Raw genomic sequence first — 72,089 nt, 5'->3', positions numbered from 1 at the left:
GCCTTTAAATAGCTGTCTGCATTGTTTTCATACTTCTCACCAGTTATGCCTGTCGGCGTGGCGAGTCCAGAGCTTCCCACACTTGCCAACTTGCCATCCCAGAAATCGTCTCAGAACTGTGGTTTATTCATTAAGATGCTGGCAAGTGAAATGTGTGTAGAGGCAGAGGAAGGATTGCGAGTGAGTGTGAAAACCAGGCCGTGGGGGTGTATGTGGAACACAGGGAAGGGATGCTAGGAAGCAGCGTTCTCGCAAGTACAGAATGGCAGTGGGACCTTTGCCCCACGTCACCCCACTGAGCGGAACTAAAACGAGCACTCAAATTTACAGGGAGGCAGATTTCATGGGATTTGGGAAACAAGTTTAGTTCAGCGAGAACCAAAGGTGTGGCACTGAGGTCCCTTCGACTGGAAACGTGCGAACAAAGGCCATCTTTTCAGGGGATGCCACAGGTGTCCACAGGGATAGATGGCCACGCAGGATGAATACAGTGCTCACGTGGTGCAGAAGCCAGTGTGGACGCTCCTGTGTTAATCAGGGGGAGAGATGATGCTGGTCTGGACAGGATGAAGGTGGGGAGAATGGAGACCCAGCACGATGGGCCACACCGTGGGGGGCGTACACTGGTGCACGGGATTAATTACAGCCTGTTGCAGACAAATGGAGTTCACCTCGCTTTGCGTTGGGACGCTCATCCCTTTTCATTTGTAGACTAATGGGCCGTAGCTGTGACTTACAGGAACGTTCAGGTCCCCACGTATCTTGCATCTTGTCCTTGTCTTTGGTTAGTTGTGGAATTGTTTCGTTGGTGCTCAGCATCCTACAGTATCAAATATTTGAAAATGTGAGCCTTGGCACCTGACTTATCAAGCAACAACAACAACAACAACAAAAACCAGCACAGAATCCCCCCAGATTATTGGACTTTCTCCTTCTAACAGGAGAAATTTTCAGAAGCAAGATGAACAGTAACACAAGTGAAAACAAAACAATGAATGCATGTCCCCAAGCAGCAGACCCACAGGTCCCAAGGTCAAGCATACTTTCGTGCATTTCTTTAAACCAAGGAATGTAAATGAGGAATATCTCGACCCTGAAGATCTATGGGAAAATTGCCAGAAAGCCACACAAGATCAGCAGAATAAATGGGGGAAAGTTTAAATAATAAAGCCTTTTGGTGGCAAGTAAATAGAAACCCTAAATGTTGTAAGAAACATTCTTGACACCAGATCATCAAAATCGGTAATGCAAACAATTGCAAGAACCTTGCAGTTCAGGTTGCAACTCTACAGTTCACCAGAATTGTTTTTTCTCTTTTTTTTTCTTTTTTCTTTTTAACAGTATTTGAGAGATCTCCAATACCTAACTAGCAGAATGCTAGAAACTGTTTTCTTTGTATTTTTCTTGATACTCATGAAATATTTGACATATTGCTTAAAATAATGTTTTTTTTGTGTGTTTTTTTGTTTCTTATTTTTTCTTCAGGGAGAATGTATGCACCTGCGGGTCTGTGCATGCACTAGTGGGGTTGTGGGGGCAGAGGGAGGGGGACAGGCAATCACAAGCAGACTCTATGCTCAGTGTGGAGCCCGACACGGGGCTCCATCTCATGACCCTGAGATAATGACTTGAGTGGAAATCAAGAGCTGGGCACTTAACAGGCTGAGCCACCCAATCGCCCCTAAAATGATAAGTTTTAGTATTAATTTCTTCCTTGGTTTCGGAGTGGATTCAATTAAAGTGCCTTAAGATCCTATAATAGAAAATCGGACCTCTGTAAATATTCAAAAGTAGTAAGTCAATATCCTGTACTAGTTCTTTACTTATGTTTTTATAATGAGATTCAGGACATTTATCCATTATAAAATGTATTTCAGCAAGAAATTCTCAAGGAAATCTTGATCTTATAATTAAGACAATGTACCAAAATTCAGCCAAAGGATTTTTTTTTTTAAGATTTATTTATTCATTTGAGAGAAAGCACAAGTGGGGGGTGGGGTAGAGAGAAAGGGAGGGAGAATCTGAAGCAGACTCCACACTGAGCACAGAGCCCACGAGGGGGTCGATCTCATGAGATTACAACTGAAACCAAGAGTCAGATGCTTAACTGCACCATCCAGAAGTCCCCTTACCCCCACTCAGCCAAAGGATTTTGATTTAAAAAGTCTGTTATTAAGAAATAAGAAAGTCTGTTATTGGAAATAATTTTTTCATCCTGCTGTAATGGGGAATTTTCAACTTTTATATTCCTTAAATTTTCCTTTTGCAGTTAGGTCATCAGTGATGACCTCATGGTATAATGGGGCTAACATTATAGGAGAAATTCCCTTAATGATCTTATATAGCTTCAAATATAAAACAACAGTTTTAAAACAAATTAGAAAACTATAACAAAAAACATGTTACAACTGTGAACACAGCCATTAATTTGAATCTCCCTCTTGCATTCTTGTTTCTCCACTTTGTCCTGGACAAAATGTGATTTTCATTTTCAAAAAAATGATACTTTCCTGTTTTTGAGAATTTTGAAAACCATTAACAAGTCCCGGGTACAGATTTAACATAAATATGCTTTGGAAGGAGTTTCATAACACTTTTTTTTTGTTTTGTTTTGGTCAAAGATAACTTTATAAGAAATTTGAACACTGGATGGTTTAATCATGAGGTTATTAATTATTTACCTTGAAATATGTGAATAAATAAAATATGTAGGTACTTTATTAGTAATTGATGAGGGAAACAAAGGCAGAAAGAATGTGACCACAAATGATTCATTATATGGTGCACGGATGTACGCCTGGACATTCCCAAGGGGTCTCGTGACTACTGTTTTACTAGATAATAAAGGACAAGCTTATGTTGACAATAGGCCTCTAAGGTCCTGTTAACCTCACTTTCAAAGCACATCGATTCCTTAGAGACTTACTCAGCCCTAACCCCCGCTAACTCAAAAGTATATGCTCAGTCACTGCCCCCAATCCCAGGTAGCTCTTCCTTCCCACGGGGCCTGTCGTTCCCCAGGCTTTATAAGTGCACCTGTTTGCACCGTGAAACGTCCCGGGAATTCTTTCTTGACCATCACATGGGATGACCCTGCGTCAGCGATCATCGTGCTCATTTAGAAAAGACTCCTCACTCTGGGAAACGAACTAGAGGTGGTGGAAGGGGAGGAGGGCGGGGGGGTGGGGGTGACTGGGTGACGGGCACTGAGAGGGGCACTTGACGGGATGAGCACTGGGTGTTTTTCTGTATGTTGGCAAATTGAACACCAATAAAAATAGATTTATTAAAAAAAAAAAAAGAATGCCGTGCTGTGTAGGCCTGTAAAGACACAATGCTTCTAATTTAATAAAGTATATTAAATCAGGATCTTCAATGAACACATACCTAAGTCATCCACAGAGGAATCAGATTACAGAGTTAGCAGATGATGCGACTTGTGCGATCCAATCAAGTGCTCTTTTTGTTTTGTTTTTTTTTTTAACTTAATTTTGTCCAGTGAGAGTTGCAGCTTTTACAGGTGTTTTGAAAGGAGAAGTCTGGCCTTGATCTCCTGCATCATTATTTAGAAGAAAGGCTGTTTTGGAGAATAAGAGTATATGATTTCTTTAAGACAAAATAAGGAGAAAATGCCTGTCTTTTTCTGCATAAAATGAAATAGATGGCAGCTTTGAACTTGGCCTCATTGCTTCATGCTGAAAGTAGTCTCCAGGTACTGATTAGGTTGTAGAGCCTGTCAAGTATATGCATGTGACGAGTTCGTTTAGGCTCTCCTCCGAGGCTATGTTAGTAAAAATGGGCTAGAAAATTCTGCAGTATTAAACTGCATAAAACCTTAGTAGTTTCATTCAGTGAAAGGTTATTTCTTAGGCTCTTTCCCCAAGAGTCAGAAGGAGACTCCCTCTGCCTGTTACCCAGGCTGATAGGGGATTCGTAACCCATGGTTTCATACTCTTCTAGCAGAGGCAGCGAGTACTGAATCTAGCACTGGCTGCCTAAGCTACGGCCTGGAATTGACATTTCTGATGACATTTTACTGCCCAAAGAAAGATCACATGGCCATGCCTGACTTCAGCAGTGCAGGGGCATGAAGTCTTGCCATGCGGCCAGAAAGCGGAGAGCCAGGGGAATATTTAGCAAATAGAATTAACAACGAAACATGCTGAATCTTGTCTCTGGGTCATCGTTGGATAACCCCTAAATATATCTCATTAGTGTCAGAAGCTAAAGAATATGTGTGAATATTTTAAGAACTGACACAGGTTAACATACACATTCTGGATATATGCCAACTGTGGTGATTTCTTTCACAGCGCAGGAGACTCTCATGTTACGGAGGTCACTTGGATCCAGTGACATTATTTAGCTCCAAGTAAAATGGCAGGAACGTAGTGAGGACCTAACAGGAAGATCGGATGCATAGGACCTCTTCAGAATTCAGTTTTGGGGATGGTCTGTCTAATAAAAGAATCTGGGCAGGAGACAAGTCAAATCTGAGTCAGCCGCTTGGAAGAGGAAGATTGATCAAGCCAGGGGAGGAGTGTTTGGCGCAGAGTAATCAGAATAAGCAGACTGGCTTGAGGTGCTCCCTGGCTCAAGGGAAAAGGGTCCGTCCAGCCGGGAGTCTTGACCAGGATGGACGAGATCGGAGCAGGTGAGGAGAGAGCTGACATTGGTGTGGTTACTGGGTCATTTCGGAAGGAAAGGAAATAAAGCACACTGCAGCTGACCTCACAGTTCCCAGTGGGCAGTTTCCTCCATGTCTGTTCACATCTCAAGTCTTTCGATTTCATTAATAGCAAATTTTTTTCGAGAAGTGATGCCTCATATTTTAATATATATGCTCTTTCTTGTGTGTGACATTGAAATCATTGCTTAAAGATCCTCTTTGAACCTTTCCTTTAAAAATAGAAATCCTCACATATTCAAAGTTAGAGGCGAAAGAGATGACTTCAATTCCTAAAAACAAGACTTTGGTAATTACCCTTTTGTGCAAGAATATTACCATAAGGTCATTACAACATCCTCCTTCATTTCTCTCTTTTTTCAAATTTTTATTTTAGTTAGTATACAGTGCACTGTTGGTTTCAGGAGTACAATTCAGTGGCTCATCAGCCACATACAACACCCGGTGCTCGTCACAAGTGCCCTCCTAATACCCACCCCCCATCCAGCCCATCCCTGCCTCCCTTCGTCAACCTTCAGTTTTTTTCTCTATTGTTAAGAGTCTCTTACAGTTTGCCTCCCTCGCTGTCTTTTTGTCTTTCCTTCCCATTTGTTCATCTGTTTTGTGTCTTACTCATATTCCACATATGGATAAAATCATAGTCTTCCTTTGACTCCTTTCACTTAGCATAACAGCCTCTAGTTCCATCCCTGTCATTGCAAATGGCAAGATTTCATTCCTTTTGATGGCTGAGCAATACTCCCTTGTATAGATAGACCACATCTTCTTTATCCATTCATCCGTCAGTGGACATTTTGGGCTTTTTCCATAGTTTGGCTCTTGCCGATAATGCTGCTGTAAACATTGGGCTACAAGTGCTCCTTCCCGTCTGTGTTTTTGTATCCCTTGGGTAAGTACCTAGTAGTGCAATTGATGGATCATAGGGTAGTTCTGTTTTTAACTTTTTGAGGAACCTCCATACTGTTTTCCCCAGCGTCTGTACCAGTTTGCATATGCCACCAGCAGTACACGGGGGTTCCCCTTTCTCCTCATCCTTGCCAACTCCTGTTGTTTCTGTGTTGTTAATTTTAGTCATTCTGACAGGTATGAGGTGGTATCATATCATGGTTTTGAATTGTATTTTCTTGATGATTGATGTTGAGCATCCTTTCATGTGTGTCAGCCATCTAGCTTCTTTGGAAAAATGCCTATTCATGTCTTCTGCCCATTTCTTTTTTTTTTTTTTTTCTTCTGCCCATTTCTAAACTGGATTGTTTCTTGGGTGTTCGGTTTGATGCATTCTTTACGGATTTTGGACACTAACCCTTTATCAGATATGGCATTTGTAAATATCTTCTCTAATTCTATAGGCTACCTTTTAGTTTTGTTGCCTGTTTCCTTCACTGTGCAGAAACTTTTAATCTTTTCTTTTTTTTTTAGATTTTATTTATTCATGAGAGACACAGAGAGAGGCAGAGACACAGGCAGAGGGAGAAGCAGGCTCCATGCTGGGAACCCGACGTGGGACTCGATCCAAGATCTCCAGGATCACACCCTGGGCTGAAAGTGGCACTAAACCGCTGAGCTACCCGGGCTGCCCAGAAACTTTTAATCTTGATGACATCCCAATAGTTTATTTTTGCTTTTATTTCCCTTGTCTCTGGCAATGTGTCTACTAAGCAGTTGTGGCAGCCGAGGTCAAAGAGGTTACTGCCTGTGTTCTCCTCTAGGATTTTGGTGGTTTCCTGTCTTACATTTAGGTCATTCATCCAGTTTTATTCTCTCTTTGTGTATGGTGTAAGGCAATGGTCCAGTTTATTCTTCTATATGTTGTTGTCCAACTTTCCCAACATTATTTTTTGAGAGAATGTCTTTTTTTTTAATTTTTATTTATTTTTTATTTTTTGAGAATGTCTTTTTTTTAATTGGATATTTCCTGCTTTGTTGAAGATTAGTTGACAATAGAGTTGAGGGTCCATTTCTGGGTTTTGTATTCTGTTCCAATGATCTATGTGTCTGTTTCTGTGCCAGCACCATAGTGTCTTGGTGACTACATCTTTGTAATACAGATTGAAGTCCGGAATTATGATGCCTCCAGCTTTGGTTTTCTTTTTCAGGATTGCTTTCGATATTCGGAGTCTTTTGTGATTCCATACAAATTTTAGGATTCTTTGTTTTAGCTCTGTGAAAAATGCTGGTGGTATTTTGGTAGGGATTGATTTAATCTGTAGACTGCTTTGGGTAGTGTAGACATTTTAACAATGTTCTTCTAATCCATGAGCATGGAGTGTTTTTCCATTTCTTTGTGTCCTCTTCTATTTCTTTCATAAGTGTTTTATAGTTTTCAGAGTGTAAATCTTTTACCTTTTTATTCCTAGGTATCTTGTTGTTTTAGTTATAGTTGTAAATGGGATCCATTCCTTGAGTTCTTTTTCTCCTGCTTCATTCTTGGTGTATAGAAATGGCACAGATTTCTGTATGTTGATTTTATATCCTGTGATTTTGCTGAATTCATGTATTAGTTCTAACAATTTTTTGGTGGAGTCTTTGGGTTTTCTACAATAGACTATCATGCCATCTGCAAGTAGGGAAAGTTTGACTTCTTCCTTGCCTATTTGGATGCCTTTTATTTTGTTTTTCTGTCTGATTGATGAGGCTAGGACTCCCAGTACTATGGTGAGTAGTAATGGCAAGAGTGGACATCCTTGTCTTGTTCCTGACCATAGGGGAAAGGCTCTCAGGCTTTCCCCATTGAGGATGATGTTAGCTGTGGGTCTTTTGTATTTGGCCTTTATGATTTGAGGTATGTTCCTTCTATCCCTACTTCGTGGAGGGGTTTTTATCAAGAATGGATGCTGTGGGGATCCCTGGGTGGCTCAGTGGTTTAGCGCCTGCCTTTGGCCCAGGGCACAATCCTGGAGTCCCCGAATCGAGTCCCATGTAGGGCTCCCGGCATGGAACCTGCTTCTCCCTCCTCCTGTGTCTCTGCCTCTATGTCTATCATAAGTAAATAAATTAATAAAAAAAAAAGAATGGTTGCTGTATTTTGTCAGATGTTGCTTCTGCATCTATTGAGAGGATCATATGGTTCTTACCCTTTCTTTTATTAATGTGATGTATCACACTGATTGATTTGCAGGTATTGAACCACCCCTGCAGCCCAGGAATAAATCCCACTTGATGGAGATGAATGATTCCCTTAATGTATTGTTGGATTCAATTTGCTAGTATCTTGTTCAGAAGTTTTGTATTCATGTTCATCAGGGATATTGGCCTGTAATTCTCTTTTTAAGTGGGAGGTTTGCCTGATTTCTGGAGTCAAAGTAATACTGGCTTCATAGAATGGGTTTGGAAGTTTTCCTTCCATTTCTATTGTTATTATTATTATTTTGGAACAGATTGAGAAGTATAGGTATTAACTCTTCTTCAGATGTTTGGTAGAACTCCCCTGGGAAGCCATCTGGCCCAGGTTTTTGTTTGTTGGGAGATTTTTGATTACTGTTTCAACTTCCTTGCTGGTTTATGGGTCTGTTCAAATTTTCTATTTCTTCCTGTTTCAGTTTTGGTAATTTGTATGCTTCTAGGCATTTGTCCATTTCTTCCAGATTGCCCAGTTTGTTGGCATGTAATTTTTCATAATATTCTCTTATGATTGTTTGTATTTCTGTGGTGTTGGTTGTGTTCTCTCCTTCTTTCAGTCATGTTTTATTCATTGGAGTCCTCTCTCTTTTCTTTTTGATAAGTCTGGCTAGGAGTTTATCAATGTCATTAATTCTTTCAAAGAACCAGCTCTTAGTTTCATAGATCTGTTCTATCATTTTTTGTTTGTTTGTTTCTATATTGTTTATTTCTGCTCTCATCTTTATTATTTCCCTTCCTCTGCTGTCTTTAGGCTTTATTTGCTGTTTCTTTTCTAGCTCCTTTAGGTGTAAGGTTAGGTTGTATATTTAGTATTTTTCTTGCTTCTTTGGGTAGGCCTGCATTGCAACATACTTCCCTCTTATGACTGCCTTTGCCTCATCCCAAAGGTTTTGGACTGTTGTATTTTGATTTTCATTTGCTTCCATGTATTTTTTTATTTCTTCTTTAATTTCCTAGTTAACCCATGCATTCTTTAGTAGGACATTCTTTAATTTCCATGTATTTGTGGTCTTTCCAAATGTTTTCTTGAGGTTGTCTACAAGTTCGATAGTGTTGTGGTTGGAAAATATGCATGGTATGATCTCTTTCTCTCTCTCTCTCTCTCTCTCTCTCTCTCTCTCTTTGTACTTGTTCAGGGCTTATTTGTGATCCAGTATGTGATCTATCCTGGAGAATGAATGTTTCATGTGCACTCAAAAAGAATGTGTTCTGTTGCTTTAGAATGGGATGTTCTGAGTATATCTGTGAAGTCCATCTGGTGCAGTGTATCATTCTAAGCTCTTGTTTCCTTGTTGATCTTCTGTTTAGATGATCTGTCCATTGCTGTGAGAGGGGTGATGAAGTCCCCTACTATTATTGGATTATTATCTATGAGCTTATTTATGTTTGTTATTAATTGATTTATGTATTTGGGTTCTCCCAAGTTGGAGTCATATATATTTACAATTGTTGGGTCTTCTTGATGGATAGACCCCTTTATTATGACATAATGCCCTTCTTCTTCTCTTGTTACAGACTTCAGTTTAAAATCTAGTTTGTCTGATATAAGTATGGCTACTCTGTCTTTCTTTTGACATCCATTAACATGATAGATGGTTCTCCATCCCCTCAATTTCCATCTGCAGGTGTCTTGAGCTCTTGAGGTCTAAAAGGATTCTCTTGTAGGCAGGATATAAAAGGGCCTTTTTAAAAATCCATTCTGATACCTAGTAAGTTTTTAAAAAAATACTAGGCAGGAAATAATTAGATACGTTCATATTTTTTTCCTAATGAGATTTGGTCAAAACTTTCTTATGCCAATTGGAAATACTTTGAATATGGTGCATTTGAGTAGTAAAATTTCATTATTTTACCTGTATCTCCTTTAAAGAAATATTGAATTTTATTTTTTGATATAAGTTCAATTAGTTAACATACAGTGTATTATTAGTTTCAGAGGTAGAGGTCAGTGATTCGTCAGTTGCGTGTAACACCCAGTGCTCATTACATCATGTGCCTCCTTAATACCCATCACTTAGTTACCCCATCCCCTCATCCCCTTCCCATCCAGCAACCCTCAGTTTGTTTCCTATGATTAAGGGTCTCTGATGGTTTCTTTCTCTCTGATTTTGTCTTGTTTTATTTCTCTGTCCCTCTTCCTATGATCTTCTGTTTTGTTTCTTAAATTCCACATGAATGAGATCATATGATAATTCTTTTTCTCTGAGAAATATTGAATTTTATTAACATATTAAGTACTCTGTAAGTCATTTTATGTATATTTTAAACATCCTATGTTGACTTCTATTTTATATAAAGTTATTTTAAATTTATTGAAATATTCTAAGGCATGTAAAATATAAGTGTTTTATTTCATCATAAAGCATGGAACACAAATTTTTAAAATTATTATTTAAACCTTTAATAAAATGTAATAGACCTGGATATCTATATTTAAGAGATTTTCCCCCAAAGTCCAGCAGTATGTGAAATAATTTGCCCTTGTGAGAGACATTCCTTATTTAACTGTAGACACTGTAGAGAAGATTATTCATGACCCAGAGACTTCACTGCAGGCCTATTTACTTCCTCAATTTTTTTCCCACTCAAAATTATAGGAATTTTTGAATGCCTCATTAATCTTTAAGAATCTACCCAGCAGTGTTTCAAAATCATACTCCTTCATGTGGAAGAAGGCCAAATATTTTATGCATCATACAGTTACTTTTGTAGTAAATAATAATGCTATAGTAAAGAAGAGATGTAAATAGAGAATAAAGCAAAGATTTTTTTCCAGTTGTTTTCTTTGAATAAATAGGGTTTTAATGTTTACAGTTGCTGTAAGAAACATTATCCTGTTGCTTGAAACAGAGATTTCATTAGGAGAAAGAGTATTTAAGGAAGGCCAGAGGAGAAAATGGGCCTGAGGGGTTAGGGACAGGCTAAGGATTTCTCCAAAGTTTCATTAAATCTTATGGTTTTGATTTTTCCCATCCTTCCTATCCTTCTTTATCTATGTTACCTTTGATAACTTTTTTTTTTTTCAGGAAACTCTTCTGACTTTTTAGATTGTATAAGAGGCTTGAATTATTTAGGTCCATAACACCCTGTATTTTTATCCTTCCTATGCAAAGTAAATCCTCCTTGGAATATAATGTTGTAACTGGCTATTTTCTGAAGATTATCTCTTTTATGGAAGAAACCATATCTTGCTAACCATTCACCTCTAGCACATAGCAAGGTAATCGATGCATTTTTGGTATGTAATAAATGTTTTCTGAATGAAAGAACAGTTAAAATTTAGCCCAGTTGAGTGGTACGAGTTGTGTGCATTGGAATTGCTTAGACATAAATGATGGTGGGAAGGGTAAAATTCCACATCAGAATTGTTGAGATAGAATTCTTTCCTCTTTTGAATGCTTGCATTTTAGAGCCAATGAAAGGATACTTACCTAGGAAATAGGATTTCTGATTGTGATCTCATTTTTGCAGAGAGTTACTTTTATGAAATTTGGACAAATTTTCAAACTACCCTATCATTGGCTTCTGCATTTGTAAAAAAGTTAAAGTCAAGTAGATGATTTATTAATATCCTATGAGTAATAATGTTATATGCAATGTGGAAGATCCTTTGCCCCCAATGATGAGGCTGAGAAATTAACTGGGGAGGAAGGATTCCCATGGGATAGAAGAAGAGCACTGCCTCCTTCTGTCATGTTTCAGAAGCAGAAAAAAATAATTAAGACTTCTTCTGATATTCTGGACAAAATGAGAAATGCCTGTGTGTTCATGACATTTCCAGAGGTCCAGAAATGGGCCTGAAGACATTTTTGTTCTGGAAGCATGGCTCAGGATCAGGAGAAGGAAGTTGAGATCCACGCTGCAGAGGTGGAGTGATGCAGGAGTGAGGATGTGCAGTGGGTGATTCTCACTGTGCCAAGAAGAAAGTGTAATAAGGTAAGGCCAGACCAATCAGTAATGAGTCACTTAAAGGGAAGGTCAGCGTGGACCAGCTCTGCACCTTGTAGGCACCCGGCAACCCGGTTTGGGTTTGGGTTGTCCTCAGGCATTGTGCCCACCCCCGTGATGGAAACCAGGCTCCTGCACATTGGGTCTCCCCTGGGGAGGAAGTGTGAGTGTGAGCAGATGGCAGTGTGTGTGCAGCAGACGTAGCATATCATTCCTTCTTACTGTGTGTTTTATTTTTGGTGAGAAAATTTTTCTTCTTGGTGAAAAATACCCACACAAGAATATTCCCTCCTGTGCATCCATGAAGCAAAGGAGAATGAATACTGGTTAGCATATAAAAGTTTACTACTGGGTAGCTGTACTGTTTGACTCTTTTAATCAAGAGAAATGGTCAAATGCATTCAATATGTACTTTATTATCTGTGGAATTATTGCGCACTTTGGTTTCATCAACCATTACATTCAAATTATATACTTCTTTGGTATATAATCATGATGTAGTACAAACATATGCTAAATAGCCATTAAAATTATTTTGTAAAACCATATTTAACAGACTGGAGATGGGTTCACAATATATTAATAATTTTAAAATGCAGATTATGAAATGAAAAGCTAATTTTTACAAATTTTAGGTGTGAATCTATGGAAAATATTGACATATATAAATATATCAATTGTACTTACTGCTGATATTTTTGTTTTAGGTAGTTATGTCTTTGATTTTCTCAATGAGCATATTTTTATTACATAAATAAATAGAAATAATGAAATTCATATACAAAAATTAGATATGAAAATCCGAATGATCACAGAATTTAAATTCAAGTTCATTCTACTTCAGCTATAGCTCAACTAGAATTAGTAATTTTCTTGGTCCAAAGATGAGAGAAGCTTATGATATCCCAAAGGAAATTTGCCACCAAATTCAGGGGAGGGATTGTGAGGAGGAGGGAGTTAAAGCAGCTGGTCTATGATCTCTTTCCCCCTTGATTAGCATGGAGTATTCCAGGAGGAAAGAAAAGGCAGAAAACTGGAGTCCTCTTCCAGTAAACATTGTAACTGGACCTCTGGGCAAATATACCAGTATTTGCTAGGAGACAAATTCTTACCTATCTAGTGTTTTGAGTGGGATGTTTCTGTTTTGCATTAACTTGTGGGAAACAAACTTACAAAGTGTGGGTTTATGAAGCATAGCCCCTCGGAGAATGCCACACAAGTGGTACAATTCTGAGGGATGTAAAATGCAGGTGTTTCGTAATTTTAATACTCCTTGTTTTGTGCGAGACAATCTGCAGCCCTAATGTGTAGACTTTATATATTATTCAGGCCAGAAATTACATGCTTAATTAAGAAGGAGGCCCTGGGAGCCATGTAGGATGCAGTAGACCTCTATCTTCCTATTTTTCCTGTACCTCTTGCTTGCTCATATTTTGAAAATTCTTAAGGAAGGTTGCTTCTGGGGCTGTTAGTTTGTGAGGCGCTACCACAACATAGTATCACAGACTGGCTGGGTTAAGCAACAAAAATCCATCTCACAGTTCCGGAGCCCCAGACGAGGTAGCTAGCTTTTGGTTTGAGGCAGTGTTGTAAGCAATCGATAAGATGAATTCAGGTAAAAGAAGGCAGATGGGTGATAGATGAGAGGGAGGATAGATGAGAGGGATTGTGCAGGTAAGCTCTAGACAGGTAGTCTGCCCAGCGAGCAGTGGTACCCTTCGGGAAGCCCGCAGGAACCGCAGAGTCACCCCTTTGTTCTCACACTCCACCCAGGGCATGCTTTCACTGAGTGTCCTAGTGGCTGAGACGGCCAAACAAAGTTCACAAGGGGGGATGGATTAAAGAACAGAAATGTATTTTCTCACTGATCTGTAGGGTAAACATCCCTGGTTAAGGTGTTTGGCAGCTTTGGGTTCCCCTAAGGCCTCCGTTTGGCTTGCAGATGGCCACCTTCTCACTGAGTCTCTGTGGCCTTTTAATTCCTGCTGCTCTTCCTCTTATGCTGAGAACATCAGTCCTGTTGGCTTGAGACCACCAACATGACCGCATTTTACTTCCCCTACCTTAGGAGTCTGATCTCCTATAAATACAAATATAGTAAATATAGTTACATTCTCAAGTTCTAGGGCTCAGGACTTTAAGCATGTGAATTTGGAGGAAAACACAATTGAGTACAAAACCCTGGATAGGCTCTCAAAATCAACTATGTATCTTATTGGCAAATTTAATCCTTTATGTTAACTCAGAACAAGATAGTGGTTGTGAGTTGGGATACTCTCACTGAGCTAAGAGCTGTGCTGTATGAAAACGGTTGCACGGTATAACAAAATCACATAGAAAGTGTTATCTCAAAGCCCGTAATAGCATAAAAATGTAAAGTGAGTGTCTGAAATGAGTACATCATTTAAAAATGTGTTGTTATTTGCTTTCTAAATAGAGTTGGATGAACAATGCATCCTCCACTTTGCCCTGATGCTGAATATCTGCTTGTTTCCTCAGCTGCATTATGCAAGGTAGCAAACATTTTATCATCACAAAACTTGATGGCTATTGTAAGAGAATGTCATAGGCTTTTGATTAAATACACAGATTCCTCCCCCCCCTTTTAAACCAAAATAGAAAGAGATAAAAAGGTTTATATTAGTATGATTTCTTTTTTATACCAACTTCTGACCTGGCCGTATGGGATGTGTTCAACAGTTAGTATTTCATGAACATGTAACCAAAGTAATCTCATTTTAATCTATTTGCTGTCCCTTTTATTCCTCCTTTAAAGGAAGCACTTTTTCCAGTCTATGGTCTAAAGGGAGGGTTTTTCTTGCATTTAATCTTACACCCAAACTCCAGTATAGTGCTTTCGGCTTTGTCATGGGTCACCGTCTGGCAACAGTGATCACCACCTGAAACCTTGGACCTGTTTACTCTTCAGGCAGGTGCCTTCTCTACACTGTAGCTGAGGAGTTTGGGCAGAGCAAAGTTCCCTTTCCTTTGCTTCTTCATCTTTCATTCCCTACCTGGCTAACGTCCAAGTCTGCATAGATTTACAGTGGGAAGGCACCAAATTTTGGCTTAAGCTCTGGTGTAGAGCCAAAGCTGGCTGCTTGCCATTTGTGTTTGGCCTTTAATAGCTCGATAGCTAAATATTTACTTCAGCATCATGCAAATATCATCGAAAACAGAACAAACTTGGAAGTGCTCTCAGCGATTTTTGGAAGCATATTGTGTTTTATTCATAAATGCCAGTTTTGTGTTCAGAATGCAGTCGTAGCCTAGAATGTGTCACAGAGCTACTCACGGTAGCCAAGGGAGAGCATGCTTCTTTCATCCTTCTTCAATTGTGGAAAATCTGCGTGCTAGGCAAAAGGCACGCAAAAAGGTTGGAAATCCGTTATCATACTCTTAAACAATATGTTCTGATAATTCTTTTAAAAATGTCTTGGAGACTCCTAACTCTGGGAAACGAACTAGGGGTGGTGGAAGGGGAGGAGGGCGGGGGGGTGGGGTGAGGGTGACTGGGTGACAGGCACTGAGGGGGGCACTTGACAGGATGAGCACTGGGTGTTATTCTGTATGTTGGCAAATTGAACACCAATAAAAAATAGATTTATTATTAAAAAATAAAAATAAATAAAAATAAAATAAAAATATCTTGGGAAAAAATGTTTTAATATTACACTTTGCTGATCAATCTACAAATGTTGAAGTAGATAGGTAACAAATGGCATGTTAATACGAAAGTAGGCTTACCAACAACAGTGATTGCTTTAGAGAAAAGAGATTGCTCACCTGGAAACACTGAACGACTCAAATGATGCCTCTCGTACTCAAGTATTTTTTTACATGGTGATTGTGTCCTGTACCTGGAGAAAAAAAACTTTTTTTGCTAAAATTGGTAGACGTGCAATTAACTCTGAGATGCAGTTTGGAATCTGCAGGTACTTTAGTTCTCATGAGAATCGCTTAGATAGCTCCATTGTGACATTTTACATCAGAGATTTAAGAACATTTTCCTCAAGTGACTCCATAATGGGGCACAAATGCAAACAGAAAAGAACAGAAATAAAAAAAAAATAGAGCGAAGGGCTGTAAGTTGGCTTTTCTAAGTGCTCAGAAAATCCTCTTCTTGGGAGTGCACACAGCTTCGGTTTATGGGATTGCTTCTTTGAAACTGCAACAACGTCAACGTCAACCGAATCTTCCCGTCTAAAGAAGAGTTGTCTCTAATTGGTTGTTTTTAGCAATAAAAGGGGACTTAAGAATTGATGACGTCACCCTTGTCTATAACCTAACATGGTTTCACCGAACCAAACCATTCCTTGCCCCTCTACTCCTCTACATTGGAAGTAAGCATCCATTTAGTATTACAAATATTCATTGTAGTCCCTGCAGGAGGAAGTAGCAAGTGACAGTGTTGAGAATTACTTTTTCTGTAATGCCAGAGTGATAACCCCCCACCCCCCCCAAAAAAAAATCGCAACACTATTACAGATTTACAATCCTATTTTGTAATTTGGGGATATTTTGTAATTTTAGCTTTCCGTGCATATTTTCAATATTCATCCTCTGATGATGATACTCAGCTCCCACTTTGGTTGGGCATAAACTGTAATTCTTAACACTCAGGTAGTGTGTAGCCAAAAGGTTTATTTGCTCCACAGTTAAATATACACATTTATTTGCAGGAAGCTCGGGGGAATTTATGAAGGGAACTACACTGTAAGAAATTAAAGGTTAATGTTCCAGTGGATGGGTTATTGCTGGGCCTCAGGCAGGGGGTCCCCAGGGGAGGTCTCCCGTCACTCCTGATCTGGGTTTTCTAAGAAACCCTTGTGTCAGGCCCCTCAGTCTAAAACTCACAGCTTTTCCCACAGGGAGAGAGCTGGCTTTCTGGTTTCTTCCAGCTTCCCACTCCCCCACCCCACCCCGTACTGGCCTACACTGCTTGACACTGGCGACCCTGATGTTCCTTAGCTCTGGGCCTCCCAGGGAGCAGGGGAAGGCCTGGCCACGCAGGAGCTGTGCTGTAGGGAGGCCACAAGCAGCTCCATGGGCCCGGGATGCCTTCCTTCAGTGCCCCTGCCAGGGGGAGCTGCAGCCTGCCACATAGTGAGCACTGACCCACTCTGCATGCACTCCTTTCCAAGGACAAACATTAATATTTTAAGAGACTATATGCTTTTAGTTCATATGTAGAAATAATATTTCGTACATTAACGATGTCTCTGCCCTGCCCTTGGAGTATATGGTTCCTCAGTGTTGCTCTGAGGGGCTTTTAATTTCTTTTCTCCTCTTTCCATGGCTCACAGGAGTCATAAAAACGTACATTAGCCTTTAACGTCCACTTTTATTGAGACCTGGGGACAGACTCCAAATTCCATCCCACTGTATGGGTTCGGGCCTGCCTTTGATTTAAGGGGAGGGGAAGCTGGGGATTGCCAATATGTCCTACAACTGACCCACAAATAAATAGTTAAAAGACCTGAATAGGCATATTATCATGCTGCAGAGCAAATCGACATACATAGAAGGGAAGGTTGGAATTAAAATAATTTTAATTCACACATCCAGTTCACAGTGCAGATAACTGAATCTGGCTCCCTCTTCCAGGGGGTAGAATGGCCATCTGGGAAGGGTCCTCAGGGGGAGCTGAGGCCAGAGAACTTCTTTGCAGAATTAGAACAAAATTCTGAGGACTGTGACCACTCTAAGTGTGAAATTAGCCATCTAGAATTATCTGATACCAACAGCAATGACAAAAGAACTCGATCTGAGCCTGCTAAGGGGGTGATGGGGCCCAGAAAGGAAGGCATTCCTGACCCAGTGGAGGGAGCGTACCCCTGGGCAGAGCACAAAGTGGTTTTAGGGAAACTCAGGAATTCTAACACAGGTTAGTCCCCTGGTGTTCGGTGGGTGTTCGTGGTGGATCATGGCATGCAAGGGGGCATGGAAGGGGGGGGGGCGTGCTTGTTTGTCATTCATTTATTCATATATTCAACTACTTTTGATTGAATTCTAGGCTTTGGAACTTTGCATTGCAGAGAATAAAGCAAACCGTCATCACAGAGCTGACCTTCCACAGAAGATAGATCATTGAAAAAGAAGGGAAGGATAATAGTAAGAGTTTAGAATATCGTAAGTGAGCAGAGAAGAGAAGGGATAGTCTGGCAAGGAGTGGGTTTAAAGAATTTTTTTTTAAATATTTTATTTATTTATTTGAGAGAGAGAGAGAGAGAGCACGAGTGAGGGGAGCACAGAGGGAGGAGGAGAAGCAGACTTCTGAGCAGGGAGCCCGATACAGGGCTGGATCCCAGGACCCTGAGATCATGACGTGGGCTGAGGGCAGATGCTTAATTGACTAAGCCACCCAGGTGTCCCTGGTTTAAAGAATTGAAAGAGGTTGGTCCCCGAGAAGACCACATTCGAGATGAAGGAATGGGCTCTGTCAGCATCTGGATGAGAGTCCTGAGCAGAGGAGCACAAATCAAAGACCATGAGCAGATGGTGGCTGGAATATTCCATAAGCAGCAGGAGGCTAGCGTGATTGGAAAGGAGTGAGCCCAGAAGCAGCGAGCAGCCCTGAGACTTATGTATAGATTTGTGGGCCGCCCCATATACTTTGGCCTTTCCTCTGAGTGATAGGGGATTATTATCCTTGAGCATTTGAGCAGAGTAGTGACATAATCTGATTTATTTTTTAAAAGAATCACTCTGGGGATCCCTGGGTGGCTGAGCAGTTTGGCGCCTGCCTTCAGCGTGATCCTGGGGTCCCGGGATCGAGTCCCGTGTCAGGCTCCCTGCATGGGGCCTGCATCTCCCTCTCTGCCTGTGTCTCTGCCTCTCTTTCTCTGTGAAAGAATAAATGAATGAATAAATGAATGAATGAATAAATAAAATCTTAAAAAAAATCACTCTGAGTGCAAGCTGAGGACCATTTAGAACATCTTTTTTTTTTTTTAAATTAAGATTTTATTTATTCATTCATGAGAGACACAGAGAGAAGCAGAGACAGAGGCAGAGGGAGAAGCAGGCTCCCTGCAGGGAGTGGGATGTGGACTCCATCCCAAGACCCCAGGATCATGCCCTGAGCCAAAGGCAAACACTCAAGCACTGAACCACTCAGGCGTCCCTAGAAGATCTTAAAACAAGCCAGGCGACATAGTATGGTGGCTTAGAATGGGGATATATGGGAGACAGGTAGATTCTGAATATTTATCTAAGGAACAACCAACACTCTCTGCTGACAAACTGAGTGTGGATTATTTGAGAAGAGAGGAGTGAAGACTATATCCAGGTTTATAGCTCAAGCAACTGGGATGATGGGAATGCTATTTATTAAGTTGACTAAGTTGAAGAAAACTACGGGAGTTGTGTTTGCAAGGAGCGAGGTGGGGAAGATTAATTTTCTTGGTTGTGAAGATGCTAAGTGTGACCTACCTAATAGATATCCAAGTGGGCAGGCGGTCAAGTAGGACGGTGGGATATAGGTCTGGCTTTCAAGGGAGAGGTGTCGGTACAGATATTATTTTGAGAATCAACATCATGTATGAATTATTCTCTGGGGTTAAAGTAAATTCATAGTGATCTTAGCATGTCTTCTTTTTTTATTTATTAATTTTTTTTAGCATGTCTTCTTAATGTTGATTCGCTAATATTATCCAGTACTGGTGTGAGCGTACGTATTGACATATGTTTATCGTGAGGCAGTATATCCCACTGGTGAACAACAGAAGTTGGAAGAAATTGAGTTTTAAACCATCTGCTTTGTCATGGAAAAATTACTTAACCTCTTTCTGCCCCAATGTTCCCATATAAGAATTATAACTTACACTATTATCTATCTCAAATATTTTAGTAAGAATAAAATGAATTAACATATGGTAAGTACTTGGAACAAGTTTGAATACATAGTGAGTCCAACACATATTAACTATTATTATCATCATAATTTTTGTTAGTAGTGCTTTTATTCTGTAGTAATGTCATATTTGGAACAGCAAGTGATTTGAGCATATCATTGCTTTCTGTCAGTTTTGAGTGGAAAAAATTACTCTAATTTTAGACCAATTACTTGATTCATATTTATATATGTGTAAATTCTGGTTGTTCCTAAATTATAATTATTAATTATTATAACAGTCACATTCCCCAAACATTAAAAAAAAACAATTTAAAAAGGACTTCCCACCATGTTTCTTGTAGTGATTTTTATTTTTTTATTATTGTTATTTTAAAGATTTTCTTTATTTACTCATGAGAGACAGAGACACAGGCAGAGGGAGAAGCAGGCTCCCTGAGGGGAGCCCATTGGGGGACTCGATCCCAGGACCCTGGGATCATGCCCTGAGTTGAAGGCAAACGCTCAACCACTGAGCCACCCAGGCATCCCAACAATGATTTTTAAATAAAATTATTTGACCATTCGCCGAACTTTGTGGTTATATCTAATATTGTTGGATTCTGAGCGGATGTACTTATTTTATACTTTTTTTAAATGAGAAATAATTTTCATATATTAAACCATAAGGAATTTAAGGTATACTAATATGAGTTTTGATAAATGCATTCATTCATGTACTCTACTCTTTCAAGATCTAGAGTATTTCTATCACCCAAGAAAAATCTGTCTTGTTGACCCCGAGGTAATCAGTTACCACTACTCCCAGGAACCATGTTCTAATTTACTGCCTCATATATTACTTTTGCCTGTTAGAGAACATTCTATAAATGGAATCGTACAATATGGACTCTTTTTATGTCTGGCTTGTTTTATTTAGCATTATGATTTTATGGTTGATCTGTGTTTTTGGGTGGATCAGTTTCTTTCTATTGTGATGTATTTTTTCATGGCTAAGATATACCAAAATTTATTTAACCATTTTTCTGTTGATGGACATTTTGGTAGATTTCCTGTATTTTTGCTAATATGAATAGATTTGCTACAAACATTTTTACACAAGTCCCTTCGTTTACATGTGTTTTCACATTTTGAGAATAAATACCTAGAGGTGGGATTGCTGGATCATAGAGTCGTTTGTTTACAAGAAATTACTAGACTGATTTCTAAAGTGCACTTACACATTTAGACTTCTACAAACATTGTATGAGAAATCCCAGTGGCTCCACAGTCTTACCAACATTCGTTGTTATTTGTTTTATTTTGTTTTTTTGTTTGTTTGTTTGTTTTCCAGGAAAAGTGTACTCACTGATTTTCCCATTTACTGCTATAATCCCAAATGGGGCTTAGTGCCATGCCCTGTGTATTTTTTTAAGATTTTCTTTCTTTCTTTCTTTCTTTCTTTCTTTCTTTCTTTCTTTCTTTCTTTCTTTCTTTCTTTCTTTCTTTCTCTCTCTCTCTCTTTCTTTTTCTTTTCTTTTCTTCTTTCTTTCTTTCTTCTTTCTTTCTTTCTTTCTTTCTTTCTTTCTTTTTTTCTTTTCTTCTTTCTTTCTTTCTTTCTTTTCTTTCTCTCTCCTTTTTTTCTTTTTCTTTTTTTCTTTTTCTTTTATTTTTTCTTTTCCTTTTTCTTTTTCTTTTTCTTTTTCTTTCCAGAGCAGTCTCAATTTTATAGCAAAATTGAGAGGAAGGTACAGAGATTTCCCATATACCCCAGCCACACACACACACACATAGCCACCCCAATTATCATTGCCCATCAAAATGGTACATTTGTTATGTTGATGAACCTACATTGGAACATCTTTATCACTCCAATCCATGGTTTACATTAGGGTTCCCTCTTAGTATAGTACATTCGGAGTTTAAACAAATGTATAGCGACATGTATTCACCACTATAGTGTCATTCAGAATATTTTCACTGCTCTAAAAATCCCTTATATTCTGCCTATTTATATCTCCCTTCCCTTTAACCTCTGGAACCCACTGATTTTTTTTATTTTTTATTTTTTATTTTTTATTATTATTATTTTTTTACTATCTCCATAGTTTTTCCATTTCTGGTATTAAATAATTGGAGTCATATAGTAAATTGTTTTTTTTCAAATCAGATTCCTTCATTTAGTAATATGCATTTAAGATTTCTCTGTGTCTTCTAATGGTTGATAGTTCATTTCTTCTTAGCATGGATAATATTACATTGCCTAGAATTACCATGGTTTATTTATCCTCATAGGAGTTCCCTTGATTCTGTGTTCAAATACTGAGCTGTACATAAGGAAAGTCAGAATCCAAGAGGCTTCTGAAAAAAACAAAACCAAAACACTCTGAGAAAGTACAGCTACCAGGGAAATAAAAACAACAGGGGAGTTGTGACTCTTGCACAGGGCTGGGAGATGCTTAAGTTACCACTGCAGAAAGACTGGAGACAAATTTGTGATACTGGAAGCATTCACTAGACATCTCAGAAAATACATTAAATTTAGAAATAAGGCTGATCTAGCCTTATAGAAAAGGCATAACAAAACAAGTTATCAAATTATAGAGCACAGATGTCCCTTCTGACCACTCCTTTTCAACACCATACTGGAAGTTGTAGCTAATGTAATAAGACAAGAAAATAATAGGAAAGGTGCACTGATATAAAAAAAGACATAAAATTTTCTAGAAAATGGAACTAAAGACCAGTATGTCATCAACAGATATTTTTATTTGAAATTTATTTGAAATTTTGAGATTTTTATGAATTTTATGAAATTTTAGTAGAGCAAATTGAAACTGTATAAAAATGATAATACATTAAAACAAAGTGGCATTTGTCCCAGGTAGAGGATATCCCACAAAGGACCTGAGAATCTTCTTGGATTCTCTTTTCTTCTAATAGGTTTGTCTGGTTTTGGCTTCAGGATAATGTTGACTTCATGGAATGAATAGGGTCTTATCCCTTCTTCTCAGTATTTTGGATGAGGTTACATAGAATTGGTATGATTTCTCTTTTAAACCTTGGTAGAATTCAGCAGTGCATCTGTCTGGTCTGTCGTTTTCTTTGTGGGGAGGTGTTAAGTTACTGATTCAATTCATTTAGTAGATCCAGGACTATTCAGGTTATTGATTCTTTTATTTTAATGAAGTATAATTGACATACAGCATCAGTTTCAGGTGTACAACATAATGGTTTGGTATTTGTTTATATTGCAAAATGACCACCAAAGGTCTCATTAACATCCACCATGCATAGTTACACAATTTTTTCTTGTGATGAGAACTTTTAAAATCAACTCTCTTAAAAAAAATCAACTCTCAGAAATTTCATATATGGAAAACATTATTAACTATAGTTGCCATGATGTACATTACATCTCCATGACTTATTTATTTTATAACTGTAGGTTCGTACATCCTTTTACTTTACATTTATTTATGTGTTTATATTTAACTTGGGTTTCTTGTTGTCAGCATATAGAATTAATGAAATCTGACAATTTCTGTCCTTTAAGTAGAATGCTTAGACCACTAGCATTGCTATTGTCAATTTACTATATTATTTGTTTTGTATTTGTTCTGCTTGTTCTTTCTCTTTTCCATGTTTCCATTCAGTATTTTTTCTTCCACTTCATTCCTTTGCTTACTTGTTCTCTATATTTTTGTGTGTTATTTTAGGAATCTTATTATTTCAGCATGTTTAAATTATCACAGTCAACATTCAAGTAATGTTTTACCACTTATAGTGTAAGAAGTTTATGGCGGGACTGTCCATTTATTTTCTTCTGAATTTTTACAGTTTTGGTCATACATAATATGTTATTTTTGTCCTATGTCTTACATATACACATTTTTTCCACCCATATATTGTAATTGCTTTTATTAAACAGTGCATTAACCTTTCAATATATTTAAACAAAATAAAATTCACGTATTTATCCATGTATTACCGCTACCGTTTCTCTTTGTCCCTTTGTGTGTGTCCACGGTTCAATGTGGAATCATTTTCTTGCTTTTTGAAGAAACTTCTTTAATGTTCCTGTACTGTGTCTTCTGATGATTAATTTCTTCAGGTGTTATGTATGTGAAAATGTCTTTACTAACTTTTTTTTCAGAGATATTTTCACTGGATTGATATATCTAGGATGATGGCTTTATTCTTTCTATGCTTTAAAAGTATTGTTTTTTACTAGCATTTTTTTTCAGATAAGTCATCTGCTGTCATCTTTATATTTTATCATAAGTAACAAGTTTTTTATTTTTCTGACTGCTTTAAGGATTTTGTCTTTATTTTTTTGAGGAATTTGATTATGATGTGCCTTGGTGTCATTTTTAGTGTGCTTTTGCTTTGATATTGTTGAGTGTATTGATGTGTTGATTTATATAGCTTTCCCTGAATTTGGAGCATTTCCAGACATTATTTCTTCAAGTAATTTGTCTCTCTCTGTCTTTTGTCTCCTTTAAGGATTCCGATTCCCAAGTATATTCACGGCTTGAAGTGATCCTGTAGAGCACTGACATTCTTTTCTTTTTTCTGTTTTTAAAAATTTATATGTTCTACTTGTACAGTTTCTATTGCTCTACCTTGAAATTCACTGCTCTTTTAAACTGTAATGTCTAATCTCCCATAGAGTATATTTTTTTATTTCAGACATTGTAGATTTCAATTCTTTGTATTTGATTTGGGTATTTTGGTAACTTCTGCACCTTTCTTCTTAAATTTATGAGCATTTAGAATACAGTGTTAATAACAGTTTTAATATCCTCTTCTGCAAATTCTAATATCTTTGTCAGTCCTTATTTAGTTACAGTTGATTGACTTTTTTCCTGATTATTATGTGCCATTTTTTTCATTCCTGGTAATTTTTAATTGGATCTCGGACATTATAAATTTTACCACTTTGGATATTTTTGTTTTTCTGCAAATATTCTTGAACTTGTGCTGGATGAAGATAAGCTTCTTGGAAGTGGTTTGATCATGCGAGTCTTGCTTCTAACATTTGTTAGGAGTACAGAGCAGTGCTGATCCTGGGGCTATCTCCCATGCTAAGGCAAGAGGCTTCTGTGAGCTCTGCCCAGCTCTCGCTGAACTGTGGGATGCATCAGTGTGGGAACAAGCACTGTGCTCAGCCACCTTTTCCTACTGTGCACTGTCCCCAGTCTCTGGTAGTTTCTGTACACACATGCCCTCTTCAGTTCTTAATGGAATTATCAAGGGAAATACTCTGTGCTTCTTGTACATACTCCCTCCCTGGCACTTTGGTTTTAGAACTCTGTCTGCCTTAGTGACAGCATGTCCTCAGCCTCAGTCTGCTTATCTCTGCCTGGGTCCGCTTCCTCCCACTATGACATGGCCTCAAACCCCTCTTAGGACAGTAAACTAGAGCAGTTGTATTATCTCACCTGTTTCTTCCAGGCACCGCCATCATCTGCCTTTTGTCAAGGATCAAAAACAGTGTTTTGTATATTTTATCTAGTTATTTGGCTGTTTCTGGTAGGAGGGCAAGGGTAGTCTCTTTTACTTTGTCCTAGCTGGAAACAGATGTCTCTGGACGTACCACACTGATTTCAAATGGAGGCCTACAATAGCACACACATCCAGAGGCTTCAAGGAAATATTCTTTAAAGTAAGAAAAAAAGACTTGAAAATCTCTGGTTTAAAAATACAATCGGTTACCAAAAATCTTATTGTTGAAATTGATATGATCTAAAAATCATTGTAATTAAAAGGAGAATGTATTTTGAAAGGTTAAGACATTTAGGGAAATTAGTTGTCTTACAAGAAAGTTTTTTTTTTGTTTAGGGTGACTTAGTTTAATCAGATGTTTTTCTTGATATCTAATTTAGATTTGTGTGTGTGTGTGTGTGTGTAATAAATAGTGTTTTGGAAAAGAAGTAAGAGATGTAACTTTGGAGCATGTGATGTTGTGAGACAGGTCAGGTTTAGGGGACCCTTAAGAAGAAATCTACCTGCCAACAGTGTGAGGAAATTGGATTCTTAGGGAGTGACATAGGGCGTAGGAGAAGTTAAGAGTAATAGAGCAGAAAGCAACAACATGAAAATTCTTAAAATTTCACAATTTGCGCTTAGTCACTTTCTTGCCTATTACACTTTCTGGCTGGAGGAAGGAAGGGCTACATGTCAGAGCTGGGGGCAGGCCCTGCTATACGGAACAATAGTACAGTCTGTAATTTTCCATGTGTTACTTCTCCAACTTTGTTCCTGTGAAAAATACAGGGTTATTTGTGGACAAGAAAAAGAAAAGTCTAAATGCCAAAGCTTCTTGTTGTAGATAATGGTCCAATTATGACCTAACTTTTATAGCAAGAGTTATTGGTGTTGTATCTCAAAAAACAATATCCCACTAACTAATATGAACTTGACTTGTGCCTTGAAAATGGGAATCTTCAAGTGTGGAGATTTCATGGTGCCCTAGTGAGTGTCAGAGGACTGGAAACCAACAAAAATAGATCCTATTCCAGGTACTAGAATACACAGTCTTATGCAAGGTCTGCTATATCTCTGTGACTCGTCCTCTGAAAACTCTGAATAATGATTCCCCTTCCTTACATAAACATGAAGCTTGAGAGAATGTTGCACATTGTGGGGAATCTCCCTTTCTCGTCTAAAAGACATATTACTTTCCTCAAATCTGTTATTCCGCCTCATGGTCTAGTTCCTAGATTGAATATATCTGGGTTCATTTTTTCTTAATGCATTGGCTGGTTGATTTGAGGTAAATCCTACTTTCCCATTCACCTAAGCACCTATATAATCTCTCCTAAAATCCAACAATTATACCATATGTTCATAAACATATGGTATAATTCTAACTCCTGAACGTTTCACCTAAGAATATGGCCAGAAAATAAAGCAGCCACAAACCATGAAAGGGGAAAAAGCCTAAGAAAACATTTTTCGAGCTCATTCACCTCCATCAAGACTGGTGAATTTAAACTGGCTCATTGAAGCAGCAAATACATTTTGTCTCCCTACTGAGCATAACCTCTGTAGAATCACATAAATTTTTTTTCCCATCTCTGAGATCTGTTTCCTCTTCAGTGGATTCTTGATGATAGCAAAGCACTCGAGGTGTATTTCTGGTTAACGTTTGACAGCATTAAGTGTTAATTTGACAATTCAAATTTTGCCTCTGACGTTAGTAGGACTCTCAAAATATGTCAAGGAGGAAGGAAAACAAGCTGATAAGATTTAAGCACATCTCACTGCATGAAGATGTTTAATGTTAATGTAATGGGAGACAACCAGTATTTTTGCGTTCTTTCTCTTAAAAAAGAAAATGTGTAGTTCTCTGTCCTTATTGACTCCTCTGGGCATAAAAAAGAAATGAGAATAGTTCAAATAAAATTACCTTTGACTTTTGTGAGAAGATTTAAAAAGAAAAATCTGATGCATGATGTTATATGATTTGTGGTCTGAATAAATACAGTTCTGTGACATCCTTTAGCTGCCCTGTTGTAGGCTTTAGGACTTTGAAATTTGAGACAAAAAGCCAATCCTAGAATAAGAACAGTAGTAGTTACCAAGTGCTGAATGTTTACCTATGCCAGGCACTATGTGATTTTACATCTATTCCTCGTAATAAACTCAAGATTTAAAGTAGAATTTTTCACTATGTAGATGACAAAACTGATGTATAATGATAATAAATACCATGGCCAAGACAACAAAACCTCATGGGAAGAAATTATTTGCAACTGGGAGTCTTTTGTCATCATAATTTATATCCTTATCCTCCACAGACTAACAATTAAAAAAAAAAGATTTTTGACAATTAACTTGTTAGAACACAAACATATTAGTTGAGGAAATCTAATTTCTACACAATAAAATAGCTAATATTCCCTTTGCATTATTAAAAGAGATAGAAATAAAAAGATGTAAATAGGAAGTTTCCCAGTTATTTGTTAATCCACCCAAATTGCCTTTGATTTCTGATAGACTATAGAGTCTCCATGTGTATTTTATATTCAATTATTTCATGTTTTTACTTATTCTTACTAATTCTTTGCTTTTGGATTTACTGCTATCATTTAACTCCTGGAAATGGATATTTAATTGTATTTTTAACTTAATTTTCTAACATGTACATTGAATGCTATTAGCTCCCATACAACAGGGCTTTAGCTGCTTCCTACACAATTTTATACATAATATTTTGTTATTTTTTATGTTTTTAATTTTCTTTTTTCTTTTTTTTTAATTTTTATTTATTTATGATAGTCACAGAGAGAGAGGCAGAGACACAGGAGGAGGGAGAAGCAGGCTCCATGCACTGGGAGCCCGACGTGGGATTCGATCCCGGGTCTCCAGGATCGCGCCCTGGGCTAAAGGCAGGCGCTAAACCGCTGTGCCACCCAGGGATCCCTGTTTTTAATTTTAATTTCTCATTTTACCTCTGAGTTTTTTGTTAGTCATTTAATTTCCAAACATCTGTGGATATTTAGCATATTTACAGTATGATCAGAGAGTTTAAAAGTTTTTATATCAGTCTATTAAGCCTTTTCAAGACTTGCCTACAATATCGTTCAGCATCAACATAACTTGTTGATTAGCTCTGTTGATTACTAATGAAAGAGTATGATGTGCATTAATTGTGAATTTGTCTCCTTTTAGATTGTATCAGTTTTTTTTATATGTTTGAGGCCATGTCATGTGCATACAGATTTGGGATTATTAAACCTCACTTGTGGCTTGACTCCTGTAACATTATCTCTTACAATGGTCGTGGTCACAAACCAATAAAGCATTGAACCTAGTCAATACATTTTATTAGAAAAGAAAGAACTAAATAAAATAAAATAAAATAATGAGGAAAGAAAGAGAAAAGGGTTTATGTCCTTAACATCCCATGAGGTAGACTATATTTTCTGTGATTACTGAAACAAAGTAGCACAGGCTTAATGCTTAAAACAACACAAATGAATGATCTTACAGCTCTAGAAAAAAACTATCTGAAGTGAGTCTCACTTGGCTAAAACCAAGACTTTGTGGGACTATGCATCTTTTGGAACTTCTAGAGGAGAAACCATTTTCTTGCTTTTTCCAGCTTCTAGAGGCTGTCCTCATTCCTTGGCTCATGGTCCATCTTCAATGGTTTTCATCTTTAAGTCCTGTAAATACATCGCTCCAGACTTTGCTTGTTTCATCACATGGCTTTTTCCATCTCTGAGACTCCTTCTCCTGCCTCTGTCACTTGGAAGGACCCTTGTGATGATAGTGGACCCATCTGGATAATGTGGCATAATGTCTCCCAAAGGTCAACTGACTAGCAAACCAATTTCCACTCGCATCCTCAATTACTCTTTTCCGTGTAACTGAACATGGTCAGAAGTTCTGGACATAAGGATGTGCCATCTCTGGGTGGCCAGAAGTCTTAGTAACATGGCCATTCTGGGGCCCCCACTGAAAATCTGTGCTAATTATCTGAATCCATCATCTTTGGGGACCATCTCAATTTCAATTTTTTGTTTTCCCAATTACACAGGAAGAGATTAAGAGCAGACCAGGGTTGCTTGGAGTCTGTCCATTCCACACGAAGTCCTGTTTTCAGGAATGGCCCTTGGGAAGTAACCTTTGGGTGGCTGGAATATCCTGCCCGGGCCACCCCATATCTACATGACCAGATGACATCATGACAACAGTGTGACTTCTCGTGAATGCATTATTTTTCTCCCAAGTCTGTGATGAGACTGTTAAAACTCAGCTTTGCTTGGGTGCTTTTTAGTTGTCACCCCTCTTCTCCCAGCATCTCAGTGGAAAATGCTAGGAGGTGGTGTCTTTGCATTCACTGTGTAGTAGAACGAAGCAGACAGAAGGTCTGCTGGGCTCATCATGAGGCATTGTCTCCTCCTCCGATAGGTCTGAGGACCTGGGCCTGTGTTCGATGGGAGGGTTTACCTGGCACAGGCTGCTTCTCCAGGCAGAAGCACACTGTTCTCGATTCCCATTCAGTCCTGCCTGTCATTTCATGAATTTATTGGTAACCTCACTCATTTCTTGCCAGATACATGCTACTACCACCAGCTTTTCTCCTGTCTTCAAGTCCACTAGGGACATGGCTGGCCTCCTGATTTACCTTTGGGGACATTGTCCCTCACTGCATCCCCCAGTTGCAGTTGTTTTTCCCATCTTCCCTCTCATCCTTATCCAGGGCTATGTAGGCCACAGTGTGTTCATGGCAACGTCCCACTGCTGATACCCATTCCTACTTCCCACGATGCACATTTACTTCTCACCTCTGTTGGTTTTGTGCGGAGGGTGGCTCAGTGACTCAAGGAGCTGGGGGCGATGACATTGCTTAATCTGACCACCTTACTATGAGAAATGTAGTGAGTTCTTTGTTTTAGTTTTTTTCACTTTGGCTGACAGTTTTGTTCATAGTACGTTGCTTCTAACAAGCCATATGGTGCTGTCTAGCTGCAATGGGGCTAGAAAGTACACTTTCCAATCTCTTGGAGGGAAAGGAGCAGGGTATTGGTCAGCACAAGTCAAGTCCACCCCAGGAACTGGCTTTCGTTGACTTTAAGCTTGTGTTAGGCTCAGGGGCAGGAGGCTTATGTACGTTATTCCTTTTTGTTCTTAGAATAGCTGTGGAGCATAACTATTCACAATTTCACTGAGGCTTATGTAGGTTTAGTGCTTACCTGTAGGCATAGCTACTTAGTACAACAGCCAGGGTTTGAATCCAGAGTCTGATGCCATCTAGATCTGTGTATTTTCTTCTTCTGCATAAAATTTTTGAATGAGTAAATGGCATGTGTTATGGTATCTGGTGCTGTCTTATTCAATTCTCTTTGGGGGAAATCTTTTTTTTTTTTTTTTTTTTTTGGAAACCTCTTTTTTCTGTGTGTAGATTGGAAAAGTAGGTACAGTTAAAGTTCTACTCACTCTGCTTGATAAAAAAGTAAGCATTACGTGGGCTTTGTTGGCAAACTTCTTATGGGACTTTTCATATCATTAGTCTGGACTGCAATAAACCATAATTGGCACAATACGTGGTTTTAATAAAATCACAAGGTTATTTTGCCTAAAAAAGAAGTTTTGGAAGAAGACACATTTAATCAGATTTAGTTCAATGTTCTGTGGGAGGCAAGAGTGTGGCTTAGAAGGACATCTTAAGAAGGGGCTCCTGGGTGGCGCAGTAGGTGAAGCGTCTACCTTTGGCTCAGATCATGATCTCAAGGTCCTGGGACTGAGTTCCTAGTTGGGATCGCTGCTCAGTGGTGACTCTGCTTCTCCCTCTGACTCTGCCTGTGGCTCCCACTATTCTCTATCTTTCTGTCATAAATATTTTTTAACAACAACAAAAAAGGATCTCAAGAAATCTCTCATTGTGATGGAATTTGACCATAGATCATGTTTGTGGGAGAAATGTGATCTGACACCTGAAAACAAGGGACACGAGGGCTGTGCCCCCTAAATGTTTTTTTTTTTAATGTTTGTAATTTATATCAAGACTGGCTGGGGATCCCTGGGTGGCGCAGCGGTTTGGCGCCTGCCTTTGGCCCAGGGCGTGATCCTGGAGACCCGGGATCGAATCCCACGTCGGGCTCCCGGTGCATGGAGCCTGCTTCTCTCTCTGCCTCTCTCTCTCTCTCTCTCTCTATCATAAATAAATAAAAATTAAAAAAAAAAAGACTGGCTGTGCTTTACATCAAAGCTTGCAACAGCACATTATGAGTTAAGACAGGATGCATTTTGTTTGCATATTGGGAAGAGCAGACGGCCTGTTTTGTGCCAGACAGCATGCATGGTGCTGCAGTGTGAATTTTCATAGACCATTTAAAGGAAATTGGTAAATTCATGTGACCTGAATTTTAAAAAAGGGTACCCTTGCTCCCAGTCTTTATGCCATTATGAGCAAACTCCACTTGTCGGCACCCCCGAAGCTTCTAAAATAACAGGAAAATGCTTCTAAAAGTTGGAGAAATAAAGTTGAAAGAAAAGTGAAGCAAAATTAACCGACTATCACAGTTAATCTTACGTCAAAAGAGTCGTTGGGCAGAAATAGGGAAAAACTGCAGAGACCCTTCCAGGCCAGTAATTTCCAGAGAGGTTCATAACGTGTGAATCAACCTGATGTGAAGAGAGACTTGATTATCAGGTGTGTTCGTAACCCCCTTCCTTTTTTTAAGAGAAAAATATTAGTAACATCACAGATTTTCCTTCTGAGATGAGTGCGCTTCTCTGCTAATTTTGAAGCCCTGTGGTTTCCTTAAATCATTCAGACAGGTCACAGCCGAGAGTGGCTGTCAATAAAGGAGCAATTTGTTTTTCACCTGGACACACACGATGGTGCCTTTGCTGCCACTAGTTATTGATTGTGTGCTGGAGGTCGGCCCTTTCTCTTCACACATCTGAAAACCATTGTTTTGTGTTGTTGCAAAGGCTAACTTGCCCTCTGCTCCTCCCATGTAGCTCACCAACATTCACTACTGAAAGCTTGACGCTACATTTCGTGGTTGTTAAGGAATTCTATGCACAGAAAAACTTGAGTTTTCTTAGTAGATTGTTATTGCAATAGGTGCAATTTCTTTTTCTGTAATTAGGCTTAAATTATTGTTGGATGTGAAGAGAGCCATTTTGGTCATGGTATACATGTTAAGGAAAGGCACGAGACCTTTGACGTGCAAATGAGCCAGGCAAGATAAATTAGGTGATACTGTGACAATGAGCAACCCCCACATCCTTTTTGTTTTGGTATCTATCTATCTATCTATCTATCTAATTTAATTTACTTTTTTTTTTTATTTTATTTATTTTTTTTTGCAACCCTCTATCCTAGGGGCTTAGGGTGATGAAGGATTTATTTCTCGTCCACATAGCATGTCCATCATGGGCTGGCTGGGAGCTTTGCCCCATGTCCTCTTCATGTCAGCACCCAGGATGTAAAAACCATCTCCTGAAACATTCCAGGTGGTGTCAGGGCAAAAGAAAATAGAGTTGCATGTATAATCTGTATTTCCATAGTCGAGATGCAACGGTTCTTAAAGCTTCCCTTTGGTAGTGACACAAGACTCTCCTGCTCACATTTTCGTTGGCCAGAGAGTTGCATGAAGAGCAGTTCAATTGTGCCGTGTGACCAGAAGGAGAAGAACCAGAATATTTGTGAATAATCCTACCTACCACCACAGAAATCATGTACATGTGTTGGTATATATATATATATATATATATATATATATATATATACATATATATTAAGAAAATGTCTTTTGGGGGCACCTTGGGGGCTCAGCTGGTGAAGTGTCTGCCTTTGGCTCAAGTCATGACCTCAGGGTCCTGGGGTCAAGATGTGCATTCGGCTCCCTGCTCAGAGGGGAGTCTGTTCCTTACCTCTGTCCCTTCCCTCCCTGCTTGTACTCTCTCTTCCTTTCTGTCAGATAAATAAATAAAATCTTTAAAAAAGAGAGAGAAAACATCTTTCTGAGAAATTTGTGTTTTGGGGAATTCTTTTCTGACTTATTCACATCCTCTAATTTTTTTGGAAGAATTATTTAGAATTTATCTAAAAGGGACTATGATACACAGACTATAATAACCTTTTTGTTTTGTTTTGTTTTTGTTTTTGACAAAGAAGCATCTGTTAAATGTCTTGACAACCAGATCTGTCCAGTCTAGACACCATTACCTTATTGCAGTAACCCATCTGGTTAATCTGATTTGACAACTATACTAGTTTTTCAACTTGGAACGTTAATAACCACAGAGGATTATTTGAGAATCACTGAATGCAGGGTCTGTAATAAGAACCATACATGGCTTACTGAGCCAACTTGATATAGGACTCAAGCCCTAGCAAATGTACACACTAGCACTATTTAAAGCTTCAGATCTTATAAATTCCAAGGTTGAAAATTCATAAATCTCTCCTTTTTAAAAATATTTTATTAAATTTGCTTTTAATTTTAAGTAGGTTTCATGCCTAGCAGGGAGCCCAATGTGGGGCTTGAACTCACTACCCTGAGATCAAGAGTTGGATACTTAACTGACAGAGCCACCCAGGCATTCTTTAAGGTTTTATTTTTAAGTAATCTCTACACCCAATGTGGGGCTTGAACTTATACCCCCAAGATCAAGAGTCTCGTTACTGAGCTAACCAGGCATCCCCCAATCAATCTCTCCTAATTGCAGACATTTCAGTACTTTGTTGTGTAGCTCTGCTCTGGGTATTATGGTATTATCCATTCTCTCTGAAATTGTTGCTGGTTATTGAAAAGAAGCTTTCAATCTAGTTCAGTGGTTCTCAAATTTGGTTGAACATTAGAATATCTCCGGGGGTTTACTAAATGGGAGGTTACATGCTGGGGAAATTCCAAAGGAGTAGTTTTAGGTGGAGCCTGGAATGTGTGTTATCCAGGAGGTGCTGATGCAGAGATCTCTTCTACTAAGTATGCCCAACAGTCTTAGTCACACTAACTAAAATGTCTAACACGATGCCTGGTACTTAAGTACTTAATAAGTGACGGCTGTTGTTAATTTCTTGCATTGCTTATCAATGTCAGTATTGCTACTCGATTTCTTACCATAGCAGCACAAAGAACAGAAGCCTGCATCCCTTTTGGATTCGCAGTTTGCCCTTTGGACAGAAGGTAGACAGATGCCTTTCAGGTGTTCCCCATGGCAGACGACCCCACCGTGAACTCCCCATTCCTGGCTGTAGTCCAGTCACTTAGAGTCTGGCTCCCAGAGATATTTTATAAGATAAATGCAACAAAACATCAAGAAGAGTTTCTCTCACAGGTGAATTTAGCACTGACGTTGGATAACAGTTGCAGCTCTAAAGCTAACTAATTTAAGACATTAAGGAGAAAATGATTAAACTATAGAAATATTCAGTGGGGATCCCTGGGTGGCGCAGCGGATTGGTGCCTGCCTTTGGCCCGGGGCATGATCCTGGAGACCCGGGATCGAATCCCACGTCAGGCTCCCGATGCATGGAGCCTGCTTCTCCCTCTGCCTGTGTCTCTGCCTCTCTGTCTCCCTCTGTGTGACTATCATGAATAAATAAATAAAATCTTTAAAAAAAAAATATTCAGTGGATATTTCTAGAACTACCTCTGTGTTGTAGACCAGTGGTTGACACATGCTTTTTGTTACAGAGATGGAATAAAAGATGACAGTGAGGGGCAGAAACGTCCAGCTGCCTCCATTAATTCCCCTCATTTCTTCATCCCTTAATAGATGTAGAGGAGATTGGCTGACCCCACTCTACCCAGTAGAAGACTATCTGAGAAAGCCTTTACAGAATGCTTTTTGAAGGAGGACACTTTTCTGATATAGATCCCTCCTCTATACCACTGCCTCACTTTCTTCTGTCTTGGGACACATTTATAATGGCCAGGACTCTAGCAGCCACCTCAAACCACAAGTTATGTTGAAGGAGAGAATCTGTGTGGCTCAGGGTGCTTTCTCCACTAGCAGAAAGAGGGATTGAGGCTTGGTCTCTGGGGTTTTAGAGTTGTCAAATCTGCATTGCACTACCTATATCCCCAAAGCGTTAAATTTTGATCTTTAAGTTTGTGTTACTTTTCCTTTTTTGTTACTCTGTCCTATGTAACTCTTGGGGGACAGGGGGCAAAAAAAATATATTGGAATAAGAGAAAAATAGTTTGAGAAAGATACAGAAGACAGAGGTAGAAGACAGAGGATGAGCGAGGTAGTTGGAGAAAGATACAGAAGACAGAGGTAGAAGACAGAGGATGAGTGAGGTAGTTGGAGAAAGATACAGAAGATACCGAAGACAGAGGTAGAAGACAGAGGGTGAGAGGGGTAGTTGGAGAAAGATACAGAAAATACAGAAGACAGAGGTAGAAGACAGGATGAGAGGGATAGTTGGAGAAAGATGTGGGCATCTGGATACACCACAAGGGAACTAGAGAAAGAAGAAAGCTGGGCAAAGGGAGGACAGAGGGCCCGGAGAAAGCCAAGATGTGGCTGTGACGTGAGAAAGGAAACATGGACTCATCTCGTGCTCATAGACGTGGCAATTACAGGAGTTGGTGTAACTGTCTGCTTAGGGCTGGTTTGCTTGAGGTGTCTCACTCACAAACCAAAATATATTGTCTGCATGGCTGTTTGCTGTGGTTCTCCAGCTTTTTCATGGAGTAGCGCGGTGCAGACCTGTAAGGACTGTTACCACATGTTACCTTCTTCTAACGCTTGTTTCCTCCGGAGGACAGAGCCCTGTGCAGTGACGAGTGCGTAACTGAAATCCAGCCAGTTTTTTACAGAACTAGGTTTCAGTCATTTTACTTTACATGTCATGCATTATGTAATATTAGGTATTTTATTTTAGTCAAAGTATTGCATATACAAAATAGAGGTGGTGAATAAATAGTTTCAAAGGAGCCTAAAGCAGTCTTCTGGTAGTTTTTTTTTTCTTCTGGTAGTTTAAATACATTTTGATCCCTCTCTAGGAAATCATGCTTATAAGCTATAATAACTCACTTTTCGGTCAAGAAGCAATTTTGGACTAATTCCTTAAACATAATATATTTCTAATATGTTTTGAAGCAGAGATGTGTCCAACAGCTTAAATATCTGTGATTATTAGCAAGAATATAACCGCAATGATTTTATTCATATTCAGATAGATACTGTATTTCTTTCTGTATGAGTTAAGGTACAAAAAGCAATGTACCCCTGAAGAAAATTGAGATTTCTACTAATTTTTTTAAACCTTGAACTTTAAAAGATGTTGCAGAAGAGAATAAAGTAGATTTGTGTGAACAGCTGCTATATTCAAAACAGTGCTGCAACGGGGGGGAGGGGGCACCCGTTATTTGCCACCTGCTTACAGTGGTACAATGTGGGTTCTCAGGAACAGAGTCCTAAACTTTGAGTCTGTCATGGTTTTTGTCACCATCTGGAGCTGGGCAGAGCTGCCTCCCTTTCCCGGGCCAACTTTGCCTCAACAAAGAAGTAGAGGGAGGAAGAGAGAGGGGTCGTTGCAAGGTAGGCCAACTGCCAGGCACAATTAGTGCAACTGTCCTTTATCTCTGCACATTTTTAATTAAGAAACATAAAAGAGCTCACCGAACACAAAGAGGCTGGCTTCTCAGAAACAACAAGGAGGAATGTTCATTAGAGTCACAAGCAGTCATCACAGGCAGAAAAAAAGATATTCCAAAAACAACACATATCTAAACAAACATTTTAATGAAAACCTTAGAATTTTATAGAATTTGTTGCTGAGAGTCCTTTTAAGGCAGTCAGGAGAAGGTAGGATATTAATGTTTGATGAGGAAACAGTAGCTATTAGTTCAAGTATTTGCTTCTCTAGCCAGACTTTTTTTTTTCTTCTCTTCTTTTTTTCTTTTCTCCCCTTTTGAGGGGAAAGCTCTGAGTTTGGAATTGAAACTTGAGAATTTCAGACTTGTCACTTATTAGATGCTTCTGTTGGGAGAAAGTGAATATGTGATTAAGAGAATAAACGCTTGAAATTTGTGTATATGTCGTATGCTCCCACACCCACCTGTTTTTAGGGTATTCCATCTCAGAGGGCAATGAAAAGACCACTAAGATTTCAGGTCTAATATTGATATTCTAGTCAAATATTTAATAATTAAATGATTATTAATAATTATTAGAATTATAATTATAGAATTAAACAATACTTTTTATAGAATTTTTTATAGAATTTATTTAATTTTAGGGGATCCCTGGGTGGCTCAACGGTTTGGCGCCTGCCTTTGGCCCAGGGCGCGATCCTGGAGTCCTGGAATCGAGTTCCGCATAGGGCTCCCAGCGTGGAGCCTGCTTCTCCCTCCTCCTCTGCCTCTCTCTCTCTCTCTAGGTCTATCATAAATAAATAAATAAATAAATATAAAAAAAGAATTTATTGAATTTTATAGAATTTTTAATTATAGAATTAATCATAATAATTAAACAATTAATAATATTAATAATCTCAAATATTCGCATCTTGGGTTTGAGTGGGCATATGTGAGTCCATGTACCTCCTATTATGAAATATTTCTGTTTCATAATAATGTATTTTGGAAACTACCAGAACATCAAGGAATTACTACAAAATGTTTCTTTGTGATGGAAATATCTGGATATAAAAAGCCAACCATAAATCCCATATCTACATATCTGGATATATAACAAACATATGTGACTCACAGATGACACAGAAATTAAATATCTAAGTAAGAGACTGCTTTTTGTTTTGCTCTTCTATCAGTAATGTGTAGATACACTCTCATAAACTCTTTAAGCATGTGAGTTATGGGGAAATGCACTGTTTCATTTGGTAAAGGGTAATCTACATGCAAATGAGGCATCTTACTATTTAGAATTCAGGTTTTTACTCAATCCCCCCACTTTTGGTTACTCTCAACTATGTCTGGTTTCCCTGATCCTGAAGTTTGTTGGTTTCTTTTCAGAAAACAGAACTTCCTTCTTCTGCTCAGGTGTATGCAGGAGACAAGGTCCCTGGTGCCCAGGACAGTGAAAATGTCGGCAGTTCTCTTCTCTTTTAATTTTTTTAATGTGGAATTTAAGTGAAACCTTCAGCTTCCGGGTGAATTTGGCACACATTAGCGATTCCTTTCATTGGCTGGATATGAGAAGTACCTTGAAAGTTTAAGGGAAACAAAATCAAGAAGATGAGAGAGAGAGAAAAAGGAGGCAGGAAAGAAGGAAGGAAGGAAGGAAGGAAGGAAGGAAGGAAGGAAGGAAGGAAGGAAGGAAGGAAGGAAGTCAGCCAAGGAGAGAGGGAGAGAAGGAGAAGGAAAGAAGAAGGAAAGGAAAATGAAGGTGTGTATTATTAACTCAGAGAGTCTTTTAATTGGGTGCTGGAGGTGGTTACTAGGGGCTCGGCTGTTGTTTTCCTGTTTCTTGCAATTTCATCACCACAATAGTTGCCTTCTGCTTTCTCACTTTTCATTAAAAAAGAATCTACTAAATATCCAGGTTTGTGCCACTGTTTTCTTCAGCACCTGATTTAGGATAGCAACACTCTCTTCTTTATCCCCCCCACTTCCCTCTCCGTTTTATTTTTTCCTAATGCATGTCTCCTTACTTTTAAAGAATTTGCATTTTATGTAGTCATTTTCCCTTGCTTTTCCTAATAGAACAGATATGCTATAAGCAGGAATTTATATTGATCTATTGCCAGTTTTTTTCCTTTCCTCAAAGAGAGCTAGATGTAATTTCATGTTAAATAAAGAGTTCTTGACTCAGCAGTAAATGAGTGACCTCATCCAAATGTATAAAAAAAAAAACCAGAGAAAACATAATAACATAAAACTTTAAATTTGTTTTGTCTGCTTTTACTAGATCAAGAGGACTTAAAAATTAGGGATAGAGCAATTCTGAATTATATTACTACTAAATTATTCATGTTTTCTAACAGTAGAGTTGATACTAAACACCCAACGTAAAAAAAAAAAATCTAGAAAATAAGCTTAGAATTAAAAAAACCAACAAATGCTTGGAAATTAAAAGTAAAAACAAAGACAAAACTCCATTCCTAAACAATTTTGAGCTACTGTGATATAAATAATAATAAAATACCTCATTATTATTTTTTTAAATACCTCATTTTAGACTAAGTAAATGATGAACAAACAGAAACTCAACATTATGTCAACAGTAACAAATAAGATCAGTTTCCGGATCTGACCCAGAAGAGTTAACCCCAAAAGTTAACAGCCTGATAAAAAATTTACTCCGATATGTATTGAAATCAGTTGATTACACAGAGATACATGAGCTTCCACACAACCAAAAAGTCTTGAAATAAAATAGGGTATATTTAAGTAGGCGCGTTTGGAAAAGTTTTAAAATGTATTTTTTCCTTTGTGTTTCTATATGATATTTATAAATCTTCACTCATGTATCCAAATGTGTTTTCTTATTACATGTCATATTTACTATTTGAATAAAAACATTTTCTCTGGGGCTAGTAATGAAGCCAAGTTAATGTCTTGGCATCAAGCTTTCTTTTTGTGTCATGAATCCCCTCTTGTTGTTGTGAAACGATCCCCCGTGTGGTCAGGACGAGCCACCATCCTCATTTCAAACTGGCCAGTGCCATACAGAACCACCCCATGACGGTATGGTGGGTAAAACAATAAACACCCCCTGTCTCATGAGCAGGGGACCTGGAATCCCAGGCGCTATGACGGTGGGGGCATCTATCACCAAATGACATTGACGTCACTCTGGGAATATTGGGGAGCAGACAGAGTGGGGTCATCATGCCAAACACATGAAGGTCTTAAAAATTTGTATTATTTTTATTTTGTTTGCAGAATTTGAAACAGGTTTAAAAAAAATAGAGTTGGTAAGCATGGAAGTCTATTACTACCTTCAGGGACTGTGGGACTGTCCACTTACCCATCAAAGGTAGGACTTTGGGTCTGCTGTGGCCAGAGCCACAAGATGAGCAGATAACCGGATGGCAGTGCTGTTGGTTTAGAAGCGTTCTTTATGGTCCAGAAATTATCACAGCTGGGGGAAGAAATAGATAAATAAGATGTAGACGAAGGGTGATTCACACTTCAGCTCATGAAGTGTGTTTCGGTGTAATGCTATGTATCAAATATGTCTCAATAAAAGGAAAAATGTGCAAAAAAATTTTCACCTGGGTTGCAAAAGTAAGTAAGTGGAAAAATACCTATTCTTTGTTCTTTGTGTAATTTTGTGACTGTTCTAAGCAAGAGGCAGGATGAAGTGACTGACAGATACACAAAAAGTAATCAGTTTCAATTCTTATATAAAACTATCTGATTTTTACCACGAATCCTTAATTCTGCCCAAATGTCTTCCTAAAATCCTCTACTAATGTTAAAATTTCAGTGGATCGACAAGTCTCTTCCTTCTTTTTTGCTCTTTTAAATATTAGCTGGCTCGCAAGTGTCACTTCAGCAAATGAAAATTTTTGCAAGGATTGTGCTTAGAATTTATCATCCCATTAAATAAATTAAAGGATTTCTTGAAACGACATGACCGGCAACTGCTAACTATTGAGGTAAAAACACTACTCATGATAATTGTAAGAATTATTAGATGAAGGGAGGAGTTGGAATCCTGTGAATTTGCCATGTGGAAGAGCATAAGCATCTGCAGGTGGGTGCAGTCCAGATGAGCATTTCCCTGAGCGGCGCCCTAGCTGGGGGGCAGGGGCAGGGGCAGTTACAGATGACCCCAATGATTTCCCCCAATGATTTCCTCCTCACAGGCCTCCTCTGCTTGGACAAGTCGGTGTCTGGCCAAGTTTTCATACTCAGAAAACCCCCTAAAGCTTCTAAAAATGAGATCTGAAATATGTACAAATACTAGCTGACACACCCTAGGTCTCTGACCTCAAATACCTTTCCTCTTTCTCTTCATTTTTATTTAGTTTAACCCCACTCAGAAAAGAAAGGATATTGTCATAAATGGTAATCCAAAAACTAAGCCTTGATTCATTTTCCCACATAATTGTGGAGTCACGTTTAATATTTTATGCAGCAAATAAAACTTGACCCCAACAAAGCAAATCACTGAACATATAGAGAAACACAAACTATACATTTCCTTTTAACAGTTTCACAATTTTTAGTAAAGAAAAAAAAAAGTTGATATATTTTTGCTTTTAAATGTAATGCTTATTAGAGGTAAATACAAAATGGAGAAGAAAAAAAAATTAGTTCTCTATTATACCACCACATACTTTTCTCATTTTGAAGTTTTCCTTTTTTAATTGAATTTCATTTTTTTTCCATCATGACAAATGCTCTCCTTCATCCCCATCACCTACTTCATCTATCCCCCTTCCCCCCAGCAACCATTAGTGTGTTCTCCGTAGTTAAGAGTCTGTTTCTTGGTTTGTCTCACTCCTTTTTGTTTTTTCCTTTACTCGTTTGTTTTGTTCCTTAAATTCTACATATGAGTGAGACTCTATGGTATTTGTCTTTCTCTCACTGATTTATTTCGCTTAGTATTATACTCTCTAGCTCCATCCATGTTGTTGCAAATGGTAAGATTTCAATCTTTTTTTGGCAGAATATTCCATTGTTTTTGTGCAGGTGCACACATATATACATATCACTTTTTTTTTTTTTTTTTTTTACGTATCACGTTTATCCATTCATCTATCGATGGACACTTGGACTGCTTCCATATCTTGGCTGATTTTTGAGGACCCTCCACACTGTTTTCCACAGTGGCGACACCAGTTTGCATTCCCACCAGCAGCATTCAAGGATCCTTTTTCTCCACATCCTTGCCAACCCTTATTTTTTGTACTGTTGATTTTAGCCACTCTGACAGGTGTGAGGTGATAGCTCATTGTGGTTTTGATTTGCATTTCCCTGATGACGAGTGATGTTGAGTATCTTTTCATGTCTCTTGGCCATCTGGGTGTCTTCATTGGAAAAGTGTCTGTTCATGTCTTCTGACCATTTTTAAATTAGATTATTTGGGGATTTCTTTGTGTTCAGTTGTCTAAGTTCTTTATATATTTTGGACACTAATCCTTTATTGAATATGTCATGTGCAAATATCTTCTCATGTTTAGTAGTTTGTATTTTAGTTGCTGATTGTTTCCTTCACTCTGCAGATGATTTTATTTTGATATAGCCCCAATAGTTCATTTGTGCTTTTGTTTCCCTTGCCTCTAAGGGAAATATCTAGAAAGATGTTGCTATGGCTGATGTCAGAGAAATTATTGCCTGTGCTCTCTTCTAGGATTTTTATGGTTTCAAGTTTCCCACATTTAGGTCTTTAATCCATTTTGAGTTTATTTTTGTGTGTGGTGTGAGAAAGTGGTCCAGTTTCATTCTTTTGCGTGTTACTGTTTAGTTTTTCCAATACCATTTGTTGAAGAGATTGACTTGTTCCTATTGGGTATTCTTGCCTCCTTTTATTTTTTTTTTCTTGCCTCCTTTGTTAAAGGTTAATTGACCAGATATCGTGGGTTTATTTCTGGGCTCTCTGTTCTGTTCCATTGATCTATGTCACTATTTTTGTGCCAGTGCCACATTGCTTTGATTACGATAGCTCTGTGGTATATTCTGAAATTTGGGATTAGGCTACCTCTAATTTTGTACTTTTTCAAAATTGCTTTGGCTATTTGGTTACTACAGACTTTTAAACAATATTAATTCTTCAAAACCATGATTATGGAATTATTTTCCATTTATTTATGCCGTCCTCCATTTCTTTCATCAGTGTTGTATAGTTTCCAGAGAACAGGCCTTTCACCTCCTTGGTTAAGTTTATTCCTAGGCATTTTATTCTTTTTGATGCGATTATAAATTGGATTGTTAAATAGATTAAATTTATTGTTAGATTTGGTTTACTAATAGTTTCTTAAGGATTTTTACATATGTGTTCATCAGAGGGATTGGTCTATAGTTTTTTTTTTTTTTTTTTTTGTAGTATTTTTATCTAATTTAGGAATTAGGCCAATGCTGGCCTCATAGAATGAATGTGGTAGCTCTTCTTTCTTTTCTTTCTATTTTTAGAATAATTTGAGAAGAATAGGTATTAACTCTCTTCACCCCCACCCCCGTTGTAAGTGTTTGGTAGAATTTACATGTGAAGCTATCTGGTCCTGGACTTTGTTGTTGGGAGTTTTTTGATTACTGATTCAATTTTATGCTAGTAATGGATCTGTTCAACTTTTCTGTTTCTTCCTGATTTGGTCTTGGTATGTGTATGTTTCTAGGAATTTATCCATTTCTTCTAGCTTGTTCAATTGTTGGCATATACATTTTTCATAATATTCTTTTTACGATCCTTTGTATTTCTGTGGTGTCAGTTGTTATTTCTACTCTTTCATTTCTGATTTTATTGATATCTTTTTTTAAAAAATCTTTTTTTTTAGTGAATCTGGCTAAAGTTTTATTAATTTTGTTTATATTTTCAAAGAACACACTCTGGTTTCATTGATTTTCTTTTTTTTTTTTTTTTTTTTTTAGTTTCTGTATCATTTATTTCTGCTCTAATCTTTATTACTTCCTTCCTTCTGCTGGTTTGGGGTTTTGTTTGTTTTTCTTTTTCAACTCTTTTAGGTATAAAGTTAGGTTGTTTGAGACTTTTCTTGCTCCTTGAGGTAGGCCTGTATTGCCATATACTTCCTTCTCTGAGACACTTTTGTTGCATCCCAAAGGTTTTGGATCATTGTGTTTCATTTTTGTTTGTCTCTGTGGACTTTTTCATTTCTTCTTTGATTTTATGGTTGACTCATTCAATGTTTAGTAGCATGTCATTTAACTTTCATGTATGTGTGTTCTCTGCAGATTTTTTTCTTGTAGTTCTACTCTTAAAGTGTTGTGATTGGAAAGATATGACCTCAGTCTTTTTGAAGTCGTTGAGACATGTTTTGTGGCCTAATATGATGTATTTTCTAGAAGTTCCATGTACATTTGAAAAGAATGTGTATTCCAGTTTTAGGATGGAATGTTCTGAATATATGTATTAAATCCATCTGATCCAATGTGTCATTCAAAGCTGCTGTTGCCTAGTTGATTTTTTGTTTAAATTATCTATCTGTTGATATAAGTGGGTGTTAAAGTCCCCTATTATTGTACACTATAGATTACTTCCTTTTAGTTTGTTATTAATTGTTTAATGTATTTGGCTGCTCCCATGTTGGTCACATACATACTTATAATCATTATATCTTTTTGTTGGATTGTCCCCTTTAAGATTATATAGTGTTTTTCTTTGTCTCACTACAATCTTTGTTTTAAAGTCTATTTTGTTTGATATGTATATTGTTACCCTTGCTCTTTTTTCACTTCCATTTGCGTGATAAATATTTTCTCAAGCCTTCATTTTCAATCTGCATGTGTCTTTAAGTCCAAAAATAGTCTTCTGAAAAAAAAAAAAAGTCTTTTGTAGGCAGCATACGGATGGGTCTTTATTTTTTATTCATTCTGTCACCCTATATGTTTTGGTTGGAGTGTTTAGTCCATTTAAATTCAATATAATTATTGATAGGTATGTACATATTGCCATATTGTTTCTTGTTTTATGTTTGTTTTTGTCATTCTCCTCTGTTCTTTTCTCCCTTGCTTTCTTTTCTTGGGGTTCCCTGGCTTTACTTAGTGATATACTGGATTTCTTTACTTTTTGCATATCTACTACTGGTTTTTGATTTATGTATAACATCTTGTGCAGATAACAGTCTGTATTAAGTTGATGGTCACTTAAGTTTGAATCCATTGTGAAAGCACTAAATTTTTACTCCTCTCCCTGCCACATTTTAGGTATATGGTGTCACGCTTTACGTCCTTTAATTTTGTGAGTCCCTTGATTTATTTTTATAGATATACTTAATTTTACTGCTTTTCTGCTTCATACTTTTCTTATTCATGCTTCTAGTCTTTCCTTTCCACTCAGAGTCCCCTTTAACCTTTTTGGTATAGCTGTGTGGTGGTCATGATTTCCTTTATCTTTTTGTTTGTCTGGGAATCTCTTTTCTCTTTCCTTCTATTCTGAATGATAGCCTTGCTGGATAGATTCTTTCTGGCTGTAGATTTTTTTTTTTCTTTCAGTACCTTGAATATATCATGCCACTCTCTTTGGGCCTGCAGTGTTTCCACTGGAAAAAAAAAAAAAAAACTGATAGCCTTATGGTTTTTTCCCCCTCCTATATACAACTGTTTTCTTTTCTCTTGCTGTCTTTAAAATTCTCTCTTTGTTACTATTTTTTTTTTTTTTTTTGCCATTTTATTTACTACATGTCTCGGTGTGGACCCCTTTGGTCAATTTTGTTGGGAGCACTGCCTCCTGAATTTGGATTTCTGTTTATTTCCCTAGATTCCAGAAGTTTTCAGCTATTATTTTTCAAATAAATTTCCTGCCCCCCTTTTTTCCATTCTCCTTCTGGGATCCCTATAATGTGAATATTTTTATGCCTCATGGTGTTGCTGTGTTCCCTTAATCTATTTTTATTTATTGTTATTATTTTTTCTCTCTCCTATTCCTCTTGGTTTCTTTCCATTACTCTGTCCTCCAGGTCACTAATCTGTTCTGCTTCCTTTAGGCTACTATGTATCCCATCTACTGTATTTCAAATTTCAGTTATTGAGTTCTTCATCCCTGGCTCATTCGTCTTTATGTATTCCAGTCTTTTAAAAAAAAATATTATGAGTTTTTGAAGTTTCTATTTAAATTCCAGTTAGTTAACATACAGTGTAATATAAAATTCAGGTGTACAATATAGTGATTCAACACTTACATGAAATACCTGGTGCTCATCACAGCAAATGTACTTCTTAATTCCCATCACTGATTTAACCCATTTCCTTATCCACTTCCTTTTTGGTTACCATCAGTTCATTCTACATAGTTAAAAATCTGTTGTTGTTGTTGTTTAATTTTTATTTGAATTCTAGTTAGGTAGTACACTCTTTTTCAAGTCCAGTGAGTTATCTTTATGATCATTATTTAGAATTCCCTATTAGGCATATTATCTTTGTTTTGTTTAGATCTCTTGCAGTGATTTTGTTCTGTTCTTTCATTTGGGACATGACTCTTTTGTCTAAGTTTCTGTGTCTAACTTTTTTTCCCCCTCTTTTTTCTTCTTTAGTCTAACTTTCTGTCTGTTTCTGTGTTTTAGGAAAGTGAGTTGTGTCCTGCTCTTGAAAATAGTGGCCTTATGAAGAGGACATTGTATAGTGCCCTTCAGAGCAGTGTCTTCTGTTCATCAGAACCTAGTGGTGTAGGGCTGTCTCCTGTGTGTATTGCATGCACCCTGCTGTTGTGGATGAGCCACTTTTGCCTTTAGTCCAGTCATCTCTTTAGTCCACTTTAGCCCAGTGGATCTCTTTGCCTATTGTGAGCAGTGTTTAGTCCCTGTGTTGTTAGTGGGCTAGTCTGGAGCCACCTTGGGTTTGAGTTGAGTCAGACCAGGTATTTGCCAGAGATGTAGTAGCACCGAACTACAGGGGTTTCTCCCTGTGTTGACCTCTGGGAGGATTTCATTGGTGAGCAGGGCCTGCAGTCAGACCAGATGTCTACCCCAGCCCATTGTTCTGGCTCCAGTCAGACTAGTGTATTTGATTATCTTCTCTTCTCCTTGGGGCAGGAACCACTTTGGAGTGGTGCTGGTTCCTGTCATTGCTGCTTGCATACTGGCACCACTTGGAAGACTTGTGAAAGAGGATGGGGGTGTGGATGGGTCTGCAGAAAGTGTGGGAGCAAAATGCACAGTGTTAGTAAGGTTTGTGGAAGAGGACCTGGTGCTGATTTGGGGAATGCCTGCTGAGTACAGTTGGAGGGGGTGGGTCAGCAGAAGTGAGAAGGGGCAGGGAGAGCTGTTAGCAAGCTAGGTGGAATGTTTGTGCTGTGCTAATTTTTCTAGTGTCCATGTCTCTAGACTCGGGGACGGGGGAGAGAAATGGTACCTGCCAGGGCTTTATTATTTGAGAAGTCTCCCAAAGATCTCTGTCCACCTCAGCACATGCTCTGAGATGAATAAACAGATTCCCTTCCAGTGTATCCAATGTGTTTTTCATACTGCTGCTTCTTTGTTATTTCTCAGTGGGGCTGTTTGTTGTGCTGTTTCTTTAAGGGTGGGGACTCCATTTCCTCTCACTCTCTGGGCTCTTGCAGAGCTGGGCATCTGATTTTTAAAGTTCCAGTTGTTAAGCCTTGCTGATTATAAGAATTGGAAAAATTGAGTGCCTCTGCTTTCCAGAGCCAACTGTGATGGGGATTTGTCTTCCCAGTGCAGATCCCTTGTGCCTGGAGTGCCCAATGTAGAGTCAATCCTTCTCCCTTATTCGTGTCCACAATGTCCCTCCTCCTTGGACAGCCTCGCATGTCAGCTTGGCTCCTGACTCTGTCTCTACCTTTCCTACTGTTTTCAGTGTGTCCTCTTCTCTACATTTAGTGGTGGGAGTCTTCTGACAGTCTTTGGTCCATTTCCTGGATTATTTATACTGATGTGGGTGTGATGTATTTGTTTCCAGGGGACAAGATAAGCCTACAATCCTCCTCCTCTGCCATCTTTCTTGGGAGTTCTTGATCTTTAGTTTTTAAATTATTACTAAAATATATACTCATTATAATAATCCAGACAAGCCTTAACTGCATAAGACAAAGGTTGAAAATTTTCTCATTTCAGAAGAAAGTTAAAAGTGTTAGTTGTATTATTTCCCACATTTTCTGTGTACATACATAACCTTAGTATACATATATGTTATATTACATGTAAATCTATAAGTTAAATTATATATGAATAAATGAATATGAATTATGCATATGTAAAATTTCAGATATGTATTGAAATTGTTTATGAAACTTTAAATTCTGTTTTACCTTGTGCTGATATGAGCACTGGTACATTAGCATATAACATTGACAGTTATCACTTCTAATGTTTGTACTATCACTGCGTTGAGACAAAATGCCAGAATTTAAATAGTGTTTACTTATTGTTATATGTTTAGATTATTAGAATTTTTACTCCTGTGAGTTATAATGAACAACTGTTGGATATAACTTTCCCCTTCTATATTTGGATTATATCCCTACATAAATAGATTTCCAAGAGTGGAATTAATGAAGAAAAGCTATCACTATTTGGTGTAAAATTGCCTTCCCAGTGTTTTTTATTATTTTTATGTCATCACAGCAATGTGTCAGTGTTATTAAAGCTCAATCATTGGAAGATTATAAAAACTTTTTATATCATAAAAAAATGTTATAATCTCACAGTTTAGAGGAGAGAAATAGAATAGTAGGCAGGGGAACTAGTTAGGAATTGATTGCAATGAACAAGGAAAGAAAAAAAATGTGAAAACCTGAAAACATTTTGCAATATAAGCATTTATTTGTTTGTTTTTTATTGATTTTAAATTAAATATCGAGGCACCTACTCTGTTATAAGAATTGTTCTGAGTGCTGTGCTGGGTGTTTAGTAAACCTAGAGACCACAGCTCACATACTTTTCTGGGCATGTAAATAAAAAGCAGAGTGAAGCTGAGATACTGAGGACATAATAGGGACAACTTGGTGGTAAAGGCGACTCTCCATTTTCAGGTGTGGTGACACAGTGGATGACGTTATCACCTACCTGCACCCTTTTTTGCTGTGTTTCTGCAGTGCTTCCCTCTTTCTTCCACCATCCCTAGGGCCTTCTTTCCCGGATAACCTCTATTTATCTTTCAGTACTAGAGTACATGTGTTTTCTTCCAGGGAAAACCTCCATGTTGCTGCTTTTTTGGCATTTTTTTTTTAATTTCATAGAAACAGAGGGGTAATATCCTTTATCTACATATTTAATTTTCAGCACTGAATTCTTGTTTTCATAACTATAGCTCCTATTGTTCATAGATTTCTTAAGAAAAGACTTATAAATCAGTAAAGAAGACTTGCAAACATAAGGATACCTGAGAGTCTTTGCATTCATAGATGTCAGTCATTTCTAGAGAAATATTTTTCTTTCAACCATGTCTTCCATGTGAAGGCCCAGTGTGGGACGAGCATCTCACCCACCCTGACATGTCCTTATTCTTTGTCTCACACCAGGTCTACTTATTCCATCTCCTCAACAGTTCAGAGATCATGTGATTATGTGATTGATTTTCTTTCATATCACATGAGAAGATAAATGTGTATAGATAATATGTTGTATTGATTCGTTCATCATAGAGTTGACTCAAACACAATTACTACTGTTTTACTTCACTTAAAAAAGTTATAAGTCTTTAGCATCTTGTAGAATTGATGACTTTTTAAGGAACAGACTCTGTTTATTTTTGAAAGACTGTAAAATTAATAAGCCAAATCATAATTAACCATTTCCTCTCAAAAAACCATTTTTCTTGAAAAAAAAAAGTCTTCCTTCTGTTTATCATAGTTAGAAAATGAAGAATCAGTTTTTACCCTACTTTGTTGACTCCACATAAAGTCAGAGAGATGTAGTCATATATTGACATATTATGTATGGGAAATGTTCATACTGCTTTTCCCACAATCATAATTTCCCCTTGGTAAAACTGTCTTACTTAGTCATGGCTATACTTTGAAATTATTAGAGAAAGCAAAGAATCGTATTAAATATGTCATAAAATGATTTAATTTGACAATGACACATGCATAGAGGATGTATTCACATCTTTGCCAATGTCTTATTTTGATGCTGAGACAGTATCTTATTTTCAATAATCAAATTTTAAAAGTTAAAATATATTAATTCACATTACATTGGGAAACAAAAATGAAAACATACAAATTCTGTTAAAGAAAAGCATCCTTTCCCCAGCTTCTATGTCTTTCATTTTACGAGTGTCATCTGTCTCCATATATGTTCCATTGAAATACATTTAACTGTTGTTTTCTTCTTTGTTCCTAAGCAAGAGCTTTATACAGGAGCTTTCTGACTGAGGCAAATTGGAGATATTTACATTTGTTTTGTAACATATTCTTGAAATACTTCAGGAACCATTCTCACCAATGTGTCTTTTGGAATTCTTTACCAAACTGTTCATCTCCGTCTCTCACTTTTCTTAAGTTTTACTGTGCATTATAAATGTTTCTCAAGAAATTTGGTGCTTCAAGGGAACCCAGGAAGCTAGGGGTATTGCTGACCTGATGCTTGGGGTGACGTCTCCCAACTCAGGGGTGGCACCGAGATGGCGGTGGATGGGCCTTCCAGTGAGTGTTCCTGCGGGCTTGGGGCAGACTGAAGATTTCTGTTAGATTCGACAAGCACAACGACCAAAGGGAAAAAGCAATGAACTAGACTTAATCAAAATTAACAACTTATGCCAGCAAAAGTGTGAACAAACTACACACCCTGTATACAGTGTTTTGTGAATAGCCTGAGGGAGGATCGGGGGTGCGGGGGACATGAGGGCCTCCATGTTCTAGTTTGTGAAGAGCAAGCCTGCTCATGGACCAGAAGGACCCAGAGAGCCCTGATCGTCCACCCCGGACCACAGGGTGGGGGGATTGGTCATCACATGTCGGGGTCCATGTACCTAGGACTGACTGGAAAGGTCATGGCTTGGGTCTCCCCTGCACAGAAGAGGGCTTACAGGGGAGTAGGGGTCCTGGATGAGCTGCCCTAGCCCTGACCACAGCCTCCTTCCCTGGCCTAGGGCAGCAGGGAGGCAGCTCTGACCCCGTGGAGCTGTGGAAGGGCTTCAGGAGCTGCCTCATGGGCATCACACAGGGGTCGGTGCATTCTCACCCCAACCCAGGATGCCAGCACCCCCACCTGGACCCACAGGCACCACAGTGACCCGAGGTGTGCAGGGAGAAGGTCCCACTCACCTGCGACTTGTCGCTGTGTGAGCACCTACACTTTATGCATTGGGGTACTGGGGAGAGTGGGCTTGTTCGGGGGCTGTGAGCCAGATCCAGGCACGAGTGCCTCCCACTGCCTGGGAATGCAGAGTAGCGCCAGGCAGCAGTGGAACCCTGGGGTGCCAGGGTTCCACCGACAATGGGGTCCCGTGTCATCACTGTAGGTCGGGGGTCCAGTCAGCACTTAGCCTGGCACCCTGAAGACCAAGGGTGCGTTGGGAGGTCCTGCCTCACGCCGGATGGGAAGGGGTTGCAGGCACCCTCCCACATCCCTATTCCTACCTTCAGGCCCTCCAGGCCTCCCACCCTTCTAGGTAGACTGGGTGTCCCAGCTGTCCTCCCACCCCCAAGGGTTCACAGCATGAATTTTGCACTTAAGAACATTTGAGAGGCTCCTGGGTGGTTCAGTCAGCTAAACATCTACTCTTGATTTTGGGTCAGTTCAGGATCTCGAGGTTGTGGTGTGGAACCTCAGGTGGGGCTCGGCCCCGGCTGGGTGGGGAGTCTGCTTCAGAGTCTCCCTTACTCTCTGCCCCTCTCACTGCATGCTCTCTCAAATCTTTTAAAAATCAACATTGAAGACATTTGAGGAATCTTTATCATCTCTGAAGAGGTGCCTTCACATGTGTAATGCCTGTGTAAATGCCTTTTTTTTTTTTTTTTTTTTCATTTCTCTGGAATAAATTCCCAGGAGTGGTACTGCTGGAAAAAAAGGAAAGAAAAGAAAAAAAAGAAATTTGGTGCTTGATTACATGTTGTTTTACATTATTGCTAATCAAATTTTTCTTTTTTAAAGATTTTTATTTATTTGAGAAAGAGTGAATGAGACAGAAAGAGAGGACAAGTAGAGGGAGGGCAGAGGGAGAGGAAGAAGCAGGGAGCCTGACATGGAGCTTCATCCCCATGAGATCAGACCTAAGCCCAAAGTAGACATTCAACTGAGTCACCCAGGTGCCCTCATATTTTGATTTTAAGATCCATCAACTTTGAAGCTTCCAGCTTTTTCCTGGATACTGTCTATTCTATAGCAGGAATCAACAAACTTTCTCTTAAAGGGACAGTTAGTAAATGTCTTTGGGGTAAGAGAGTTATGATGGAACTATTCGGCTCATATGTTGTATGTGTAAGCAAAGAATATGGAAGTGAATGAGCATGGTTGTGTTTCAATAAAACTTTATTTACAAAAAGAGGCAATGGACTGGATTTGGATAGCAGGCCATAGTTCATAGACCCTTTGTCTATAACAGAATCTAAGAACAATACTTACAGCAGCTACACAGGTAGCATAAGTATAGCAAGCCAGAAGCATTTCTTTTTACCTGAAGACTTTTGTTTTGTCTATTAAAGATGTAGGAGTTCTACAAGAAGCATAAATGCCTTTCTGTTTTTTGTAAACATGTCCTTGTTTTATTTCCTTGTTTTATTTCCTTCTCTGAAGGAAACTTACCCCTATTACCATAAAAGTAATAATAGCATTGCAATCAACCCTGCGCTTTTGTGTAGACAGCAGGGAGTAGTGCAGACTGTGGCAATGTGGATAATGTCACGTGGGAAAGAGGCCAATGTTCCCAGATACTTCAATTATTCAATTTATGAAAAAGATTTACACTGGAATTTTCCCAAATTTTAAGTGTTTGCAAATAATTTAATAATTATGTAGGTGAAGAATGTATAGTTCATATAAAATATGTCTTCAGGCTAGGACTGACCAACTATTTGCAACATTGGTTTAGTAGCACACAGCATACAAAGGATGTTTGAGGAATAAACACCAGGTTAATAGGCTTTCACCTGATGGTGGGTGTCATGTTATGTAGAGGGCTAAGAAAAGCATATCAATTTAGAAAGATGAGAAATATCAAGCCTCTCATTTTCTCTTATAGACACAGAATGGTCATCAGTTGATCATTAGCCATAGAGACATGTCCAAAGGTGTTTCTTTGACTAGACCATGTGTTGCTTAATTCATGTCATAGGAACAGAAAGCTAAATGAAAGAGATGGAGGTGAGAAGATGGGCATATTGAGTTTATAGGGAGGTAGACTGATAAATAAAAGATATTAAGGTTGGAGGATAAAAATGTAAGTAGGGATCAAGTAGCAGACAAACTCTAAGTGAGGACAAAACTGTATGAGCCTAGACTTGACCAGGGTCTGTTATCTGATGGGGGAAAGACATGGGCGTACAAACTAATGTTTAGAGACAAAGATCATTCACTCTGATGGCGTTTGTGGCAAGGATTTGAGGACAGAGGGCTCATCATCTCCCTCAGAACTGACCCTTAAAATGGGAATGGAGAGTAATAAGCCAAGCCTGAAGCCAACACACTTGTTTCTGAGTGTAACGGGAAAATAACTGTGAAGCGTATCACCAAGAGCAAGATCCTGGAACTTTCTACGCGCTCTTGTGTATTTGCAAGCAAGAAAGCACTGCTCGATTTGAGCCATGACCAGTTGCTAGGGAAGCTGGGGTCAAGCCGGAGTTGCCATGACAGTATCAGAGCCTGAGTAGCTCTGGCAGTCAAGACAAGATGCAGAGCTATTTTACCCTTTGGATTTAATCTAATTAAGAAATATAAATTCTGTTCTCATCTTCTGACTTGATAACTCAGCTTGACCCAGGGCCAATTTGGCACAGCTTTTGGATGGGTAGTATCATTATTGGCAGATATCTCAACTGTACTGGGATGTGTGACAGTTCCAGTCTCAAGTTGTTTAGAAGTATTTGGATGACCTAATAATCTGTGTAGGGTGAGTGTACAATGGAACGATGTCCCTGAGAGTCTCCTTAAACACTGTATTCTTACCCACAGGTTAAGTAGACCTCCTTCCTCCCTCCTTCCTTCTCCTCCCTCTTCCTTCCTTTCTCTTTCTCAGCACCTGTCTCTATGATCCAAACACAGCAGGATCATTTCTTTGGTGATCTACATAGATTCATAAGCACAGTTAGTGATGAATCACAAAGTTGGAGGGACAGTTTGTTTTTATAAAAGCCCACTAAAGACAAATGAGAAAATCTAAGATGATCTATCAAAGCTATATTTTGAAAGCACTCACATGGTCTGAAATAGGAGCCTCTTGAACACTTCCATAAGCCACTTAATATTTCAGATAGCTGCAAACCCATATGTTATTTGAGGTCAAATTAAACTACATAATATGAATGTTAAAATGTAAAAGTAACATAAATTTCAGTTTAGATTGAATACAAAACCTCCTAGCTCTGAAGGCAGAGCTACGTGATAGAGAAAGAGGTTTGGCCTGCAAGATCAACAAACAAATAAGGGCCGTCATATTATACATTGTCTTGAAATTATAAAAATGGATTAAAAGGTCTGTGCATGGTCAAAGATTATTGTTCTAGGTCTTGACTTATCTGAAGTATAATTATAAAATTAATTTTGCATTATCTTCAGTGTATCACAAAAAGACTATTTCATTTTTTGTTTGTTTCCCCACCTACATGGCATAATCAGAATACAAGTTACTAACAATGGAAAGAAATCTAGTTTATTGTATGTTGTGAAGATAAGGAGAAGATCATATTTCATCAATCAGCCATCTCCTTGTTTCTTCACCTTTTGCCCAGGTTGGGAATTTCTCAGGAAGGGAACTTTTCCCCCCATAGTATGGCCGTGGCTTAGAATTCGTAGATCTTGAGAACGTCATTGTTTGACTTGTTCATATTGTCAAGGCTGAATTCTGTCTGGAAACATCCTCTCAAAGTCAAGCTATTCCCCAAGGAAACTGAAAGGAGAAACTCTTCAGTCTTACCTGATGCAGCAGAGATGAGCTTTTCTTCCATTCGTTCTTTTTCCTGATATTGTTACATTAACGGGCTTTTTGTTCAAAGGGTAGTTTCTCTTAATATCCAGAGTGATTCAGTTGCTTTATTTGCATTTAAAAACAACATTACAGAGACTGTGACCAGATTTAGCACACAAGCAAAAAAAAAAAAAAAAAAAAAAAAAAAGTGCAGGATGCACAATTAAATTTGAATTATTCCTAATTGCCTATGTGTATGCTCATTGAGATAAAATAAAATACTCCATGAGCCACACTTATACTAAAAAAAAAAAAAGTTGTTAATGTGAAATAAATTATGTCTCTAAGTATTTAGATAGACCTCTTTTTTTATTACATTTCTCTGATGATTTGTTTCTATCAATCCTTGTTTTGCAAAATTGGCTGATAAAATTTTCATGCCATTGAATTATAAGTTCCATTTCCATCACAACATAACTTCTCCAGTGGTCACATTCAACTTATTTCATGTTTTTGCCCACCGAATATTTATTAATAAGAAAATACACACTCATCATTAGCATTACAAGCCAGTATAGCAAACATGTACTGGCATAAGGTTAACAACTGAGAACTGCTCTATAAATTTGATTTGTTGAAGCACATAATACCATCTTTCATGACATAATAATTACCCACTTCAAAGTGGAATTTCTTTCCCTGTTAAGTGATGTTGGGGCTTTTGAGTACAGCCTTTATACTAAAGGTCTACAACATTTCTTGAAAGGACCCAACAAATATCTTTAAGCAATGAAATACTTCGTAACACTGGTTGCACTTCTCAAGTGGCATGATCCTACCATTGAGATTTTGGGAACTACGAACTGGAAATAAGTAGACCTTAACAGATTATTTAAAAAGTCAACAGGAATTTTTTTTAAGCAGAAGTGAAGTGTAATTTCAGTGCTTTAGGTAAACTCAGGTATCTTGCAACTGTATTTGTTTTCATGCGTGTGTGCGTGTGTTTAGGTTTGGTTTGGTTTGGTTATGCCTCCTATTTTGTTGTTTTGGGTTGCCTTCTATTTTGTTGTTGAGTTATAATGACATATGACATCACGTTAGTTTCAGGTGTACAACATCATGATTGGATATTTGTATATATTGCAAAATGATCACCACAATAAATTTCATTAACACCTATTACCGCACATAAGGTTTTTTCATTGAGGTGAGGACTTTTTTAATTTATTTTTTTAAAGATTTATTTATTTATTCATGAGAGTCATAGAGAGAGAGAGGCAGAGACACAGGCAGAGGGAGAAGCAGGCTCCCTGCAGGGAGGCTGATGTGAAACTCGATCCCGGATCCCAGGATCATGCCCTGAGCTGAAGGCAGATGCTCAATGGCTGAGCCACCCAGATGTCCCGAGATGAGGACTTTTTTTAGCTATATTCATTACGTTATACATTAATACATTCCTATGTCTTAATTATTTGATAATTGAAAGTTTGTACATTTTGACCACCTTCACCGATTTCTCCCACTCCCTGCCTCCAGCCTCTGGCAACCACCAATCTGTTCTCAGTATTTATTTGCTTGGTTTTGTTATTCTTGTTATTGTTTTAAAATTCCACATATGAGACCTTATGGTAGTCGCCCTTCTCTGTCTGCCTTATTTCATATAGCATAAGCCCTCAAGGTCTATCCATGTTGTCACAAATGGCAAAATTTCATTCTTTTATATGGCTAAGTAATATTCCATTATATGTATATAATGCAATAATATATATCACATCTTCTATATATATGCATTACATAGACAGATACGTGTGCACACACACACACACCCCACCCCACATCTTATTTATCTATTCATCAGTTGGTGGACACTTGGGCTATTTCCATAGTTTGGCTATTAGATAAAATGCTGCTATAAACATTGGGGTACCTATGTTTTTATGACTTAGTGTTTTTTTTTTTTTAATTTGGATAAGTCCCCAGAAGTAGAACTGCTGGATCATATGATAATTATAATTAAGAATTTTTGAGGAACCTCCATACTGTTGTCCAGTAAGTGCACTAATTTACCGTGTTCACCAACAGTGCACAGAAGGTTCCTTTTTTTCAACACACTGATAAACACTTGTTAGTTTTTGTCTTTTTGAGGATTACCATTCTAACACCTGTGAGGTGGTATCTCATTTTGGTTTTGATTTGCATCTCCCTGGTGATGAGTGATGTTGAGCTTCTTTTCATGTGTCGGTTGGCCACCTGGATGTCTTCATTGGAAAAATATCTATTCAGATCCTCGGCCCATTCTTTAACTGGATTGTTTTTTGCCATTGAGTTGTACGAGTTTTTATATATTTTGGATATTAAACTCTTATCAGATATATGCTTTGCAGATATTTTCTTCTGTTCAGCAGGCTGCCATTTCATTTTTCCTTTGCAGTGCAGTAGCTTTTTAGTTTGATGTGGTTCCACTTATTAATTTTGCTTTTGGATCAGATCCAGGAACTTATTGCCAAGTCTGATGTCAAGGAGATTACCACTGTTGTTTTCTTCTAGGAGTTTAATGGTTTCAGGTCTTTCATTCAAGTCTTTAACCCATTTTGAGTTAATTTTTATGCATGGTGTAAGACAGTGGTCTAATTTCATTCTTTTGCATGCGACTGTCAACTGCATCTTTTATACAGACCAAATTGGCTTTTGAATGCAAGAGAATTGAAAAATGCTTGCTGGTAACAAAACTATAAAATTACTTTAATTGTTCAGTTCAAATAGTAATTACTGAAGGAAGAGAATAATTTTGTGATAATGACCTCAGTGCCAATAGAAAGGACACAAGATTTCCATTTGAACAACATTATGCAAAATGTGTGCAGGACAGATCAATATCTTCCCTAGAATCGGTCATGTTTCACTTCAGCTTTGTATAAACATGTCCACACCTTTACACAAACTTTCACCATAACGTCTATTCTCACTGAAAACAATGCAAATTTTCTCATTAACTCATAACTCAATATGATACCCTTTGCAAATAATTTTTTGGAAGTCTTAAGTGGATATTATTTTGTTCACAATAGCCTTATAAGGGAGACTTTTTCATAATAAAAAATATTGTACTAGCAAAATAATTAATTTTGCATTATGATTACTTGCTTCCTTGGCTATGCCATAGAAAAACAGAGACATTTAGATCTTTGGTGATATCTGTAATGGTAAAAAGAGCTATTACATTTTTAAAAATTCTATTATTTCTTCTTGGAAATTGAAACTTTCAGAATATGAAAATACTTCTGATATGGTACATTCCATCACTAGAGCTGAAAAACTGATGTTATATAGTGCAGATCATTATTACAGCTTCTTTTGTGATTATTTCATCTGCATCTGAATTTCTCTATTAAAAATTTTATTTTATTACTGTCTTGGTACTAGTTGAATAAATCATACATGTGATATTCTTAGCCATCAGTATATGCTGGTTTATAGCAGACTTTTCACCATTTTTGATATTGAATGAATAATTGCACACTGGACGAATTACTTCAAAAGGGCTTTTCCTTACTTAGTAAATGTTCACTAGTCAGAAAATGTATGCATACACACTGACAAGCATTTTGTCATTCTGGGTTTCAAATATATACAAATAAAAAGATAATGGCCATCACTGGAAGAACTGGAGATTGCATTTGATTGTCTTATGTTAGTGGATATATCTGTCATTTGGCAATGTGAACTCATGGCTCACTGTAAATGTGTTAAACTATTGAAAGACTAGGGAATATGTGAATCAATAAATCTAGCTCACATCTGAGATAAAGGAGAACTTTCCATTTGCCTGATTCAAGGGACAGATGTACTTGGAAGGCACTGTCTTGCCCCTTGTATATAAGTTTTGGGGAGACTGTTGAATTTTAAGAAGCACAAGTGTTTAGGACTTGACAGATTTGCATCTGTGTTTAGTGTGATTTGAGAGAAAGGCTACTATGGACATTTGCCTTTCAGAAACATGGGCACTGGTGAGAGGTATCTGCTGGCTGGTTCTCATGGAGACAAGGGACTATCACTTATTGGCTGACTTTCAGAGAAAGGGTACTGATCTAAAGTTGTCTCTGAAGATGGTTAATTGTTCAGGACCTGGGATTCTAGCCAAAGAACAGTTTTAGCCTTTCCTGAATATGAAAAGCAAATATATCTAATTCTCATTCCCCCATTCTGGTCTCTTCCTCAGCCAAACTTGTAAGAAAAACCAAAGGATTATCCTAATTTTTATTTGTGGTGCTATAATTCTTACCTGGCGTTGTCATTTAAGAGATTTAAACATTAAAATTGTAGCCTAAAAATAATTGATTAAAAAAAAAGTATTGAAAAAGCTGAGTGGAAGGCATTTAAGACTTTTTGACAAAGTCAACATAGCAAGTGGGACAAAAATTATTAGTTATAGGAGATGCTCCTGAACATACAAGATACTTTGCAGCCCTACTTATAAAACTAGTTATTTCTCCTATTAGGTGTATCTCTCTGTCTCACCAAAATTATCTTTGAATCTCTGTAAAGCACAGAAGGGGATTTTGTTTCAAAATCCTAAACATAATACTATGACTTTTGCTTTTCCTCAAGGGAGGCCTTCATAATAGTCTTCTGCTAGGGGAGATGCTCACAGATTGATGCCTGCTGTATATCTTTCATCTGATGTCACAGGGTTAGAATTTGAAAAAAAAAAAATCCTGTATTTTAGAAGTAAGCATATATACATGAGCAACGCTAATTTAGAAAGTATTTAAGCTTTGAGCAATTTAACTTTTCCTAATCCTGCATAAGAAATGCAGAAGAAATATATATATGAGGAACCATAGAAGCCTGAGGTGCGTATGGGTGAAATCATTTGCTTAGGCTCATGCAGGAAATTGTAGAGTTGTAGCTGAGGTTGGACTCTTGGTGTTCGAGCTACCTTTCCACCCATCTTCTGCATCCTGTGGTCTAGTGAATGTGTAACTGCCCAGGCTTGGTTGTTAGACAGACATGGTTCAAGGTCTTTCTGCTACAGAAAGTTGGATGAATGCCAGCTGGATGAATATGGGCGAGTTATTTAACCCCACTGAGCTTCAATTTTCCATCAGTAAAGTAGAGACAATGATAATCCCTGCCTCAGAGGTTTGATGTGAGCTTTTAAAAATTTATTTGAGAGAGAGAGGGCGGAGAAGGGCGGAAGGGGAGGGAAAGAGAATCTCAAGCAGACTCCCTGCTGAGGGGAGAGCCCGACAGGGGGCTTGACCCCAGCACCATGAGATCACAACTTGAGTTGAGATCAAGAGTCAGTCATTCAACCAACTGTGCCGCCCATGCTCCCCTGATGTGACTTTTAACTGAAATCAATGGCATGTTATGCTTGACATAGTGCTAGGCCTATAAACTACGTTAAACATTATGTAACTATACACATTTGTTAGTTATTATTACATCATTACATCATGTTGCGCTCTCTGTAAGAAGTCAGCGTATGGCAATGATATTAATGACCCAACAGCAGCAGAATCTATGCTTGTAATCATCTTTCCGCTCATGGTAGTGGTTCCGTTGCACACATTTACTTGAAAACAGCTTCCATCCGTGAATTATTCTTTGCCTGTGCACTAAGCACACTGACCAATTGTTGGTATAACCTCCACGTGTCAGTCACTGGACACAGTGCAGTTTTATTTCTAGAACATGGTCTGCAAGGGGGCTCATCTTCACGCAGCCCCGCAGGATCCCATGCTCCTTCTGGTTGGTGGCTCCCCCGTCTCCTAAGGTCTGGAGTCTTCCACTGGTTCTCTGCATTTGACTGTCCAAGGGGGAGGGGGGAGACAGCATAGACGATCATGCAGGTTTTTGAAAGGCCAGGCCTGGGAGCAGCGTTTATAACTCTTGGCAATGCTCCCATACCGTGGAGACTGAAACGTAGCCAAGCCTGAGCCCGTGGGAGAAGAGAAATGGAGTTTGTGGAGCATGGCCAAAACAGGCCTGGGGCGTGCTGATGCCTATGAGAGCAGCAGGAGGGGCTGCACGGCCTCATAAATAACATAGCAGTTAATTAGCTGTGCATCGTCATCCTTATGCTGGTGAAAGAACCGAGAGCATAAGTGAATTGCTCAAGGTCACTCATTTTCACAAAGGCATAACCATATTTTATTGTCCAGGCACCATGAACCTAAATCCGAGCTTCTTGATTTTATGTCCACGTAGGAACTTTGGCTAGCATCCTCAATCACCGCTTCATTACTGTTTCATTGAAAAAGCGTTTGAATCAATGAAGTTAACTAACTTGCTAATAGCTGAAATTTCTTCTTTTGTTTTTGATATTTTCAAAATTAAACTCTTATTCTGCATCATTATTTCTGGAGGCAGCAGGTCCCCCAGTCCAGTACTCTGCAGATTATACTTAACTGCTTTTTTAGAGATGAATAATGCTTTTGGCTTTCTGAACAAAATGTTAGTTCGTTGAACAGAGCATCACATTTTTTTTTTTTTTACATCACAGTTTTTTAAATCTCATTCATTGTGTAAATGTTCAGAATGTCTCAATAGTTCTTTGTCTTAAATAGTTCTTTTAAATTATGTAAATGATATCTTTCTTAAGAAGTCTTCTCAGAGCGGGAAAACCATGCCCTGAGCTTTACAATTAATGAGTGTTAGGTAAATGTTTTAAAATTTTTATTATTTAAAAATAAAAATAAAAAATAAAAAACTTAAAAAAAAATTTTCAAAACCATTAAATAAGTAAAAATTAGGTTATAAATAATGTTCATATTTGACATGCACAACCAATAGCTTTTAAAATGGCAACTGGATATTTTTATATAAATTATCTCAGTGATATTTTATTTATTTATTTACTTGTTTGTTTATTTATTTATCTATTTACTTATTTTAGAGCACAAGGCAGGAGGAGGGGTAGAAGGAGAGGAAAGAGAATCTCAAGCAGACTCCCTGCTGAGCATGGAGCCCACATTGGGGTCGATTTCATGAGATCCCGAACTGAGCCAAAACCAAGGGTTGGATGTTTAACGAACTGAGCCACCCAGACACCCCATCTCAGTGATATTTTTCATTAATAAACTTGGAAATTGCTGAGTAAAACACTGTAGAAGTTATTTTAGCCTTTGATTTTTCTTTTGTTAACATTGGATAATCCTAGGAAATTTGCTGTTAACTAATGTACATTTACTGGATTTTTATTGAAGTCTCCCAGGAAGAGGTCAATAACTCAGACCAGCAGTAAGAGCAATCCTGTATTAGAACTTACATATATTTCCAAAGCCGGCTAAACTTTCATACTGAAATCATATAATAAGCTTTCACTTTGTACTAAGCTCTTTTGCACGCATCCCAGCAGGCTGAGCTAGTGGTGCTTTTAGGAATGTCATCATCCTGATGCTCTGACCTACAATTAGGGAATAAACTTGGGAAACAAAGGTATTAAAGTTTCTCTAAGGATTTTTTGTAGTGATTTCTGTGGTTTCATGCTTTCCTGTAGAGTAGGAAAGGAGAAATATCTATAGAAGTGAGGGAATGTGGAAATACTCCCTACACTTTCTGCTCTTTAAAAACCTAAGTACGTAGGTCACCAAAGTTAAGACGGTTCTTCAGTGTTTTGAGCACATTTTCAAATTATACGGACTTTTTAAACGAAGAGGTGGAGTGTTTCAAGAGGGAGATCTTAGTTAACCCCCTTATATTCTGCAAAGAGGTAATAAAGGTGGAAGACCAGCGCCTTTTGTGCAGAATGGCCATTGGCAGCTGACAATCTCCTAAGCTTACATGTTCCAGCACCTTCCAGAGGCACTAGGGCTGCCGGGTAAAATACAGGACACTTCGCTTATTGAATACATTTGAATTTCAGGTGAACTGTGCATACTTTTTGGTATAAATATGCGCCGACTATCATTTGCTGTTAATCTGAAACCTAAATGTGACTGGGAACCCTTGTATTTTTTCTTTGTTATATTTGGCAACCCTAAAATATATTGACCTCTCATTCTTGGTCCTAGCTTTCAAATGTTAGAGTCAGGAAGTGACTGATCCAGTTCAGGTCATGTACCCTTTTGGGGCTTCCCAGGCAGTTTCCTGTACAAGGAGTCGCATTGTTTCAAACAGAAGCTGGTGCCGAGGGTGGGCGTGTTGCGTGGATGAGCAGCTAAGCAGATTTGGAGGTAGGTGTACACAGAAGACAGCCAAATCGTCATGGTGGATTCTGAGCTCTATTTTCTAGCTTGTTGGTAAGGCCACGTCTTCCTGAGTTTTCTAAGATCCTTTAGCATCCTTAAATTAATGACTTAAACTGGTTCAAGACGGATACCTGTAATTTGCAACAAAAATTCTTAATTACATTATTTTTAATGGTAATTTCAGATACTGGAGAAGGACTTATTGCAACAATGTCTGCCTGGTTACAGTGTCCGGTATTTTATTTTGTTATTTTTATTATTTTTTTAAATATATTTTTTTATTGAAGTTTGATTTGCCAGGATATAGTATGACACCCAGGGCTCATCCCGTCAAGTGCCCTCCTAATAGAACCAGGGCACCTGAGTGGCTCAGTGGTTGAGTGTCTGCCTTCAGCTCAGGTTGTTAGCCTGGGATCCTGGGATCGAGTCCCACGTCAGGCTCCATGCATGAAGCCTGCTTCTCCCTCTGCCTGTGTCTCTAACTCACTCTCTCTCTTCTCTCTCTCTCTGTCTCTCATGAACAAATAAATAAAATCTTTGAAAAAAAAAATAGAATCAGGGACGCCTGGGTGGCTCAGTGGTTGGGCGTCTGCCTTCGGCTCAGGGCCTGATCCTGGAGTTCTGGGATCAAGTCCCACATTGAGCTCCCTGCATGGAGCCTGCTTCTCCCTCTGCCTGTGTCTCTGCCTCTCTATCTTCCTGCGTCTCTCATGAATAAATAATAAATAAAACCTTAAAAAAAATCGAATCTTAGAGCTTACCAGTGCTCCCAGTATACCCCTGCTCTTCCCAATCATAGTTGAGATTTGCCAGTGCATCCTATAAGAGAAAAACAGCTTGACCCCATGCAAATGTGGCAAAAGCAATGCTTTTGCAGGAAAGGCTGTAAGTCCTGCTCATCTCTCACAGCAGATAATAGATTCCTCTTTAGCCAGTACAAGAGCATGTTTCACTTTTCCGACTAAAATTGGTGCTATTGAAAAGAAATACATCCAGACAGAATGAATATATTCTATACACAATATTTGGAAACCAGTATCTTATATAATATACTGCTCTGCATGTTTTGTAGATGTAAATCATGTGGCAGCTACTCACTGACTTTGTGATGTATGGAAATTGCTATATGGTACGAATTTTTTTTTAAGCTTTGCCTTTTATACAGCTCATGAAATTTAAAATCGTGGTCCTTGCCACAGGGTAGATCATTTCCCTAGAATATCAGAAAGAGTAAGTACATTTTTCTGGGCTCTGACATCGAATCATAATTCACAGAGGTAGAGATGAGAGAGTTGGTCTTCGTAGACACTTTACTTTTAATGCTTGATTACGTGGAATTACATGCTTCAAAATTGCATACATAATAGGCCATTATATTTAGTGTATGGTTTGAGGGTTGTTTACATGAGTGAAATAAAGAAAACTCTCCTCATCCTGTATTAGTCATTAACCTGCCGATAATCACAGGTAAAAAGAAACAATTAGAAGCAGAGACATATTGTGAGAGTTTTGTAAGATGACAGTTTAAAACCATTGATGCAGACTTTTAATAATAAAGAATTGAATCTAGTTTGCAAAAGTTAAATGCATGGAATTGTCAGTTGTTTTTAAACTACCGTTCTAGTAGGAGTGGGGACATTACGTATGTTCTCTTTGACATTTTTGCTAACAGTAGTGATTCACCACTGTAGTGCGTATAGACTTTCACAGTATAAATCGGAGAGCTCTAAAAGAGTAATTTATAAAAGTTGTGTCCCATGAAAGCCAAGATTCCAGATTGTAAGCCCTCACACTTCAAATTGAAATTCCAAACCCTGTAATGGGTTGCATTAGGATCAGCACATTTATATTTCTTTCCAAATAAAACACACCCAAGGCAGCATAATGACCATAAGGTGGCTAATTTTCAATGATCACCAGCAAATTCTCTGATTGTATCTGTCTACGTTGTATGGTTTCTTAAAAAAAAAAAAACAAAAAACAAACCACAACTCAATTCACCGTTTTAATCTTCCAAACATGCATATTCTAATGAAGTAATGAAAAATTACTCTTTAATTTGTAATAAGCTATCAACAAACATTTTTTCCCCTCGGAAAAAAAAGAATTTGTTTGTTTCTCAGCTTTCAGTTGCTAGTGGATTGACATCAGTCCTGAGTTATTCATCATTTGTTTATTCAAATATTCATTCAGTGATGCTCTGGGTCAAGCTGTGAGTGAATATATGAAGGACAGAAAAATTCCAAACAGGGAGCTTTTTCTCTAATATCTGAAAGTGGCGGTGATATTGGCATTTTAAAATTTGCAATGCATATTAACTGTTAATATAAAAAAAATATACCTGAAATCTAACTTGTAGTTTAAATTGACAGAGAGATGTAATTAGAAAGCTAGTTGAACAGTTGGGAAATTCTTCCTAAAGGTCAAAGCCCCAGCTTGACATCTAGAGGATTAATAATACAGGGAGGATTTTGAAATTGGATAGAAAAAAAAAAAAGTAACCAAAAAACCTTGGGTTTTGGCTGGACAAGAAGCAGGGCCAATGCATATGGCTCCTTCTGTGACTTTTTTTTTTTTTTTTTTTTTAATTCCAGGGCTTTGGAACATTCTAATACTTTTAAACCTGTTTCTCCTTATGTGCCTTTAAAAACATTACTGTAAACTTAAAGCTCCAGAGATCTCGTCATTGATGTTTTATACAGATGTTTATTGTCATTAGTTTAGATAAATCTACAAGCTGCGTTGGTGCTCTTCATTCCTCCACATTCCCTTAAGGAGTACTATTGAGTATTTCTCTTGACAAGGGGCTGCAGAATCAGTTCTGTGGTTTCAAGATAACATCCCATAGTCTCCTAACTCTTGTTTCCATGGAGAAGTCAGCCATCGATCTGTTTGCTGTTCTTTGGAAAGTAATATATGTATTGTTTTGGTTGCATTTAAATTTTTTTCTGTCTTTAATATCCAGCAATTTTGTACGATATTATTTATGACCTTTCTATTCATCTTTTTTATGTTATATAATACCTCTTGAATCACTCAGTTAGCATCTTTAAAATGTAGTAAATATCTCTTAAAATTTATCTTTTACCTTCATAGTTAATATCTTTCAATAATTTTTAAAAATCATCAGCAATTTGCCCTCTTACTCTGTTTTCTCTACAGTATGACATACCGTTCTTCCCATGTCCCTATGTCCATGCTGCTTTTGACTTTATTTTCATCTTTTTTTAAAATGTCTTTATCAAACAAAAAAATCTCTATCTTTGCTCCTATCTTCAAAATATTTTATCTTGGTTTGCCTTCCAGTTTAATAAGCTCGTTTTAGTTTTGTATAATTTGTTATTTTGTTTATTTCTCGAATTTCTGTTTCAGGCTTTTCCATAATTTCTCCATCTTTTATTTATTTATTTATTTATTTATTTATTTATTTATTTATTTATGATAGTCACACACACACACACACACACAGAGGCAGAGACATAGGCAGAGACATAGGCAGAGGGAGAAGCAGGCTCCATGCACCGGGAGCCCGATATAGGATTCGATCCCGGGTCTCCAGGATCGCGCCCTGGGCCAAAGGCAGGCGCTAAACCGCTGCGCCACCCAGGGATCCCAATTTCTCCATCTTTTAATACTGAGGCCCTCAGTCCTACAACCTCAAGGAACTGGATCCAGTCCACAACCCTGGGAGCTTAGGGCACATCCCGACCCTCAGAGGAGATGGCTGACACCTGAATTCCATCTATGACACCCTGAGTTGAGGACCCTTCCACATGGTATTCAGACTTATGATCTATGGAAATTTCGAGATAATATATGTGTATTTGTGGAAGTGGCTACACAGCAGTAGACTTGTAGCACAGCAACTGGACTCCCTATGGCAAAATTAAATAAAATTGGGAAGTGTTGAAATTGCTTCACTCTCACCAAGCCAGACAAGTACCATGGCAGAGTATTTGCATTATGTGAGGTGACTGCCTGCAAAGCCATGTTCCTTCAGTGGCTATGGTAGCTACGTAGCTTGAGGGAGACCTTTTTGTCACAATCCATCCAGAGGCCGAACTTTTCCCACTTCACACACATTCCATAGCACTCACCTATCAATGAGGAGGACCGGGGCTAAATATTCTAGGACAAATGGAAGGGAGGATTACTGGGTTTTCTAGATAAGGAAATTCAGAGATTTTAGAGCTGTTGCAAATTCCTAATTTCTTAAGAATCGTGGGGGTGAGGGCAGGGAGGAGGAAATAAAGGAAAGCTGTGACTTATGCAAACCTGCAAACCTGGCTCTTAAAAGGGAAATACTGAACATTCTCCCAAATCCACCTGAAGTTACCTTTAGCAAAGGTCTTTTTCTCATCTCAGCCAAGTGTTCATAATCAGCAACTTTCCCCTGCAAGGCCGTATCTTCTCTTCCCAGAGGCTAACACAGCAGTATTTTTCAAGTCAAATCTATGGATTTTGAAATATTGTTGCTTGTCCTGTCCTGTGTCCTCATTTAGTAGAGTTATGTTGCCCACGTAACCTTCTTTTCTTTGACACTCCTGGTGGAAGTACCTGTTGGTGCTTTACCCAGACATTACGGCAGCCTCGCCGTGTTTGACAATGCCTTGTATTTTGCAGAAGGGGCATAGATGGAGAACGAAGGTGGTGATCAGTGCTACTCTTGAGAATAGGTGTTAACTGAAAGATGTGAAATGTAGGCATGACATCTGTATAAATATAACACCACTGAAATCCCTCAAATCTGAAGATGTAATACTTCAGAGCTGCAGAGGATCTGCATTTTTAGGAAGAATGCCTACTGTGCATTTGCTATCCTTAAAGTCTGTAATTTCTACCACTGCATTTCGGTAAACTTACTCACGAAATCTAGTGTTTATTAGTAAAAATAAGTTTGGAGAATCCGCCATTATGACAAATGAGCATTTGATCAAACCAGCTCTTCATTCTGCAAAAGCTTTCGAGAATCGGCTCAAACTCATGGATTGACATAAAATTATTGGATAAACAGATGCTAGTATTAATAGCAGAGGGACTTGATTCCAGAGAGTTTCACGGTTTTTCTTGGCATCCAGTTAAAGAAAGGGGGCTCTAACAGGTGTCTGTGGCAGAGCGTCATCTTCTATTGGGAGAAAAAAATTGAATGTAGATTCATTAACAGGGACATTGAAGGTATTTAATGGTGGCATTAAAATCCAAATAAGGAAATCCCTGACTGCCTGAAAGTCAAAGTAGTCAGCCTCGCAGTGAGAAAGTAAGAAAGCTAATTGCACTTACAATAAAACTAGTCATATGTCCCTGGCTCATCTTTGACAGTTTCAGGCATTAAGGAGGAAATTAGAATAAAACAGAATAAAAAACAAATAACAAAATACAGTGCTGTCACTTGAGTTACACTATCTCTTTTAAAAATCAGAGCTTTTTGCATTAGTCAGATGCAGTTAAGCCTGGAACTAATGAGTGGTGTGTGTGTGTGTGTGTGTGTGTGTGTGTGTGTGTGTGTGTAAAGATGCATTTTTTAATAGTTGTATGGAGGAACCTAAACTGTTATGTGCCTCTTATTCAAGTATTTATGTGAAACTTAAATTATAAGAAATTTCTATGTGCAATTTATATTGTATGAGAATGCTCAGAATAAATTTCAAGCTTTGTAGCAGTACCGTGAGCAAGAACTTCATTCCCCTGGTAACTGATGTCAATTGTCTGCGTGAAGATGAATTTTTCTGGTTCTCTTTACCCGAAAATATTGTGTTAACTGCAGAAAACATGTTTTCAGTGAAACTCTTTCTTTGAAATCTCTCCGGAAAGGGGGATTCCAGTAGTTCAAGGTGGAGGTTTTCAATCCAGTGCATGACGTAGGATGACGTGCAGAGTCAGAGCCAGCTTGTCACAGGAGAAGATGTAAAAAGGCAGAGACACCAGAGTGGAGACGCTCAGATTCCTGCTCTCTGGAAGCCATCCTGTGCACACACACGGCTTCCTCGCTTCCATAGTTAAAGATTGAAGGGCTTGGTGGATGGGAGGGATGGAGTAATAAGGAAGGGAAATAGGGTTTTTCTCATAATTGAATAGCCCTTTTATTTTTTTATTTTTTTATTTTTTTATTTTTTTATTTTTTATTTTTGGGTGTAAGTCAATTTTTAATATCAAAATGGTATTTACAGGGAGGCTACATTCATCTGTAAAAGCAAAAGAGCCAAGTTCACACTCCATGGCCGGATCCATGTAAAAATCTGGTCTTTAATCTGTAGCCAAGTATCTATCCCCACATTCAACATCCCCACGCAGGAAGTGTCTTCTCTGGTTAAAGTAAAACTATGGGTCCCTGGACAGACTCCCAAGAAGGGCCTTTGGGATCCTTTGTTGGGATGGGAATAGCCCTTTTAAGTCACATAATTGTAAGTGGTCCAGGGTCAGTATAAAACCTTCTAGCTTTCTGTCCAGTGTTACCCATCATTGGAAACCAGTCTGAGGTGACTTCCATTAAAAAAAAAATCTACCATCATCTTTTTATATGTATCTCTTTAAAAATAACATTTACTTTTCATCTCAATTATTTTTATACCGATTTTTGACATGTAACCTCCCTTCTCTCAGTTAACAACTTAAAGCTTATTCTTTGATTCTTTTTCTGTTCACACACACTCACACATGCACTGTTTTTTATTGTTCTTGTTGTAATTACCGGCGTTTTACAAAAATAGGATCCTAGATACAATTGTTACTTCTTGCTTTGGTCATTTAATAATTTTTGTTGTTGAAACCTTCAGTTCACCTACTCCTATGCTGCTCCAACTCAGTCTTTTACAGTATATGTATCATTTGGGCTCATTCATTTTTGTCATCCATTGTGGTATTTCGCACGTTTTGGATCTCAAAATTCTTACCTTTCACTTCTTCATATTCCAATTAGTTCTTTAAAAGAATCATTTGTTATTTTTTCCCGAAGTCTGTTCCGTCCTTGTTAGTTCTATACTTCTAAAATGTATATAAAGCTGATAATTTCCACATACTTATTTAATAAGCTAATAGAGACTGTCCAATGATCTTCTAAAATTTTTTTTAGTATTTTAATTCTTGAAATTGTGCAATCTTCTGACTCTTCACTCATGATGTGTTTTTTCCTTATGTGTTGTAAGATTTTACTCTCTGAGTAAAATGATATCTGTGAGATCATTTTTATCAACACAGTGATTTTTATTTGTTCATAAAATCCTTTTGGCTTCTGTTTCTGGTGTTGTTTTAGAACAGTTTTGAATCTGATTTTGTCAGAGGGCATTGCTTGTTTGGGACAAGTTTTTAAAATAATTTTCGACTTCTGTTTTCTTTATAATAAGTGAGAAATTTGGACTCCAAACTCTGAAGTATGGTTTCAATTTTCTGTAAGATAGTTGTTGGGTTTTTTTTTTTTTTTTTCTACTGGAGTCCAAGACAAACATTAAATGTATTGTATACTTTCTGGGTCAGTGTGTCAAGTTATTTACTTATTCTTTCTTTAACTGGAATTGTATCCCTTTAAGTGACCTTGTTTTTTTTTTTTTTTCCCCAGGACGCTCTATAACTATAACTCCAAGTGTTCTAGACCTGGTGTTTCACTCCTTAGGGAGGTGGGTCTTAAAATCTAACCCCTGAACTGTCGCTGAGTCCAGAATTCTTTCACAGTTGCAGAAATATCAGGTCCCATACCGATTGCTCTAACTCTCATTAAACCCTAATCCCAGTATGTGAAGATTTTTGTTTGTTTCTTGCACATTCACTTACAACTTTTAAAAATAAGTGAGAAACACTGTTGTTTTTTAATTCAGCATCTGCATCCCTATGAATGTTTTGAGAGAGGATTTCAATAACCAGCCTAGTTGATCGAATTACTGAGAATCGAGGTCCACCTCTTATTCCACATGGCCACACAGAATCTCTCGATATGTGTGTACAGTTTATTGATTTAGTCACCCGGTCAGTGATGCAAATTTGTTAATTTTCACAGTTTTCTGGAGGTTCCACCAAGCTGTCTTCACTGCTTTGCTCTGGAGCGCAGTGTCCTGCCAGGCCAGGCATGGTCACTGCAGACATCCCTTGGGCCTCCAGGCCAGCGGCTCACTGGGTCTGCTCCAACTTGCTGACTCAGCACTGGCTCTGAGCTGCTCTTCCTCTGTCATCCGTTCCTTTGCCAGCCAGCTGCTCTTGATTTGTAGCTTGGTATCTGGTTTTGTGATGGGTTCCCATTTGTCTGGCATTTTGGGTGGGATCATTCCTTTTCGTCCCTTTTGCTCTGTCATGTGTTAGTTTTGTATTACGCTGTTTGAATGTGATGGTCACAGCACAAATACAGGGGAGAATGTGGATGGAGGCCCTACCAGCCTGTTCAGACAGGCCTCTAGACTGATGAGTTGGCTCTTCTCCCTGAACCGGGTCCACTGGGACAGACTGCTGTGTCATCAGTAAAACCAGACGAGGCTTTCTCCTTCCTTCTCAAGCTGTTGTCCTGGGATCTTGGCTTTGGTCCAGAGAGTATCCTCTCTGGGTTTTTGCCTGTGAGGCTAAATGGCGGTTGTCGGGTCCGTGTTCAGAGGTAGCCATCCATAAGACTGGGGACGCAAGACACAGGTGTGCAAGCATTATATTCCTTTTGATGGTTGCCAGCTCTCATGGGGTTCTCTTCCTGGAAAAACTTCTGCTTCTTATACATCCAACACTAAATCTTGCACTTACCTTTCTAAATGGTGTAATTTCACTAAGGATGATTAGGCCTCCAGTGGCCACTCTGGGGAACATGTGAATTGAACAAAATTGTTCACCTGGAAGTGCCCTCAAAAGGTAAAGGAATAAGATTTCTCAGGACCAGTTGGGCACAAGTTTTCATCGGTATGCAGAGGCCTCCAAATGAAACTCTGAATCAGAAATTCTTTAAATAAGAGAATCTTTGCCCAAAGCTAATGAGCAGTTAGCAAACTGGACTCTTTCGCTAATGAACCCTCCCCAACTTTGTCCTCCTGCTGCCCCTCTGTACTTAGTTCTTTCTCCCCCGCCCCCGACCCTCGCCCCATCTTTTTCCCTTGTGATCTCTGTTTTGCATGCCAGGAGACTTTTTCCTCTTTTTCTGCTGTCTGTGTCTTATATCTTCAACTACAAACCCTCCTAAAACCCCCAGGTGACAGTGCCTTTAGAGAGTCATCCTTCCCAAGAGCTAAGTGTACAGGCAACTGTGGAAT

At 38.2% G+C, this 72,089-nt stretch overlaps 1 long non-coding RNA gene across 1 annotated transcript; it reads right to left on the bottom strand.

The window, feature by feature from the left end:
* Positions 1-37,394: 37,394 nt before the first annotated feature.
* Positions 37,395-51,038, bottom strand: LOC119866250. Its single transcript, XR_005379037.1, has 4 exons — positions 50,886-51,038; positions 50,199-50,302; positions 40,005-40,118; positions 37,395-37,454 (listed from the first exon to the last, which is right to left on the bottom strand). It is a non-coding gene; the product is annotated as an uncharacterized LOC119866250 (long non-coding RNA).
* Between the last annotated feature and the right edge of the window lie 21,051 nt (positions 51,039-72,089).

Source organism: Canis lupus, chromosome 26 (genome assembly GCF_011100685.1).
Source record: "Canis lupus familiaris isolate Mischka breed German Shepherd chromosome 26, alternate assembly UU_Cfam_GSD_1.0, whole genome shotgun sequence".
Taxonomy (NCBI): domain Eukaryota; kingdom Metazoa; phylum Chordata; class Mammalia; order Carnivora; family Canidae; genus Canis; species Canis lupus.
This window is presented reverse-complemented; position numbering and strand designations above follow the sequence as displayed.